Here is a 71,315-nt window from a genome sequence, read left to right as displayed (position 1 = left end):
TTTGTCTTTTTGGTGTTAAAAAGTATAAACTTCTTATATATTTTGGATATTGACCCTTTATTGGATATATCTTTGGTGAACATCTTCTCCCATTTGATAGGTTATCATTTGGTTTTATTGATGGTTTCCTTTGCTATGCAAAACCTTTTTAGTTTGATGTAGTCCCACTTGCTTATTTCTTCTTTTGTTTCACTTGCCCAAGTAGACATATCAAAAAAAAAAAATACTACTAAGAGCAATGTCAGAAAGCTTACTGCCTATGTTTTCTTCTAGGAGTTTTATGGTTTTGGGTCTTATATTTAAATCTTTCATTCATATTGAGTTTATTCTTGCATATGATATAAGAAGGTGGTCTACTTTCATTTTTTTTGCATGTATCTGTCTAGTTTTCCCAATAACATTTACTGAATACTGTCTTTACCCCATTGTATATTCTTGCCGCCTTTGTCATAGATTAATTGGCCATGCAGGTGTGCGTTTATTTCTGGGCTCTCTATTTTGTTTCATTGACCTATGTGTCTGTTTTCACACCAGTAACATTCTCTTTTGATTACTATAGCCTTGTAGTATACTTTGCTATCAGTTAGTATGATACCTCCAACTCTGTTCTTTTTAAATATATATATATTTCAGAAAGGAAGGGAGAGGGAGAGAGAGAGATAGAAACATCAATGAGAGAGAATCATTGATCAGCTGCCTCCTACACACCCCCTACTGGGGATCAAGCTGCAACCTGGGAAGGTGCCCTTGACCAGAATTGAACCTGGGACCCTTCAGTACGCAGGCCAGAGCTCTGTCCACTGAGCCAAATCAGCTAGGGCGACTCTGTTCTTTCTTCTCAATATTGCTATGGTCATTTAGATTCTTTTGTAGTTCCACATAAATTTTAGAATTATTTGTTTTCATTCTGTGAAAAATGCCATTGGTAGTTTGTCGGGTATTAAATAAATAAATAAATGCTTTGTGTAGTATGGACATTTTAATGATGCTAAATTTTCCTGTCCTTGGGCAAGGTATACTGTATGCTTCCATTTATTTGCATTTTCTCCAGTTTCTTTCTTCAATGTCATAATTTTTCAAGTACAGATCTTTTACGTAGGTATTTAGGTAAATTTATTCCTAGGTATTTTACTTTTTGATGCAATCATAAGTGGGATTGTTCTCTTAATTTCTCTTTTTGATAGTTTTTTTATTGGTTCATAAAATGCAGCCAACCTGAATATTAATTTTGTATCATACTTTAATGAATTCATTTATCAGTTCTAATATTTTTTTGGTAGAATCTTTAGGGTTCTCTCTATATCAGTATCATGTAATCTGCAAATAAAGACAGTACTTCTTTCCAATTTGGATGCCATCTATTTATTTATTTATTTACTTACTTAGTCTGATTGCAGTGGCTAGGACTTTCAATGCTATGTTGAATAAAAGTGGTGAGAGTGGACATCCTTGTCTCGTTTCTGATCTTAAGGAAAATGCTTTTAGCTACTCCTGTTGCCTATGATGTTAGCTGTAGTCTTTATTATGTATACGGTCTTCATTACGTTGTGGTATGTTTCCTCTATTCCACTTTGCCAAGAGTTGCTAAGAGTTTTTATCATAAATGGATGCTTGATTTTGTCAAATGCTATTTCTGCATCTATCAATATATGATTTTTTTATCCTTTATTTGGTATATCACATTAATTGATTTGCAAATACTTAATCAACCTTACATCCCAAGAATAAATCTCACTTGATCATGGTGTATGATCTTTTTAATGTACTGCTGAATCCAGTTTGTTAATATTTTGTTGAAGATTTTTGCATCTATGTTCGTCAGGAATATTGGCCTATAATTTTCTTTTTTTGTAATGTCTTTGTCTGGTTTTGGAATCAGGGTAACACTGGCCTTGTAAAAGGAGCTTGTGAGCCTTCCATTCTCTTCAATTATTTTTGGAATAGTTTGAGAAAGATAGGTGTTAATTCTTCTTTGAATGCTTGGTAAAATTTGCCTGTGAATCCATCTGGTCCCGACTTTTGTTTATTGAAAGTTTTTTTTATTACTGATTTGATTTCATTAGCAGTAATTGGTCTGTTCAGATTTTCTGTTTCTTCTTGATTAAGTGTTTGAAGATATTATGTTTCTAGGAATTTATCTATTTCTTCCCAAATGTCTCATTTGTTGGCATGATGTTGTTTGTAGTATTTTCTTATAAGCCTTTATATTTCTGTGGTGTCAGTTGCCACTTTTCTTCTTTCATTTCTAATTTTATTTATTTGAATCATCTCACTTCTTTTTTATGAGTCTGGTTAAAAGTTTATTAATTTTGTTTATTTTTCCAAAGAATCAGCTCTTGTTTTCTTATCTTTGGTATTACCTTTTTAAGACTCTATTTTGTTTATTTTTGTTATGATCTTTATTATTTCCTTCCTTCTACTCACTTTTGATTTTCTTTGTTGTTCTTTTTCTAGTTTGTTTAGGTGTAAGATTTTAATTGTTTATTTGAGAGTTTTCTTGTTTCTTGAGTAGGCCTGTATTGCTACGAATTTCCTTCTTATGATTGTTTTTGCTGTGTCCTATAGATTTTGGATCACTATGTTTTCATTCTCATTTGTCTCAAGGTATCTTTTGTGTAGGAAGTGGTTATAGGGTTAAGCCTCAGACTGACCTGCTGGCAAAGTCGCAAACAAGTCCCAGCTTAGAGGGCACAGTCCTCTAAGCATAATTAAGCTTGATCTTGTGACTGCTCCCTAGATCAGTGATGGGCAACCTTTTGAGCTTGGTGTGTCAAACTTCGCCAAAAAACTGAGCATAACTCGGGTAGTGTGTCACTTTGAGGAAAAAACTAACTCCAAGACTCTAGTCGCAAATGTTTCATCCTCAGGAGCAGCAAATGTTTCATCCTTGTCATGCGGCCGCGTGTCATCAGAAATGGCTACGCGTGTCAGTGCTGACACGCGTGTCATAGGTTCGCCATCGCTGCCCTCTATCTTTCCTGGGTAGCTAGTGGGCTGTGGGAGGGGCAGCAAGTGCTGCCAAAACAAGTGAAACTTACAACAACATTGTAGATTACCTTGTTTGTCCCTGACTATAAATAAAGCCTCAACTTTGCAGTCTGGATCTATTCTGTGGCCTCAGCCAGGCACAGAAAGATCCACCTAGACCCAGCTTTTTCTCTTTGTCTATCATTTCTCCATCCTTCACCACCTCCCTCAGGCTCACCGAACCCTTGGCTGTGCTGGCGCGGCAAACTTTTGGTTTCTTCCTTGATCTCATTGTTAACCCATTCGTTGTTTAGTAGCATGTTATTTAGTCTCCAAGTGCTTGTATGCTTTTCAATTTTTTCCTTGCAATTAGTTTCTAGTTTCATTCCACTGTGTTCGATGAAATGTTTGATATGATTTCAATCTTAAATTCATTGAGACTTGTGTTTTGTTTTTTTTACCTAAAAAAATGTGGGATAGCCTGGAAAATGTGCCATGTGCCCTTGAAAATAATGTATATTATGCTGCTTTGGCGTGGAATGCTCTTTAAAACAATCAGTTTAATCTACCTGTCTAATTTGTTATTTAAGGGCACTGTTTCTGTGTTGATTTTGTATCTGGAAAGTCTATCCACTGATGACAATAGGATGTTAATATCCTCTTCTATGACTATATTACTTTTATGTCCATCAATATTTGCTTTACATATTTAGGTGTTTGTATGTTGGGTGCATAAATGTTTACAAGAATTATCTCCTCTTGTTGGATTGATAACTTTATCATTATGTAGTATCCTTCTTTATCTCTTTTATAGCCTTTGTTTTAAAGTCTATTTTGTCTAAGTATTGCTACCTCAGCTCCTCCCCCCCACCCCCCATTTCCATTGGCATTAAATATCTTTTTCTGTACCTTTACTTTCAGTCTGTGTGTGTCCTTCCATTTGAATTGAGTCTCTTGTAGACAGCATATATAAGGGTCTTGTTTTTTCATTCCTTCAAACACCATATATTTTTTGATTGGAGTATTTAACCCATTTGCATTTAAAATAATTGTTAGGCTGGCGGGTGTGTCTCAGTGGTTGAACATTGACCTGTGAACCAAGAGGTCACCAGTTTGATTCCCAGTCAGGGCACATGCCCGGGTTGCAGGCTTGATCCCCGGTAGGAGGCGTGCTAGAGGGAGCTGATCAATGTTTCTCTCTCATCAATGTTTCTATCTCTCTATCCCTCTCCCTTTCTCTCTCAATCAAATAAATAAAAATATATTTAAAATAAAATAATTGTTAATAGATATGTAGTTATTGCCATTTTATTATTCATATTTATGTATTTTTTTTCTTTTTCAAGAAGACTCTAACATTTCTTGTAATACTGCTTTGTTGGCAACAAATTCCTTTAGTTTTTTCTTGTTTGAGATGCTCTTTATTTTTCCATCAATTTTAAATGACAACATTGCTGGATAGAGTAATCTTCGTTATAGGTCCTTGCTTTTCATCACTTTGAATATTTTATGCCAATCCCTTCTGGCCTGAAAAATTTCTGTTGAGAAGTCAGCTGACAATTTTATGGGAGCTCCCTTGTAGATAACTAATTGCTTTTCTTTTGCTGCTATTAAGATTCTCTCAGACTTATCTTTGGCATTTTAATTACAATGTGTCTTGGTGTGGGCCTCTTTGAGTTCATCTTGTTTGGGACTCTCTGTGCTTCTTGGACTTGTGTGTCTGTTTCCTTCGCTAGTACGGGGAAGTTTTCAGTCATTATTTCTTCACCTAGGTTCTCAAATCCTTGCTACTTCTCCTCTTTTGGTACCCTTGTGATGCAAATGTTGTTATGCTTCATGTTTTCCCAGAGGTCCCTTAACTAGCCTCGTTTTTGGTTGTTGTTTTTTTTAATTCCTTTTGCTGTTCCAATTGGGTGTTTTTTGCTATATTGTTTTTCAAACAATTCTTTGATCCTCTGCTGCATTTAACCTGCTGTTGATTTCTTCATAGTGTGTTCTTCATTTTACTTATTGTATTCTTTATTTCTGACTGGGTTTTTTAAATGGTTTTTATGTTCTTTTTTATGCTTACTATCGCTTTGTTGAAGTTCTCACTAAGTTCCTTGATCATCTTTATAATCAGTGTTTTGAACTCTGCAGCTGGTGGTTTACTTGCCTCCATTTTGTTTAGTTCTTTTTCTGGTATTTTGTCCTATTTTTCATTTGTGACTTGTTTCTTTGTCTTCTCATTTTGGCTTCCTCCCTGTATTTGTTCCTATTATTAGGTAGAACTACTACATCTCCTGGTCTTGTCAGAGTGGCCTTATGTAGTAGGGGTCCTGTGGGGCCCAGTGGCACAGTCTCCCTGTTCACCTGAGCCAGGTGCTCCAGGGGTGTCCCTTGTTTGCATTGCATGTGTTCTCTTATTGTAGTTGAGCCTTGATTTCTGTAAGTATGTTAGTGGGTGGGTTTGATGCTCAGGCTGACTGGCTATAAGGACTAGCTTTGACTACAGGGGACAAACTGTTATGCGGGGGATGACCTCATGAAGCAAGATTTACTTTAGCTGGTTTCTGGTGTCTGTGGAGTCCACCCCCTTGGGTTTGTCATTTGTGGCACTAATTGGGTGGTACTTTGTTAAGTTCTGAAGATAGCAACCAAGTGTATTGGTTCTGGAGACTCTTAGGAGGGGCTCCAGTGCAAGCTGAAGTCAACTGCTCTCTGTGTCTGGCTTGAGACCACCTGGTAGGAGCTACAGAGTAATCTGTGGTTGGTAGCTGTCTGTGCTGGGCTTGGAAGCACCTGGGAGTGGTTATCCTGTGAACCAAGGCTGGCTTCCACTAGTGCTGAATTTGGGGGCATTTAGCAAGGGAACTCTGAGCCAGCTGCTGCTTGTTTGGAGTTTGTGGGCCTTTGAGAGATTTTAGGAAAATTTATAGTGCACAGCCAAGGCTGGCTGGGTTAGCTTCTGAAACAGGTTCCAGCTAGGTGTGTGAATTGGGTGGGGTGAGAGTAGTATTAGGCCGATTAGTGGAGAGCTCTGATTTGGTGTGGCCTGTGCCTGAAGGCTCAGAGGGTGAGGGCTGGACAAGAGCACAATGGCACCTGCGGGCACTTTCACTGAAGAGAGTTGTCCCTCAAGCCCTCACTCTGAAGCCAGACAATTCAGTTCCTTTTTGTATGTCCCTGGCCCTTTTCAAGCTGCTACTTGAGCCCTGGAGCTCAAAGCAAGTGAGTCTATTAGCAACTGGATCCTTGCTCAGCCCTTTAAACTTTAGGGAATGCCTGAGACTCCAGCAGCCCTCTGTCCCACCTGGATGGAATACCCGCTGGTTTCCACAACCAGATATTGTGGGGACTCCTCTTCCCAACACTGGTGGTCTGAATTGTGGAGCCTGGTGTGGGACTGGGATGCCTCGCTCTCAGGGGGGACACCTGAAGCTGAGATATCCCTCCTGATTCTTTTTTGTTGTTAATCCTCGCCCAAGTATATTTTTCCATCAATTATTTTTTAGACAGAGCGGAAGACAGAGAGAGAGAGAGAAACACCAATGTGAGAGAAACATATTGATTGGTTGCCTCCAGTATGTGCCCTGACCAGGGCCAGGGATCGAGCCTGCAACTGAGGTACATGCCCTTGACCAGAATTGAACCAGGCACCCTTCAGTCCATGGGCCGACACTCTATCCACTGAGCCAAACCAGCTAGGGTTCCCTCTGATTCTTAACCACCATACATGGGTGTGGGACCAGCTCATTTTATGTCTCCACCCTTCAACCAGTTCCTGTGTGGCTTGTTCTTTATATCCTTAGTTACAGGAGTTCTGTTCAGCTAGTGTTCAGGTGCTTCTCAAGGGTGGTTGTTCTATAATTCAGTTGTAATTTTGATGTGGTCATGGGAGAAGCAACCACAGAGTTTACCTACTCCACCATCTTATTAAAAAATATATATTTTATTGGTTTTTTTACAGAGAGGAAGGGAGAGGGAGAGAGAGTTAGAAACATCGATGAGAGAGAAACATCGATCAGCTGCCTCCTGCACACCCCCTTCTGGGAATGTGCCTGCAACCAAGGTTCATGCCCTTGACCGGAATCAAACCTGGGACCTTTCAGTCCACAGGCCGACGTTCTATCCACTAAGCCAAACCGGTTAGGGCTACTCCACCATCTTGACCGGAAGTCAAAACTGAACGTTTGAACTGTGCTAAACCAAATGAGTACATTCCGATACAAATGGTTCGGCATTATTGAACTTTCTATTAAAAAATAAAAATTTCACCTAGCAATAGACACAAGCAATTAATCAGGTATCAGATACATTAAGTTTACTTGTCAGCACCAATCACAGGTCTTTCAAAACAACTTGTAATCCTTTTGAAATCCCCCCCCCCCCTTTTCTGTCTTTATAAACTGTGTCCCTTTTCCCTTTGGCACACGTTAGGTTTCTATCCAAATCTGTGTCTCCTGGATTGCAATTCTTTAAAAAAAGACCCACAAATAAAGCTTTTGTTTGTCTTGCAGTTCTTGGTCAAAATTTTTATTTCCACAGCCTTGAGGTGTCCTTGAGCTCTGAGGAATATCCAGCCATGTTTCCCTTAAAGCTCCCAGGGTTCTTTGTTAAAAGTTCTTCTCTTATATCTCATCATGCTATTGGTTTTATCTGTTAATCAGTTTTAAAATATCCTTCTCTCCAGTTAGACCATTTGGTACTTCAGGGCAAGGACCATATCTTAGGTGGGCTCTGGAGTCTGATGGCCTAGATTCAAATCCTGGCTTTGCTTTTTCTTAGCCATGAGACCTTGGGCAGTGTACTTCATTTCCCTAAGTTTTTCTAAGCCTCACGTTCCTTAGATAAGATATGGGGATAAGAAGATCCTACCGCAAATGGGTGTTTTGAAGATAAAATGATTAATTTATGTAAAGCACTTAGCATAATACCTGGCACATAATAGGCACTCCGCAAATGTTTTTGCAATTTTATATAACAGACAGAATGAGGGCCCAATTCTACGTGTCTGAAGACGCGTCCCACAGCTTCCAAAAAAAAATTTTTTTTTTGTCTTCGTGGGACTGTTTCTTCCACCCGAGCCGCCCGCTGCCAACAGAAAGCCTTCCCCTGATGTTTCTGTCTCTTTCCCTTCTTTGTTTGTTTTACTCCTGCTTCTCCCGTGATTGCTCACAGGAAACATTCCTAGAAAAACCTCAAGGGACTGACTTCCTTTGTGCTTCAGGGCAGCAGACAGTCTGTGTTCTGTTGGCTGCAGCTGTGCTCCCCCCGCCCTGGGGACTGCGGAAAGACTGCATCTCAGGAAGATGAGACTAGGAGTTGGACACAAGGTGAAGCCCACCAGGAGAAAAAGACAGACAGTGGCTGGGCCAGGACCCCCACAATAAGGTGATGGTAGAGGGCCAGGGATTCCTGATCCCCTGCTTCACACACGTCCTCAGTTTTGGCTGCTACAACTGCTTTCCTTCCTTTCCTTCTGTCCACCTATAAAATAGCCACATCAATGCCACCCCTAATAGCTTTGAAAATACCAGGTCCCGGGAAGGCACAGCTTTTTTTTTTTTTTTGGTGTCCGATGAGAGCCATTTGGCTGGCGCAAAGAAACAGGCCATCTGGAGAGGACTCCGAGACTTCAGTAATTTGAACCAGTGACTCCACTTGTTTTTATTTATTGTAAAACACCAATATTATAACAACATGAAAGGCCATTTCTTAAAAAGGAAGGCAAGATTATTCATGATCCCACCATCCTAACACCACAACAGTTTCCTTTTCTTTAAGCTCTTCCAGTTTTTGGCCACATGATAGAAGTTTGCATATAATGCCTGTCCTCTTTTTTTTTTGTTTTCACTTAATATTATATCTTAAGCCTTTTCCAGTGTTGACATAATCTTCACATTGGCCTCTATCCTCTTTTTTTTTTTTTAATTGCAAATATTCCAGCTGATCTGACTGAGGCATAATTAATGATTCCTTAACCCTTGGGATTCTTGCTCATCCCCTTGAATCTTTGAGGTTGGCTCTTGGCAAACTGTAAATGAAAGGAACTTTGTTTTCTGGGCACACTGCATTCCTTACAGATCTTCTTTCTTTCCTGCCAGCAGTTTTAGCCCAAGAGTTCTCTTGGCGTATCCCAATGCCAACCTGCTCTCTAAGCCCATTCAGTGGGCTATTAAAAAATAATAACATAGCCCGGCCAGCGTGGCTCAGCGGTTGAGCATTGACCTATGAACTAGGAGGTCACGGTTCAATTTCCAATCAGGGCACATACCTGGGTTGCAGGCTCAATCCCCAGTGTGGGGCATGCAGGAAACAGCCAATCAATCAATGATTCTCTCTCATCATTGACGATTCTCTCTCTCTCTCTCTCTCTCTCTCTCTCTCTCTCTCTCCCTCTCCCTTCCTCTCTGAAATCAAGAAAAATATATTTAAAAAATATATAATAATAATAATATAGGCCCTGGCCAGGTAGCTCTAGCCTGAGTAGTTGGTTAGAACGTCATCCCGCTATACCAAGGTTGGGGTTCGTACTCTGATCAGGAAAGATACAAGAAGTAACCAATGAATGTATAAATAAGTGGAACAACAAATAGATGTTTCTCTTTCTCTCTCTCCCTCTCTCTCTAAAATCAATCAATAATAATCCTATATAATAAAACCCTAATATGCAAATTGACCGAACGGCGGAACGACTGGTCGCTATGCCGCGTACTAACCACCAGGGGGCAGGTGCTTAACGCAGGAGCTACCCCCTGGTGGTCAGTGTGCTCCCACAGCGGGAGCCCCACTCAGCCAGAAGCCGGGCTTATGGCTGGCGAGCGCAGTGGTGGTGGCGGGAGCCTCACCCACCTCTGCAACGGTGCTAAGATCCCCTCAGGGGATGTCCACCTGCTGGTTTAGGCCCGCTCCCCATTCTGGCCAGGCTGAGGGAGCGCCGCCCCCCCCCCAGCACATGAATGTCGTGCACCGGGCCTCCAGTAATAATAATAATATAGTTCTAGTTTTTCCTTAAAATAAAAGCAATACATGCTTATGTTGTCCAATTTGAGAAATACATAAACGCAATGAAATAAAAAAATCTGCTGCCCTAGCTGGTTTGGCTCAGTGGGTAGAGCATCGGCCTACAGACTGAAGGGTCCCGGGTTCAATTCCAGTCAAGTGCACATGCCTGGGTTGTGGGCTCAATCCCCAGTATGGAGTATGCAGGGGACAGCCAATCAATGATTCTCTCTCGTCACTGATGTTTCTACCTCTCTCTCCCTCTCCCTTCCTCTCTGAAATCAATAAAAATACATTTTAAAAAAATCTGCTATAATCTTGCTATTCAATATCATATGCCACACTTCCTTATCACTTTCAAAAATGTTGTTAGCACTTTTGACCCTACTTATCTCTGCTAGTCTTTCCTCACAGACCCTGCTCTGCCTTCCAACTTACTTCAGAAGCTAACTCGTGTTTTAATAATAAAGGCTGAATAAGTAAACCCTAAAAAGTATATTATCTGAGACATTAGGTACTTGGTTTAGGTAGAAATATGCACAAACAGGTCACAATGCATCAGTTGGGGCACCTGAGGTTAACTGGGTTAACCTACAGTGGAATTCAGTGGCTCATAAAGCTGGAATGTATAGCAAGCAATAGGATGGGCCGTGGGGTTGGTTTGATCTGATGGCTCAAAAATGTCCAAAAGGAAATGGTTTCTTCCTAACCTCCCTCCCTGCTTCCCACAACATTATTCTCTTTCTAAGATAACCTCTTCCAATACTTAAAATTGCTGCCTTATCAGCAGCTTCTGAGGCCATTTACTGCCTGGCTCCTGCCTACCAGGAAATGAAAGCATCTCTCTCCCACCATCCAATAAATTCCTGAGATTCCCTCTGATTGGATCAGTCTGGTTTCTATGGGCACCCATGCACCAATCCTAGAGGCAAGGAGGATGGGATACCTCTGGGTGGCTTAGACCAGCAGGTCTCAAACTCTGGTCACAAGACCCCTTTACACTTCTAGAAATTACTGAGGATCCCAGAGAAAATTTGTAATGGAAGTTTTATCTTTTGATATTTGCCAAATTAAAATTAAATTCCTGCCCTGGCCAGGTAGCTCAGTTGGCCAGAGTGTCATCTGGATACACCAAGGTTGGGGGCTTGATCCCTGCTCAGGGCACATACCAGAATCAACCAATGAATGCATAAATAAATGAAACAACAAATCAATGTCTGTCTCTGTCTCTCTCTCTCCCCCCTTCCTTCTCTTTCTCAAATCAATAAATTAAAAAGAAATATTTAAAGAGAAATTAAATTCTCTTTAAGACTGAGTTAATAGAAGACAGCTGAATTTTCATATCTGTTTCTGCATTCAACCCATTGCAAATTGTTTTGGTTAAAGTACATGAAGAAAATCTGCTTCACATCAACGTATAAGTAGAAAAGGGAGGAGTATTTTAATAACGTTTTAAGAAAACTGGATATTCTTCTTTAATACTACACCAAAACTCTCCAAGGGGTAATTTCTTAAAGATTGCTCGCACTGTGGATCTGAAACCTTATCTATAAACTTTTCATATTGTTAAATGAAAATCCATTGTCTGACTTGCATGTAAAATAAATGAGTTTGGAACATCATGCACTAGCCATTTGGAAAACATTGACTCACTGAGTAAATGCAGGTCTTCCGAATGTTGACACATTATACATTATCCACTATCCAAAAATCACATCTATTAATTTCACCATCAGAAAGAGAAGCTGTCTAACTCATAATGATATAAGTTTTCCAAATTTCTAAGTTTCTTTTGAAAACTTGGATTTCTTTTCATCCTTGGCAACAGTCAATCGTTTTCCTTGAGCAGACAGGCTCACTTAGTTCATTTCCAAGAAAACATCTACCAAATACCCAAGTTAGAATAACCATAATTTGTCAGATGTTTTCTCAAGTAAAAAATGGTGTTTCATGAAATCAAACAAACAGCTAGTTCAGCTTGCAACTCAAATGATTACACAAGCACTTCTTACATAATCATCATACTTCAGTTTGTAGCAAAAGTGTTTTGTGTGCAGTTTTCATTTTGCCATTTATTAAAAAGATGCATGCTCAATAATTGAGATTTTACTGAAGTTAATAGTTTTTACTGCACTAGTAAGAACGTTCTTAAGTGAAACTGCGTGTGTTTCACAGGAGTATGTGGTGGTAGAGAATATTAGTACAATTTGGTGCAAGTACCTTGATTTGTGAAGGCACCAGCAGTTTTGCACAACTTTGCTGCTGAACCATCACTGAGAATAGTAGATTATTATGAACTAGTTTTGACTTCAGAGATTCCCTGGAAGGTCCTCAGGGACCACTAGGAGGTCCATGGACCATACTCTGAGAACCACTGACTTAGGTCAATTAAACTCCACTCACGGAGCTAAGAGTGGGGCAAACTTACCTAAGAGGCATGGACGCTGGGGGCAACCAAATGCCTGCTAACAGAATGGCCAAAGTGACGACAAGCATAAGGAACTGACCAATTAAAAAATCATGGTTCCTGGCCCAGATTTACAGTTTATTGCTAGCAGTGTCCAGGAGGTGTTTTGACACCAGCCACTGACTTGAAGAGATTCCAGGTGAGGCTTTGAAATCTAGTGGCTGATCCTAATCTACTGTTTGGGAAATCTCTGTCTTAATCCAGAACAGTAGCTAAAGATGGCTCTGTGGCCAGTGACAAGGATGTTTTGTGTCAGGGCTTGTCTTGATTCACAAGTGGGTCAGCCTATTTCCCTAGTAAATGTCAGCGGGCTGGATGAGGGAGTGGGTACAAGAGAAGCTAAACAGCTGTCCTATTAGGCTAGATAGGGAGCAGCTTCAAGCTCCCCTTCTTCCTCACCACCACCGCCTTCCAAGCTAGAGTACCGCGGACCCCAAGCCAGTCAGTGTTTTCAGGGCCTAGTTCTATGGACAAGGAGTAACTGGGAGAAAAGGGCAAGAGTCGCTGAAGCAAAGAGGTAACGTGTCTGACCAAGCAGGCAGGCCTCAGGCTGGTCTCCAAATGAGAGGGGGCGAGGCCCTCAGCATTCTCCCCGCAGCTGGCAGCTGTCACTGACCCAGGCAGCTGCTCTGCCTGGCCAGCCTTGGCCAACCTTCTGGATTAGATCTCCAATGACAGCTTTTACTCTATTCTCTCTCTCTCCCCCCCCCTCCCCCCCCGCAAATGCTCAAGTGTCCTCACCTTAGAATCATCCAGAAGGATTTTTATGGCAAAAGCTCTCTGGGAGGTGTGAAGGCAGTCCCCCACCCTTCCTTTCGGAGACTTCCCTCCTGACCTCAGTTACCCAGGGACACATTTTTTCCAGAACCCCTGTCCCCAGGGAAGAACACACACACCTTCAAACCTTGTTTGGAGTTATGCAAATCGTGTAGAACTCCTAGCAATAAGAGAATGACAAGACTCGGGGCTTATGCAAATATATTTGGATCTAAGTCTAGGATCTTCTTTTCAAACAGGAAGTGGTATTACAGGCACATAACCACGATGTTTTGAATTCATTATCGTGAAAGGAAATTCTGAAAGCAGACCAACTTTCCTGAAGTCATGGGGCACAAATACGTTGCAGGCGCATAATACACAGTTACAGAAATAACATATCAACGTTTTAAACTCTTTGAAATTTCTGAATTTTAGGATTCACTAGTATTTATGTTGTTTTAAAGTCTAGAATCAAAGGGGACTCCGGAGGTATGGAAGTGGGCGCTCCGATACAGGTTCTGATACTGACCCAGGCAGCTGCTCTAAATGATGTAGGGTGACCCACTTCTTGCTCTCTGGACCTCAATTACCCATCTGTAAAGCTGGCGGATAATCAGCAACGCCTCTCTCTATTATCCTATACCTGGAAGGCTGTTCCAAAAGTTCCCAGACGTGCCCGTGCTGCCCGTGCAGGTCTGGAGGGCCGCGGAGGCTCGGGACCAGTGTCGGCCTGGGGTGCGGTTGCTGGTGAGCCAAGCAGGCGACTATGTCAAGCCCCTCCATTCACTGGCTCCGCACCTCCAAGTCCTCGGCGCAGTGAGAGCCTAAAGCAGACGGACTACATCTTTGGTTCCTTCCACCCTCCCGCCGCAGCGCAGAGCTCCAGACAGCAGGACAGCCTCCCCACCGCCCTGGGTGAGTCCAAGCAGGGGTGCCCAGCTCCCCCAAACATCGCCGGGAGGAGGGGCCGTGCGTTCCGGGGGCGGGGCCGCCGCGGTAGCCTTCGCGCCTTCCGATTGGCTCCCGTGCCCCCCGTGACGCGCATCCCGCCCCCACGCCCCTCCTCCGCATCCGCGCGGGCGAGCAGTCGGTCCAGGACTGAATGGGCGCGAGCTCGGCGCCGGGGGCGGGCGGGCGCGCGGGGCCGGGGGCTGGCTGCGGGCCGGCGCCCGCTCCCTAGTATGCGCACGGAGGAGGCCCGCGGCGCGAAGCGGCGTTCACTGCAGGCGCGAACCGAGGCGGCGGCGGCGGCGGCGGCGGCACCTGCCGGCCGAGGTACGTGGCGCAGCCCTCTCCTGGGCGCAGCGGGGCCCACGGGCTGGGGGCGGCGGTGGCGATACAGCTTTGCGCCCGCCTGGCTGTGTCTGGCGGCTCCGCCCCCGCCCCCGCCCCCGCGGACAGCGCCCGGGGCTCGGCTCCCCCAGACGCGCCTTCCGGAGACGTGGGCTCGGGCCGTGGGGCGCTGGTGTGGAGGCGCAGGGGTGAACGGCGGGGGTGCGGAGTCCAGCCGCAGTGGCCCTTTCCCCCAGCTTTCTGCAGCGGCTCGGCGTTTAATTCATTGCTGGAAGCTTCCCAGCCAGCGGAGCCGAGTTAACTCGTTTCCCCGGGAACGGGATTGGGGGACCCTTTTTACATGGTAACTAGTAGCTCCGGAGAAACGACCCTCGGCACCCATCGGGAAGGCGTAAATGTGTGATGTCTGCGGGTAGAAATTCGCCAGTGACCTTTCCTGCCCCCACTCTGCGTCCAGCCCTGCGGAAGAGACATGTTTTGGTGATCTTTGGCTTCTTCTGAATTGTAAGCAGTGGCTTGACCTGGGTATGCATGTATGATGCGCCTTTAAGGGTGTCAGGAACACCAGGTTTTCAGAGAGCATCTCTGAGGAGCTGGGCGAATAGGGAGAGGCGGGGTTCTACCTCCAGCCCACACCAGCTGGGTGACCTTGGCCGACGTCTGTGTCCCTGTGGGGCTCAGTCTCCCGGTCTGTACTGGGAGGCTTGACCTGCTCTTGGTCGAGGTCACTTCCAGGCCCGTGGTTCCATGGTTCTGGCCGCAAAAGGTGTTTAGGAGTGAAGAAGGTGCTGCGGAATCACCAGCCGATTTGAAAGACTAATTTTATGTCCTCGCGTCTTCATTCATGTACTATGTGACCTCTGCTCTTTTGTTTAAAAAGAGAAAATGGTTTTGCATGCTGTGCGTTATCTGGCACCTGTGGGTTGCCTGCTCTTTGTGCCAAGCACGGTGCTGGGTGTTGGGGTTATAAAGAGGAAGGAGACTCATCTACTCTGAGCTTGTGACTGCTGTTCCTCTTCCTCAGAAGGATGCATGTCCTGAAACTGTGGAAGAGGAATCCTTGTCTGTTGAGCGAAGGGCACTGACTCAACAAGGGTTGTGGTTTCACTTGCATAATCCTGCAAGTTGACAGCTTTGAAGAAGGTTTTTTTACGTCCCTCCTGGTAGAGCTGGGGATCACCGAAATCCCCACCAGTGCTTGCTCGGGCAGAGAGGCTGCTGTGAGCTGGGAGAGCCCTGTAGCCAAATGTCGTGGGTCTTTTTACATGTCTGTTCATTCTGTGAGCGCTGCTGCTCCTGGGAGATGAAGTGAGACATGCTCATAATGGGTAGCCGTTTCTTCCCCTAGGCAAAAAACGAAGTGGGTGAGATAAGAAGGCGTGCCGGGGTTTATGGAAGAGAGAAAGAGAGGCGGACAGGCATACATTCTAAAAAACTTATATTTATGACTTTATTTTGAAAATGCCTATAATTTTGCCACAAACTACCAAATTGTCCCTTGTTATCAAAACAGGTGGGTATTGAATTTTAAAGATATTTTCAAGGCAGAGTAAGAACAAACCCTTTGTTCTTTGATTTGCCTCCTCCAGTTCTTCCCTGCTTTCCTTGCTGGGCTATCTGTCAGCAATAAGGGACGTTTATCCAAGCAGGTTGGCCCTTGGGAAGTGAATGGACAATGAAAGAGGATGTGAATTACCTGGCTGCCCTTTCAGTCTTCATATCTTTGTGGGGCTCCCGTATGGATGGATGGGTGGGTGCAGGCTTACTCAGCTTTGAGAGCTACAGATAAAGCTATTTATTCCAAATTTTTAGTAAATACATTGGTAGTTCCTCGCTAGTAGATGATGAGCGCAACATCACTTTCCACCAAGATGCCCGAGGCAGGATTTGGATTGGGAATCACATCAGTTCCTACCTGGCTGAACCCTGTATGTTCTCGGCAAGTGCAGTCACTTCTAGGCCCCAGTCTCCCCTGGGTCAGGCAGCAGCACAGGCTGAGCTGTGGGAACCCTTTAGCTCCAAGAGTCCCTGTCTTCCAGGGAAGAATTTCCTGGCCAAACTGCTTTTCTCTGCCTCAGCTCCCTTGCCTCTTACTGCAAAGGCTGCTGGGAACCTCTTTTCCTTTAGTTTTTATAACATTGAACTTTCTATACTTTATTTCTACTTCTTTGACCTGCCTTCCCTGCTCCTCTGAATTTCTGCTTTTTAAAACACGCAATTCCTGACTAGTCAGGGGCACGGACCTCTTTTCGCTTAGATTGACAAATAAAAAAGTACAACAGCCAACACAATAATAGCCATCTGGTGCGAATGAAAATTATGTTTTTGGATCAGATTGATGAAAAATATATTTTTATTTGTGCCACAGAATTTTAGTAATTTGTGTGTGCCATGAGATGAAAAAGGTTTAAAATCTCTGCCGTAAAGAAAAAGCCCATTTCTTATTTTGTCTTTTGAGGCCATCCAAGACATTTTTGTTCTCTTCTTACACGCCATGGAAAAATAGCCAGGATTAAGTGATTGAATGGTTCATCAACTTCTATACCCATGAATTTCCCCCTTTCCCTTTAAGTTTTTAATATCTGGAATCATAGTAGTTAAGTATTGTATGATATGATTCAATTCATTCAAAGAAGGAAAATTGATGAAAACAATTTTAAAAGTCTACTTTGGTGAAATAGGAGTTCTGCCTTTTGAATGTTAAGGCTTTTTTTAAGACTAGGTGTCATTTTCATAAATAAGGCTTATATGTGTTACATTTGGAGCTGGAGCAGTTTTTCTATTACACATATAGCGTTCCTTCTTCCCTGGCCTCCCTCTCTCCTCAGCATCTGCTTGTGTTGTTCCTGCTTTTTGATCCTCTTCTGTCTGTTCTTCACCTCCGTTCTGCTTTTCACATCTTGTTCTCATTTCCTATTTAGAGGGCAGCAGCAAGGGTGGAGAATAGAGTGTGGTACTTTATCAAGGCCGCCAATACACTCCTCTTGGCTTATCATTTTCAGTAATAAAATCCTTAGTCATCCAGGACTTGATAGCTAGTGCAGGCTTCTTGCTTATCCTTTCCTAGACCAGCGCTGTCCAATGGAAATATAACCCAGGCCACACACATAATTTAAAAATTTCAAGTAGCTACACTTAACATTTTTAAAAGAAATAAGTAAATTAAAGTTTGAATTTTTCAGGAAAATAAAAACATCAGTTTTTAAAAATATATTTTTTAATTTATTTCAGAGAGGAAGGGAGAGGGAGAGCGATTGAATATACACACCAGGTCATAAAATAAGTTCTAACATATTTCAAATAATCAGTATTATACAAAGTTTTCTCTGAACACAATGCAACTAAATTATATGACAATTTTAAGAGATAATTTTTAAACTTTTAAAAAATTTGAAAGTATTGACATTTGAAAGATAGAGAAGTAATAATGAAAATAGATGTTAAAACTTTTGGATGAATTGTACACTTAAAAAAACTGTGAGAGCCCTGACTGGTTTGGCTCAGTGGATAGAGCCCTCAGAATGAAGGGTCGTGGGTTCGATTCTAGTCAGAGGCGTGTACCTCAGTTACAGGCTAGATCCGGACAGGGCAAGGGCAGGAGGCAACCAATCTATGTGTCTCTCTCACATTGATGTTTCTCTCTGTGTCTCTTCCCCTCCCTCCCACTCTCTAAAAATCAATGGAAGAATGTTCTCAGGTGAGGATTAATAAGAAAAATCAACCAACCAACCAAACAACAACAAAAAAAACTGTGGGATGCAACTAAGTCAATATTTAGAGAGAAATGTGCAGTCTTAATTGTTCATATTAGCAAGAAAAAAGACATTAACAAGCTAATCACTTAAGAAGTTAGGAACAGGCCACGCGCCCCTGGGTCAGGGTGAAGCTGGTTCCCGGGTCTGGGTGAGGCCGTGTGTCCCTGGATCCGGGTGAGGCTGGGTCCTGGGTCCGGGCGAGGCCGTGGGCCCCTGGATCCGGGTGAGGCCACGCGACCCTGGGTCTGGGAGAGGCCACGCGCCCCTGGGTCCGGGTGAGGCCACGTGCCCCTGGGTCCGGGTGAAGCTAGATCCCGTGTCCGGGCGAGGCCGTGTGCCCCTGAATCCGGTTGAGGCTGGGTCTCAGGCCCGAGAGAGGCCACGCGCCCCTGTGTCCGGGTGAGGCCATGCGCCCCTGGGTCCGGGTGAAGCTGAATCCTGGGTCTGGGCGAGGCCGTGTGCCCCTGGGTCCGGGTGAGGCTGGGTCCCGGGTCCGGGTGAGGCCGTGGGCCCCTGGATCCGGGTGAGGCCACGCGACCCTGGGTCTGGGAGTGGCCACGGGCCCCTGGGTCCGGGGGAAGCCATGCCCCTGGGTCCGGCCGAGACCAAACCAGAGGGAGTCGGACCTGCATTACCACCATTTGTCCACCATCCAGAGCTGAGGGGTCAGTGCCGACATGTACTCATAGGGAACCGGTGGACATTGATATTGGGTCTCAAAAGAACTGTTGGTCCAGAAAGAAACTCACTACAGACTGATTCATTTGCCTGTAAGCATAACTATTATTGCTCGTCTCACATTCAGTTCTTATATCTCTAGTGACACATGATTTCGCTCATCTAGGGGAAATGATGAACAACATAGACTGATGAACAACAACAGAACCAGAAACAAGGAGGCATCGATCGGACTATCGGGCCTCAGAGGGAGGATAGGGGAGGGTGGGGGGAGGGGGGAGAGATCAACCAAAGGTCTTGTGTGCATGCATATGAGCCTAACCAATGGTTAAGTTCAACAGGGGGTTGGGGCATCCGTGGGGCGGGGTGTGGGATGGGAATGGGGGGATGAGGACAAATATGTGACACCTTAATCAATAAAGAAATTAAAAAAAAAAAAAAGAAGAAGAAGTTAGGAACATAGCAACTAAAATAAATCCAATGGATGAGAAGGAAGCAATTTTTTAAAAAACAGGTGAAATTGATTTTAATAATAATATATTTTAGTTAACCCAATATGTTCAGTATATTGCCAAATCAAGTTATAAAAATTGTTAAATGAGCTATTTTACAATTTTCTGTTCAACTACGTCTTCAAAGCCTGACTGGTGTGTATCTTACACTTATGCAGAGCACATTTCAATTTGGCCTGGCCGTATTTGAAGTACTCAGCGACCACATGTGGTTAGTGGACAGCACAGCTCTAAATCTTAGCCAGTAAACATGGAGCTGATTTGTCTCGATAAAGGGAAGAGTGAGAGCTAACAACGATGGGATTCATTTCTGCCAAGTGACTCTAGAGTCATGGCGATCTAGCAGTGTTTTTGTGGTTGGCAGAGAGAGTGGGCTCTTTGTGACAATCTTGATGCTAAACAACCCCTCCCCCGCAACAAACGCACATGCTACAAAACATAGGTAGAACAGGAAAAGGGGTAAATACCCACTCACTTCATCCTCACCTGTTCTAGACATGTTATATACGTCAGCCCATTTAATTTTCACAAAAGCCATGTGAGTTTGGTACCATTGTCACCCCCAATTTTACAAATGAGGATACCAAGGTTCAGAAAGCTTAAGAAACTCTGGAGGAGAGAGCTGGGATTCAGACTGGGGCAGTCTGGCCTGCTGGGGGTAGAGGAGGTAAATGTATCCCATCTTCTTAGCATCTAGTGCATTCCTCCCCGCCCTTCAGAAAGTCTCCTGTGGACATTCTTGGGAGGGTGTAGCTGAGGTTGGGGAGATGGCTCTGTTCCTGGCCCAGGCACAAGAGGACTTCTCCGTCACCAGTCCAGCCTCAAGAGAAGTCTCTCCAAAATCCAATTCCATTTTCAATTCTCCCTTCCCCCAGTTGCTCCTTTTGGGATGAAATCCCCTCCCGCCGTTGCACTGCTTCCTTTTCTAGCCTCTCTCGGTACATTGTGTCCTCCTGGGCTGGACCTGCAGACACTCTATTGGGAACTTTTATCCTCTGTGCCTGCTGTCCTTGCTCAGGTGGCACCTGCCTCTCCTGCCCACCCCCTTCAAGCCCTACTCATTCCTTCCTGGGCGGAGCCTTTTCTAAGCCCCCCCCCCTAGACACATACATACACACGCACCCCTAATCTAAAACATCTGACACTGCCTTCATGTCCGGTGTAGAGTAAGTTAAGAAGAAATACTATGAAAATAATGACATTGGTCATAAATCTACTTGTCCAGTTTTTAAAAATGAGACTGTGAGAGCTTTTTGAAAAAGACGCTGTCCGTGTTGCTTATTTCTATACCCCCAGGTGCATGCTCCACACATGATTAAAAACCGGGTTTGTGCATGCAGGTATGCCTGTTTGGGAGCCTGCCCAAATGCTGCTTTTCCAAATGTTTGGAGCAAAGAGTAAAAGGGCTGTATATTTGGGGTATAAAAAGGAAATTGGATGTTTTCGCTGTACCTTCTACAGACCATAAATACAGGTTGTTGGTTTTAGGAATTCACACATGTTCCACTTGTTCTGAGCTTGTAGTGGCCCTAACAGTACTTTCCTTTGTCTCCTATACTGATTGCTCCCTCTCCTTCAGGCTCCCAACTGCCAGGGCCTGTCAAACTCCAGCCTGTTCCCAGTGACCGTCCCTTTGGGGTCATTTCCACTTGCTGATTTGGGGTTTGATATAACCAGTCTGGTTCTTCCGTTCCTACAGGAAAGTAGGATTATTCAGTACCAGAATGTTGCATGAACTGCCTGTCCAGTCCTCCCACTTCCCTTAGCCATCCACCTAGCCAGGTACTCCCTGCCGAGTATTACTGAGGTCCTGTGTAGTGACGTCACTTCCTGGTCCCACACTTGGTTGTTTTCGAATTTGCATACATTCGGTCCCATGATCTCGTTCCCCGTGTTTCCCATTATACTCAGGTTTGGGGAAGGTCCCTACGGTGGAGGCTGCTTGTAATGAGTCCCGAGTGGCTTTCGTTAATTCTTAATTCTAACCTTCACTTTCTCTCACTGAGAATTACTTATTCAGCCCGACTACTTGTATTTCCCATCAATTAAGAGTGAAATCTTTCGGTAAAGAGGCAGCTTCTAGACTTTGCTCTCTTCGTGGCTGTCATGGGTGTAGCATGCTCTGCGTATGCCATTTGCGGTTACGGGGCCACCGCCCGAGCTGTAATCTAAGGCCTTTTGTTAGAGCTCGGAGGACCCAAGAGGAGGGGCAGTTCAATGAGCAGTTTCCTCAGTTTACCTCAATGTCATGTCTTCTTTCCTCTGGCCCCTCCCTCTGCGGTTAAATCATCTCAGAATGGTGGCAGTATGTGGAGCCCTCTAGCATGTTCTTTTTTCCCCCCATTAGTGGCCTGAACTGGTTATTAAGGCAGCTGATCTCGGCTGAATGAGTGCTGTAAGAACAGCCCCTGCCAGCTCAGTCACCAAGTCCTGCGGCATCTTCTTCCTGCACGTCTCTTGTACCCCTTCCTGCCGTCCCTGCTCTGGTCAGCTCCTGCTCCCGCCTCCCCTCTGGCTGCAGTGATGTCAGCAGCCCTTTGCCCACCCTCTCCCTTGGTCACCTTTGTCCTAGGGTGAGCTCACCACTTGCGGCCGCCCCGGGCCTCCTTTGGGGCCAGTTTGGAGGCCTGGTTCCTTCTTAGTCGCATCTCCCTGTGATCTGGCCTGAGCACGCCACTCTGGGCATTGGGCATGCCCATCCTACCGTCAGGAATGCCTCTTCTATTTCTGTCCCTCACGGACCCTTTTACACATCATCCCAGCAAAGCCTCCCTGGTTTCCTGAGATGGAGCCAGCAGGTCCTTGCCCAGGGCATCCCAGGTGTACTGCCGCGCCTCTAGCGTGGCGTTAGTCAATATTTGGGGTATTTAGGTGCTTTTCACTCTCCCTGCCTGGGTTCTTCATTTATAGAGGAAAGGAGCCCTGTCTTGTTTATCTTTATACTCCCAGGGCCTGTGTGGGGAAAGTGCTTGTTAAATGCTTATTTAATGGATTACTAGGTAAACATCAAATTACACAACAGTACCGACCAGCCCTTGTAGAGTTGGGCTCTACAGGAGAATTTAGCCCTGATACTCCAAGGCAGCCATTGCATGTTACGAATAACTTCTCTCCTTTGCCTCTGGGATGAATTTAAATTCAGACCATCCTTGGGAGAATTGAGACACTCAGATCCTTTTCCTTAATTGTCCAGTGCAGACCTGCCTGCAGAAGGCTGGTAGGGCAGCATGATCTCCGTCCTGGTAAAGTGTGCATGTGCAAAGAGAAAAGACCCTAGACTATGGACTGGAATGCTCACTGGACGTCACTGGGCTGTAGTGTAACAACCAGTTTGTGATTTCAAAGTGTTCTCTCTGCTTCTGCCTAATTTCTGGCTTCTAACTTTGTGATAACAGACAGTTCTCAAATAAGCGACAGCAGAGTTCCCAAACTTGGTTGTGCCTCAGTATAGGGTGGTGGAGAGTTGGCGGTTTTGTTTTTAAATATAGCTCCCCGTGCCCTGCCGCAGTGGGCCAGCAATCACGGAGCTGCGCCCTCAGCGTTGCCCCTGGAGACCTGGGCTTCAGTGCGAGGATGGTTAGCTCTCACGTGGCCCTTTTTGCAGCCACTGGGCACTTTGTGAACTGAAGGGCTGGGTTCCCAGCAGGCATGGCTCACCGTGAGAGAAACTGGCATATCCGTGGCTGCTCTCAAGCAAATCCAGAGATGGTGTTGTTTTTCTTCTTATTAGCTAAAAGTGGGCACAACCTGGAGTTATTTGAATTCAGTCGATAGAGGAGTGTCGCATGCTCATCAGCTTCCACTGGGACCATTCCTGAAGTTTGACCTTGTTTGACCTCACACAGAATTTTATCCTTATCCAGGCAAGAATCCACCAGTGGGTGGTAAAACAAGTAGGTTTGGTGAGGAGCAGGATATTTGCTTAGTCTCTAAGTGTCTCCCATCAAGTTACTTATTAATTACAAAGGGACTTTGTAACTTGACAGAACAGAAACCTGCCTTACCCCACTTGAACCAATCGGTCCAATTTAATACCAGATCAACATCATGTGTCCTGGGAAAAATGCATCAAGAAGGTCACGGAATCACTCCTGGGATATTTCTGCCCCAAATGGGCAACTCGAATCTAATCATGATGAAACAGACCAACCTCAAAGTAGGGACATTCCACAAAACAGTTGGCCTGTACTTTTCAGAAAATGCCCATGTCTTGAAAGATAAAGTAACTGTTTCAGATGAAAGGAAGCTGGAAAGGTATGACCGCTGAATGCCACATGTGATCCTGCTTTCGCTCTCCGGCTGTTTGGGGGACTACGAGGGGCATTTGTGTAAGGTCTTCAGAGTAGATAACACCACTGAAGGGGAAGTAATTTCCCGATTTTTATCTATAACGATTGCCTGTGGTCATTGTATAAGGGAATGCTAAAATACGTAGGTGTAAATATCATGTCTTCGGCTTACTTTCAAACGGTTAAAAAAGTAGTGTGTGACCTGGCTGGTGTGGCTCAGCAGTTGAGCGTCGACCCAGAAACCTAAGGGTTGTTTGTTCCATTCCTGGTCAGAGCATATGCTGGGATTGTGAGCTAGATCCCCAGTAGGGGGCGTGCAGGAGGCAGCTGATGGATGATGTTTCTCTGTCATCAATGTTTCTATCTTTCTATGCCTCTTCCTTCCTCTCTCTCTAAAAGTTAATAAAAGTATATTTAAAATAATAAAGTGATATGTGGGTTATATACTGTACAGAACATGGTAACAGGGCAAATGTGATGATTGTTAACAGTTGGGGAGTCTGGGTAAAGGGTATACTAGTAAAGGACTTCTTTGTACTCTTCTTGCAATCTTTCCGTAACTGTGAGGTTTTGTCAAAAAATAAAGTTTAAAAGCTCAGAAGCCTCCGGGTCATGGTGCTGCGACCAGTCTAGCATCAGGGGCCTCGGTGGGGCCTCTCAGTGCCTGCCCTTCCGGTGGTCGGTTCTGAAGTCATTTCCCACAACCCGAGCTCTCTTCAGACGGGCTTTGCTTCCCCTGGCATCGGCAGAAAGCAGGTGGACCACCACTGACAGTGCGGCTTCAGCTGACAGGAAGGTTTCTTCCTTCAGCTGCCTGTGGCAGCGGCAGCAGCGGCGGCTGCTGTTCGAGACTTCACTCCTGCTGGTTGTCCTCAGGTCAACCATCTCTGAGCCACACACTGACCTGGTTTAGACGAGGCCTACAACTGTCCTGTGAAAGCAGCGTCCCAGGCAGAATGTGACTTTCAGATGCAGTTGAGGGTGTTCGTGCATGAATTCAGTGTACTTCACCAGTGTCCATGTAAGAAACGTCCGGACCTGTAGAGAATTTTTATGAGTTTTACTTGAGCCAAACTGACAATGCAGGCCAGGAAGCAAGATCTCAAATGCTCTGGAGATGAACAGTTTTGCAGCTTCTTTTATGCATTTGAAATTAAGGAGGGGACACAAGGACAATTGGAGAAAGCAAGGCAGGGATTGGATTCCAGCATAGTTAACAAAACTATATGCTCTCTTGAGGGTTGACACCCCCTTAGAGGGTTATTACTTCTGATATTTCACAAGTGTGTTAACCTAGACGCACAGGAACAATGGGCTGGGTTGGCTTAAAACCTTTCACTGAAGAACTTACAGGCCTGGGGTGTGACTAACCACCATGACCTGCCCAGATAGGAATTTATGATCAGATCACCTTTGAGGTTACTGTCCAAAGAACCCCTTTTATTCGTCCACACCAAGGTGCTTTGGAAGAGCCTTTGCCAGCAAATACGGCCCCGGGCTTCAGCGGGTGCGTTTTACCCAGAGCTTGGCATTGGCCAGTTAAAGATGGCCCCCTCTCCTGCCTGACAGACCCTCATATTGTATGTTGTGGTAGAAATCCTGCAAGTACTATCCATGTTCTGCATGGCGGGGGGGGGTGGTGGTCCCATTCCAGCCCCCAGTTCATTTTTATCCAGGTGAGGGCAACCTTCTGTGCTCTGGCTGGAATCTCTCCTGGGGGGTCGGGGTGGCAGGGGCAGTTCTTGGATTCAGGAGGGTAGCTGTAAGCTGGGGGCTGAGGTTGGTTGTGGGTGGGTCTGCTTATCTGAATTTGCAAAGAGGAGTTCCTCTGAACTTGTCACCCCAGGGAACAGAATAGGGTAAGCATGGTGGCAAAGCTTCTGTTCCTCCTTTCTCTTTCCCTTCCAGCTCTTCTTTCCCAGGAAGTCCTATCCTTCACACACACACCCCTCCACTCTCTCCTCACTTGAGTCTTCCCTTTTATCGTTTTAAATCTATCTTCTTCTACTTATTCCAGCTTCCTGTTTCTGACTCCTAAATGGCCATCAAGTGTTAGCATCCATGGAATAAGCTAAGTTTTATGTTTCCTGTTCTTTGAAAAGTAGGTACGTGAGACTCGATTTTAGTGGAGGAAGGGGCGATACAAGTGTTCTCACCCAACCCTGCTCTTTACGTATTAGCGAACATCCTCAGAGGTGACTTGGCCCTAGACAGATAGCCAACAGCGGGACAGTGAGTATATTTCCTCTTTCCTCTTCTCTTAAAAAACAAAATAACGCCCTTGATGGGTAGCTCAGTTGGTTAGAGCGTCATCCTCATATGCCAAGGTTGGAGGTTCCATCTTTGGTCCGGGTGAGGAAACAGAAGGAAGCTAGGTAGACAGGGTTGGAACCTTAGGAGGTGGAAGTAAAACCAGGGAACTCAGCTGGTGGAAGTTACTAAGGCAACCCATTTGGGCGGGGAAAGAAGGGCGTGCTTGGGAGCTGTGAACTTTAAAGTGTTGCTAAGACAAGCAGCTTGCAGATAACCAACCACAAGGCAGTGAGGCATGATGTTATGAAGGCAGAATTATTTGAAGGAACCAATCAAAAGCTAGCAAGCATATATATATATAAAAGCACATGCTTTCTCTCCCCAGTGTGCTAGGTCCCAGGCTCCTGCAGAGGGGGAAGCTCCCCTGTGTCCACATGGCTGATGGCCATGTGGGACTCTACACGTGGACTAATAAACTTTAATTCACTTGGATGCTGAACTACACCCACCTGCAACATGGACCCGAAGCTCTGGACACTGGCTGCTGCTGGAACCCCAGCTGCACTTTTCCAGGACTGGCTTCTCTCAATTAACGTTGCTCCCGCTAACCATTTTTGTCCTCGAATCCATTCTTCGGTTTTTCAAGACAACAAATCCTGACTCAAAACACCCCACATTTTGGTTTCAAGAGCACGTACTGTTGCAGATAAGCGGCCAGGCGGCGGGGGAGAATTAATCAGCCGGGCACTCAGAGAAAATGAGAAAAGTTGCCTTTACTGCAGATTGCACTAGTGCCGTGACTCAGGGGAGTCAGTCTCCAAACCCTGAGTGATGGATGTGGACGAAGCTTTCCCTTTACACTCTTAGTTCCTCTGTCCCCAAAATATGGGTCAGGCTTCTGGATTCTTCGTGGGCTTCGCAGGCCCCCCACCCTCCCCGAGAGTTGGGATGGGGAAGTGAGACCACACCCAGAGGCTTGCCAGTACTGGCACCAGCCCCTCTGGGGATTGTATATGGTTTATGGTTTATGGCCTCTGTAAAATGGGAGTATTCCAGGAAACAGGTTTCACAAGGCAGGACAGGCATCACAGATAAGGAATTTTATAAGAATGGAGTTTATTGGCAAGCAAGAGCGTACGTTTATCGGCAAGCAAGGGTGTACGTCAGAAGGCAGGTTACTGGCATGGATTCAGATAGCTAGCCCCCCAAATGGCTTATTTTCTCCTTCAATACAAGAAGTAATCAATGAATACATAAATAAATGAAACAACAAATCAATGTTTCTCTTTCTCTCTCCCTCCCCCCTCCCTCCCTCCCTTCCTCTCTCTTGCTAAATAAATTGGGAAAAAGAAAAGGAAATAACAATGGATCATTTGTTCTGTTGCTCCCGCTGCCACCCCCGTGGTGGTGGGAGGGACAGTCATTTGATTTCATTTATCTCCTTCCTCAACATACACACAGTGATTCTTGTTTGAAGAAGGATCCGTATCCCTGTTCTCCATGTGCCGGGCATACTGTAGACACTCCATACACACCCAGTAGTTGTGATATCTGCGTCCCTAGAAAGGTTCTGTCTTCACGTCTGCCTCTTGTTAGGACCCACTCCATTTGGATTAGCTTTTCTGTGGGGATCTAGGTGCAGGCCACTGGTCAGTGCATCCATTCATTCATTCATTCCTTCATCAGTTCATTCAACAAGTATTTCTAAGTGCTTTTTACGTGGTAGGCGCTGTTCTAGGTCCCTTCTCTAGGAATCTTCTAGTGGGGAGAACAGACAGTAGGCACATATGTATGAGTAGCAGTGAGTGCTCGGAAGTAAAGAAGGGAAGTGAGGAACAGGGCTTGCGGGGTTGGGATGCCGTTTTACAGAGGGTGGTCAAGGAAGGTGACTTTTCAACAAAGACCAAAATAAAAATGCTGACAGAGGCAAAGGAAACAGGTGGAGGCCTGAGATGGGAAGGGGGGATGTTGGTGTGAGGAGCAGTAGGAAGGAAGCCTGCTAGGCTGAAGTGGAGTGAGGAGGAAGAGAGTGTAAGAAAGGTGGGGAGGGGAGATGGCTCTGGATTTGACCCTGCACCGGTTGCCGCCATCTTAACATCTTTGCCACTTCGGTGAAATCTTAGCAATACCATCTGTAGTTCTGGGCGTGGTCTAGTTTTGGAGAATGTGTTTTATTCCGAGGACTCAGGATTAATTGTCTTAACACTTAAAAAAAAAATTGATTTGAGAGAGGAAGGGAGGGAGAGAGAAACATCGATGTGAGAGAGATACATCTATGGGTTGCTGCTTGTGCACACCCTGACCAGGTATCAAACTCGTGAGCCACACTGGTCAGGGTGCCTTAACACTTTTAAACATGTGAAAAGCAGGCAGCTGAATGTTAGTAATGGTGTATTCTCAACATTAGAGGAATACTGGTTGATTACAAGTAAATTAAACAGTATACCTCAGAATCATTGAAGTGCTTCTTGCATCTTGGTTGGTGGCCAAAATTAGTGGAACGTAGACTGTGCGTTCACAGAGCAACACTCTTATTTCTAGTTGCAGGAAACAGGTCCTCATAATGTTGCATGGTAGGTAGGACCTGAAAAATCTTTAGGCTAAAATCTTGTAAGTACAGCTGCGAGAAGCTGGCTGGAGAGCAGGGTTACTCAAAGTGCTGCACCCACGTAACTCTGGGGGAAACCTGCTCACATTGCTCATTTCGTGTCCTTACCTGGTCCTACTAGGTGGGAGATTCTGAGGATGAGGTCTGGGAATCTGAATACATCACAGCCTCCTCCAGTGATTCTTGTGTGTGGTCAGACTGGAGAATCACTGGCTGAGACCTCCGCGGAGGCGTTGGTAGGTGAATAAGGTATCAGAACTGACTGGGTGTGGTCTCAGCCAGTGCTCTGGCCAGCACTTGATGATTTTGATATCATGGGTGAAATTCCACAATCTTAAAAGATGAATGAGACACTGCCTACTCAGTGGAAACAGGGAGAAACAGGTCCCTTCCCCCGGCCCCCGTAGGTGGTGGAAGTGGAATGGGATAAAGGGGCTCTGCTTGAGTTGCATGGATCCAGGAATGTTGTTGTCCTTCCACCCACTGCACACCTGTGAACTCTACCTGGCAGGTGGCGTGTGAATGCAGGCCTGTGCGTGTCTGTTGGCTCCTGGTTAGATACTGAAGCTCAGGTATCATCAAGTTTTAACCCACAGTCTTTGGTTTTCAGTTTTTGCATTAAGTTTAATTACCTTTGTTAACCTATAAGTAGAAGGCCAAAATGAGAGGCAACAAGCGTTCATTTGAGATCCAAAGGAATACGCACTCCCGAAGTGCTGATTCAGGCAGAAACCCAAATAGTGTTTTGATTAGGTGATGGCAAGAGGTATTTATGAGAAAGGGAAGGGGAATAATTAAAAGAATAGAAAGAAGGAATTTCTGTAGGTGTAGATTAGCTAGCTTAGTGATGCTAATTCTAAAGAATGTCTTTGATCTTTAGTCCCTTAGTCAAAACAGTAGTTTGAAATACCGTGCTGCTTTAGGCCCAGTCCGAAGGTTATTTTGCCTAATTTTAACATTCTAAGATTTGAGGCAGTTTCTCTGGGATGGCAGCTCTGACTCCATTTTTAAAGTGGCTCTGTTTCTGTTATTTTTTCACACTTTTAATACTTAAAAAATACGGCAATGTTGGGATTTTAATATATACAACTAGTAGCCCGTTTGCACGAAGATTCGTGCAATAGACCTTCATTCACCTGGCTGCCTGCACCAGTTTTCTGCCGGCACCAGGGACCCAGGCCTTGGCTGTGGCCACCGCCTTCTGCCTTTTTCAGGGTCGGGGCTTGGCCCCGGGTGGTGGCCTGGGCTCGGCCGCACCCAACATCCCTGCTAAGGATCGCAGGAGCCGACCCCCAGTGGTTTCCTGCGATCGGTGCAGGCTGCCCGCTGGTGCCCAAGGCTGGGAAAGCCTCCGCCCAAGGCTTTCCCAGCCTTGGGCTCCGCCACACCCCAACGTCCCTGCAACGGTTTCCTGGTGGGCGTGGTTGGTGGACGTGGCTTGGTTGGTGGGCGTGGCTTGGGCGTAGCGAAGGTGCGGTCAATTTGCATATTTGTCTATTATAAGGTAAGATAGAGGCCTGGTGCATGAAATTCGTGCACGGGTAGGGTCTCTAGGCCTGGCCAGCTATCAGGGCTGATTGGGGTCTTCTGGCTGCTGCCTTCCTTCATTCTCCCCCCCCCCCCCCAGTGGTCAGCACACATCATAGCGATCCATCGAAACCCCGGTCTCCTGGTCAAACTCTCGAGGGGACACTTTGCATATTAGCCTTTTATATATATAGATGACTTTATCCCAATGGGTCAAGTCAGGGTGATTTCGCCCCCTAGGGGACATTTGTCAATATCTGGAAACACTTTTGATTGTCACAACTGGGAGAGATGGGGAGGACCAGAGATTCTAGTGGTATCCCATGGACAGAGGTCAGGGATGTTGCTAAACATCCTACAATGCACAGATGAACTCCTACAATGATCTATACCTTGGCATGCCTTCATTATTAAAAGCAAAACAAACAAAAAATCCCTTCACATATATGTATACCCACCTGTTCTAAGACCTACCTTTCCTAAGCACCCACAGGTGGAAGGCATGGCCTGGCCTTGGAGGTGGATGGCTGTGGGTTGGAATTCTCAGCTCCTTAGTCGTGTGTGGCCTTTGGCAGGTTAAGTGCAGCTAGCAAGCCAATGAAGTAGTTGTTTTCAAGGCTTAGTGATACCATGTGTAGGCTTATTCCTCCCCCAAATGTTAATGCCATGCCTACCCTTGCACTAGTAAGGGTGTGTACAGTGAATTTGGCAATTCATCGTGTACCGCTTTGTGGTGTCTACTCTACTCTTGTCTTGAATGGTTAATTCTTTTTTGTGTATGTTAAAACATATTGATTTCAGAGAGAAGGCAAAGGGAGAGGGAAATAGAAATATCAGTGATGAGAGAGAGTCATTGATTGGCTGCCTCCTGCACATACACGCCCCCCACCCCCGCCACTGGGAATTGAGCCCACAACCCAGGCATGTACCCTGACCAGAATCGAACCTCCTGGTTCATAGGTTGATAATCAACCACTGAGCCACACCGGTTGGGCATTGAATAGTTAATTCTTAATTTTGAAAATGTTAGTGCTAGTGCTACACATGGACTGGAAGGCGGGGCCTCGCCCTTACCCGTCTTCATCGGGCCTTGATAAGAATTGTGTCTTCTTCAGGCGTGCAAGCATCTAAGAAGAACCAGTTACATTTTTATGTGCAAGTGGAAATACGTAATTCTGAACCCCAGGTCTCTTCTGCTTAAAGATGGTTAGTGAAGCAATGGTGTGGAGGCTCTCACCCTGGCAGTCTGAGTGGAAGAGGCTCCAATGTATGATTCCTGAGACGCTAGCTTCGTGTAGCCAGGCTTTAGGGACTATGACATATTCCATATGGTTTGTACCATAATTTACCCACAGATTCTTTCTTGTAGGGTATTTTAGATGTTTCAGTAGAGCACATGCTTTATTCTTCGCTATTATAATTTCCCTTAACATTCAACTTCAGTTTTAATCTTAAATATAATTGAGAAAATACATTTTAGGGACTTGGGGGGTGGGTATCCTATCTGATGACAGGCAATAGGCGTACAATACACATTCCATTCAATGGGAAATGTTTCTTAAGGGTCTGATATGTGCCGCACCCTGTCCTAGACGTTGGAGATCCAAAGACGAACAAAGTTCTGGCCCGGCAGCTCAGCCACCAGGTGCTTGTGAAAAGATAGAGGAGACCTAAAATGTTAACAGAAAATCCAGTTCACTGTGGTACACAGATAGCGAGCGAGTGCCCAGAGACAGCTGTGGTATAGAAAAATGGTCTTCACAGAGGAAGGTGTTTAAGGATGAAAAGTAGTTCACCAGGCAGATGGTTGAAGGGATTCCCACTGGGACTGCAGGTCATGTGCCAGGGCACGGAGGCAATACTCGGGCACGTCCAGGATTCCGACGGTAACTTTGAGGCTAGAGTGTGACAGACAGGTTTGTCACCTCGAGTCCTAGGACCTGAGATGAGGTGGAAACTACCAACTGGATAATGTATTTCAGAAAGACGGCTTTGAGGGGACAACATTGAGGTGGGGAGCCAGGTAAGTGACCTCCACTAGGGGAATGTCAGTGGGCATAGGACGTCCAAGCAGGTATGATTGAGAGGCCCTGGGGATTAACTGGGGCTGGGAATGAAAGAGGGAAGTCTGGGGTTAACCTGCAGGTTTTTGGCGTGGATGGCTGATGGGAAGGTGCAGCGAGGGATAGAGGAAGATGCCAGGTGCTGCATGGTCTGAGATGAAGATAGTAGGCAGGGCGATAGAGACACAGGTCTGAGCTGGGATGAGGGGTCTGCCTAGAGATATGGATTCGGAGGTGCACTCCCTGGAGGAGGAGCATGAAAGGCAAGTGATTAAATCCTTAGTGAATAGTGCGGGACAAAGAGAACATCGTGCTGAGGATGGAAACCGGGACCCTGTAGTCATGAGATGCGCGTGTGGGAGTTGAAGATTGTGGGTCGTGAAGGAAGCGTGTCCCAGGCATCCCAGGCGTGGTGCGCAGACGACATGAAGGAAGACAGGACTCAGGCCATCAGCGCTGACGCTGAGGAGAAGAGGCCGGTGGAGGAAGCCCAACGTTTAGAAAGGGGTTAGCGGGGAGAGAGGATGCTGACCGAGACCTGACCTGGGCCGAGTGCATGAGCGGCTTGGGAGGAGGCTGCCTCTCCAGAGAGACCCCGGAAAGGAAATGGAGTGGGCTGGAGAGAGGACCCTGCCACGGGGCCAGAGCCACGCCTGTGGCCAGCAGTGAGGGTAACTGCAGAGCGGCAAGTGCCTTCAAGCCCTGTCAGATGTGTTGGAAAAAACAGAGCTGGGCGCTGCCTGTAACTTCCCTTTCTGTACGGTAATAGCCACAGCCACCGCTTAGGCAGAGCTGGTTATGCGCCACCACTGCTCCCCATAGTCCATCCTCGGCGGTAGGTAATGTTACACCCATGGCACAGACGAGGAAACTGAGCTGCAAGAGTCAGTCACTTGCTCAGCGCTTCACAGCTGGTAGGTGGAGGAGCCGAGCCCAGTGTCAGGCTACAGATCCTGCACTCTCCTGAGATCATCTCCAGCGTGATCAAGGAACACAAAACAAACCCCAAAACCCACAACTTCTTTTAGCATGTTATATGGCAGTGATGGTGAGAAGAGGGTGGTGTTCAGGACTGTAGACCCTCCTGTCACCCCCAGAGCCCCTCCTTTCCTTGCTCGAGTCACTTCCTGAAAGTGCAGAGGAGGATCACCTGATGTACCAGTCATGCCCAGCAGGAAACCAGAAACCACACAGACACTTAGGGCAGAGAGGGCTCTCCTGCGGGGCATTGATGACACAGACGCTGGCAGGCCTGCAGCCGCCAAAGTGAGAAGGAAGTGTTAGCCCCGACCGAAAAGCTGCCGCCACCCTGGGCTGCCGCGCACATGTATCAGAGAACTCCTGGACGTGCCTTGACGTGTGTCCAGTAGGAACCTAGGGTGCCAGGTGCCCACCCCCCCTGCTGGAGTCGCAGGTTCAGCCTCCTCGCCCGCTACTGTGGCCGCCCCATCAGAAGCGCCACCAAGTCCGGGGAGTGGAAAGGCTGCTTCTTTCCTCTTGTCGTCCAGTCTTCCTCCAGGATGTCCGTGCCACAGCACAGCTTCACAGCAGCCAGCTGGCCAGCGAGGGTCTGGGACATGTCGTTTACAGGTTTACAGCCTGAGGGGCGGAGGAGAGAGCCAAGAGCACCACCGTAGGCAGAAGTGGAGACCGGGTTCTTTCTGGAACCACGTCAGCCTTGCTCTCTGGAGCTCCACTTGGCTGACCGTGTATGTCAGCAACCACAACGTTGCGGTGTTTAACAACCTTCCAGGGTCTCAGTTGTTCTAACTTCTCATTTAAGAATTCAGTAGGGCCCTACCCCGTTTGGCTCAGTGGATAGAGTGTCGGCCTGCGGACTCAAGGGTCCCAGGTTCGATTCCGGTCAAGGGCATGTACCTTAGTTGCAGACACATCCCGAGTGGGGTGGGGTGCAGGAGGCAGCTGATTGATGTTTCTCTCTCATCGATGTTTCTAACTCTCTCTCCCTCTCCCTTCCTCTCTGTAAAAAATCGATAAAATATATATATTTAAAAAAAATAAAAAGAATTCAGTAGGTTCTTCAGCAAGGGTTTACTAGTGAAGTCCTGGGCACCATTTTTCTGAAACTGCTCAAGTAGAATCATACATACCTTTGAAAATTCTTACCCTCTAGTGCTACACAGAATTGGTGTTGAGGGAGAGGTTGTTTATACTAATAAAAAATTAAATACTTGAATGTCAGTTTGATAATTTTTCCCCCCAAACAAAATGGCACAACCCTAATGGGGAAAGTGAAGTGAATAATGAGATAGAACTTCCTCCTGGCTGAGAGACTAAGTATAGTAAGGACATTTCTTAAATTGATATGTAAATTTATCATAGCAATAGGTGCCTATATTAGTTGAGATCTGACACTGCATTTAACTAACAATCGCTTAAACAAGACAGAAGTTTATTTCTCCATCATGTCACAGTCCGGAGGCAGGCAGTCCAGGGTGGAATGGCGGCTCTGCCGTTGGGATTGTCCAGGGACCCAGGCCCCTTCTCTCTTGTTGCTCCACTAACTCTCTCCCTCTCCCTCCCCCTCCTCCTCCCCTCCTCCTTCCCCTCTAAAAAGAAGAATAAAAAAAATTTTTTTTAAGTATAAGAGCTCTAGTCGGTTTCTCAGTAGTTAGAGCGTCGGCCCACTGACTGAAGGGTTGCAGTTCGATTCCTGGTCAAGGGCACGTACCTGCAGCAGGCAAACAGTCTGTGTGCCTCTCTCATATAGATGTTTCTCTCTCCCCCTTCTCCCTCCCTTCCACTCTCTCTCTCAAAATCAATGGGGGCGGGGTGGGGGAGGATCTTCTGGTGAGGATTTTAAAAAAAGTAGGAGAGTATTGAGATTTATATGAGCCCATGTACCCATCGCCCAGCTTCAACAGTTATCAGTGTAAAGCTAGTCTTGTGTCATTTGTTTCCCCACCACATACTTATCCCCTTCCTGACTTTTTTGAAGCAAATCTCATTTCTGTTCTTTTATCTATAAACTAGAGGCCCGGTGCACGAAATTCATGCAAGGGGCTCGGCCCTCGCAGCCACAGTGGCTGCCCTCCACCCTTGCAACCCCGGCTTCGCCTTGAAGGTCATCCGGAAGGTCGTTCGGCTGTCCAGTCTAATTAGCATATTACGCTTTTATTATTATAGATATTTCCACATGTATCTCTAAAAGGTAAAGGCTTGTTTAAAAAAATTAGACTTTTTATTTTGGGATAATTGTAGATGCACATGCAATTGTAAGAAATAATACAGTGAGATCCTGTGTAATATTTTTTTTCCAATTAATCCTCACCCGAGGATATTTTTCTATTAATTTTTAGGGAGAGTGGAAGAGAGAGGGAAACATCGATGTGAGATAAACACATTGATTGATTGCCTTCTGCACGAACCCCAACCAGGGGAGGAGCCTACAACCAAGGTATGTGCCCTTGACAGGAATTGAACCCGGGACCCTTTGGTCTGGAGGCCGATGCTCTATCCACTTAGCCAAACCAGCTAGGGCTTTTTTTTTTTTTAGGTCCTGTGTAATCTTTACTCAGTTTTCCCCAATGGTAGCATCTTGCAAAACCATAGTACATATCACAACTGGGATACAGGCAAAGTTACAGAACATTTTCATCACCACAAGGTTCCTTCATGTTGCTTTTTTGTAGCCGTACCCACCATTCCTTATATGACTCCTGACAACCACTAATCTGTTCTCCATTTCTATAATTTTGTCATTTCAAGAACGTTGTATAAATGTAATCGTACAATATGTAACCTCTTAGTCTTTGGCTTAGCATAATTCTTTCCAGATTCATCCAAGTTGTTGCATGTATTAGTAGTTCACTCCTTTTATGACTGAGTAGCAGTCCTTGGTATGGATGTACCCCATAAAGGCTCTTTAAAAATACCATTCACCTAAATGGTCCCTCTTTTTCCTCCTCCTGCTCTCTTCCTCCCTCTTCACAGCAATGCCAAGCGAGTATCACTGTGCGAAACAGAGAAACGATTGCTCAAGACCCTCCCTGCAATGGTACACCCGAGCTCAGAACAAGATGCGAAGACCCAACTTGTTGTTAAAAGACATTTTCAAGTAAGTATGAGCCCTTGGGCCAAAAGATCCCCCAATTTGGGTCAACTGTGTAGAATTGGGAATACCGTTCAATAAGAGCCCTAACGATGACTCTTATTCTTGATCACACTTGGTCAAAGGATCACTTAAAGGCACATTCATTAGCGCGTCCGTGCGGGTGCCCTGGGTTCGTGCATCAGACTGCACTTGGTGAGGGCAGTGCCCCGCCAGGGGCCCTCAGGCTCTGCACCTGAGCTCGGATGCCCACGAGGGCAGCTCTGACCGTGCACAGCTCTTCCTGCTGTTATATAACAAAAGAGGGCTTTTTCCCTTAGCTATTTAAGTTAATCTAAAATATGATTAATTAAAGGCCCCTAAAGGCATTTGAATAACATTAAATATTGAATGCTAAAAAGGATGACAGGTGTCTCAACCAGGTCACCTTTACATCCTAGTAAGTGTTAGAATTGTTAAAGGAGGAACTTGTTAGTTTTATATGGTACCAGCTGAACTAAGTTGAAAATTACCCCTTTTTCATGTCTAAATGTACTAACAGAGCTCTGAAATCTGGTTTCACATCTCACTTTACTAATTTAGAAGGCATAGATTTAAAAAGGTGAGAAAAGGAAATGTATATCCATAAACACTTATATCACTTTCCATCTCCTTTTAGTCGTTAACCAATATTTATTGAGGCCTGCACATGCCTGGCACTGTGTTGGGTGCAGGCCACATGGCAGCAAATAGAATAGACTAGATATGTACCCCATGCTCCTCACAGTGTGAGCAAGACAGACTCATGACCAGGAGTTACAGTACCGGGGGGTCAGGGCTGTAGACACTGGGCCTGCTTTTAACACATTTTCCCCTTCCTTTAAAAACAAAACAAAAAAAACCCATCAAGCCTGGAGGTCATGGCATGATTCCCTGTCAGGGCACATACCCCAGTTGTAGGCTTGATCCCCAGTAGGGGACATGCAGGAGGCAGCTGATCAATGGTTCTCTCTCATCATTGATGTTTCTATCTCTCGATTCCTTCCTCTCTGAAATCAATAAAAATATGTTTGAGAGAGAGAGAGAGAGAGAGAGACAGAGAGAGACCTACTCAGAACCTCACTGTCAATAAAAAATCTATTACTTGATTAAGTCCAGTAACCTGGACTTAACAAAGTCCAGATAAATGACTAATTTATCTTCTCAGGGAATAAGTAGTGTCTTAAGGGGTCACCCTGAGGTCACCTGTAAAGACAATACTTTGACGCTGCATAGCAGACAAACTGAATTTGGGTTAGGTTTTCACTTACTTCCCATGATCACGCTTGATTGTCATGTGACTGCATCATTATAACTAATTGATTTTTCTTTTCTAGGTGCATACTTCTTGTGTTTGGAGTGTGGATCCTTTATATCCTCAAGTTAAATTATACTACTGAAGAATGTGATATGAAAAAAGTGCATTATGTGGATCCTGACCGCATCAAGGTTAGATATCCCACTGGTGTGGTTTAAATGAAAACATTTCCAAACATACATTTAAACAGTAGTATCATCTCTAACATATTGTAAGTAAATGTTCATTAAAATTATAAATAGAGGTGGAAACACTTAGCACTTAGTCTTAGCACTCTAAAACCAGAATCAGGGACAACCCAGCCTAAAAAACAACCCCTAGCCCACAGCATTCTTCTGTGACTGAGGTCACGGGGTCGGGGGAATTCCACTCACTGAACTCTAGGACACCTGTCATGTGGTTAACATGCCCCAGTGCTGTCAGTGTCATGTTCTTAAAACAGAATGGGAAGAATTTATTTTAGTATCTTCTGTCATTCCTGCATTTCATCTTCCTTTTTAATGATTTCACATTGTATTTCAAGATTTTTTCTTAAATTTACATTTATTTTTCTAAGTCAGTTGACCTACTAAATGCTCATTTCACTGATTATTTGAGTGCTTAAATTATCCAGTAACGTCCAGCCTTGGATGAAAGAAGAGATGATTTTAAGTAAGGTAGCGTGATGATAACCAAGCATATATGGGTGCTTTTCATGTGGTATTTAGTTTTGTGACTGGGAGATTTCCCTGTATTCTCCCCAGTTTACACATAAGGCCTGGGAGGTTAAGCTGCTTGCCCAAGTTCACATCTAGTTTAGTTAACTCATCTAGTTTAGTGTGCACTGTGTAACTTGTAAAAGTGCGTTAGTCGTGTAAACTCATTTAACCCTCGGAACAGCCCTGGGATGTAGGCACTGTTATTAATCTCATCTCCCAGCTGAGGAAGTGGGGACAGGAGACTGTCACCTGTGCACGGTTACCATGGCGAGTAAGGGGTGGAGTCGGGGCTTGGACCCAGCAGTGTCGTTTCAGAGTCTGAGCTCCTGATGACCCTGCACTCTGCCTGGGTAGGGAGTCTGTCCAGGAGAAGAAGCCAGAAGAGGTGGACAGTGCGATGCAGAGAGGAGAGAGCTGAAGTTCCTGACCTAGAATCAAATGTAAATGCCACTTAGGAACAAGGTGACCTTGGGCAGGGTACTTGTTTTGAGACCCAGTGTTCTTAGCTATGCAATGTAGATAACAGCATCTGTGTAGTAGGGTGGTCGTCCAAGTTGAGTTGGATAATATCCACACGTTCCTTTTCTAATCCTGATTTTTCTTCACATGGTTCTGATTTAATCTGTCTATCCTGAGTGCCTCAAACTCTTAGTGATATAGACACCGAAGTAAATGGAGAGAGTGTAGTTAAACACACAGTTTGGCCTATGCAGACACTGTGTCTCAGGGGTCTTGCTGATCACGGAGCCTTCCTGTCCTCGCCGCTTCTGCCCTCCGCCGTTCGCTGACTCAGCATTTCATCAGCATTAGCACGTGTGCTTCGCTGGAGCAGGATGTGTCCAGTAGCCACTGCTCGGGCCTTCCCTCTCCTCCCGATCTGGCTGGCTTTCAGACATCCCCAAGTCCCTTTCCACTCCAAGGCCCTTCACAGCTCTCTTGGATAGTTTTCAGACGTCCGGTCTCTGTCTCCTGGGAAAGGCCTAAATGCTCATATCTGCGAGCGCTTCCCTTTCTGTGAGCTGCACTCTCCACATTCTCTGTGCATCCTTCTGCACACTGTGGACCAGCTGCAAAGGTAATTGCTCTTGAGTAGGGATCAGCTGAGAAAGGTGAGCTCTCTTGTGCCAGGGTTGAGCACACCATTTCATAAGTACAAGATGGGGAAGATGCCTGTGGTGTAGGGACACGTGGGGTGAAAATCAGCATGGTGGTTTTAGTGCCAGGCCAGCACCATCTGCACCGACATGTGCCGTGGCTGCCTACAGCCGTTTCCCGTAAGCTACCGTGATAGACCGGGAGGGTCTGCTTGTCCCTGCGGGGTGCAGATGAGTGCTCTGAACATTATGGCCGTCACTCTCTAAGACTCCCCCCAGGAATCTTAGTAACGTCTGCGAATGACCAGAGAAGAGACTCGAGACCATGTCCCTGAGGAACCTCGGAAGGGATGGGGACCTGAGGAGAGAAGACCTGGTACAGGCCACATAGCAGCTACGCTCAGCAGCCAGAGTCCTGGGCCATGGAAGGTCGCCCCCCCTGGGTGGCCTTAGTGTCAGTGATGCAGACCAGGCGATGGCGGCCAAGCTGAAAGGAAGGGTCTGGCGGTCCCAGGCGTCCAGAGGTGGAATAAATGGGCCACCTTTGTGGCAAGTCTCTGGAGGTCTCTAAGCAAAGCCAGGATTACTGTTGCGGAGGTTCGGTAGGTAGAACTCAGGTATCAGGCAGCGGGTGGCTCAGGGACCTTTTAGGTTCTTTCTCGCCCTGAGACCCTGTGGTTCTCGACGGTACCAGCACCTGGCTGCAGCGCGTGGGCCGGTTTCGGGGCTTGGGGCTTTCCCTGGCCTGGGTGCAGGTGCATGGCACCACTAGTGCCCAGCTCAGTGACCTCCCCGCTGGACTTCAGCGGTGCTTGAAGCTCCTCTGAAACTTGCCACTCTCCACCTGGTATTATAATAATTTATGTAAGCCTTTCGTTGTCCCACCTAAAGTATAAGTTATTTGAGAACGGAGATGGTGTTTATAAAAATACATAGTTTCTGGGACTTCAGGAAAAGGAATCATGACCTAAGATTGCCCTTTGGAACTCCGTGCTCTCACCCATTGCCCCAGATTGATGTCTCCTTGTTCCAACTTTTCTTTCTTTTTAATGGGGCTCAGACCAGGAGTCCATGGGTCTCCAGGACCTTTGTGTATCTGTCAGTTCCCCTTCACATTCTTTTGGGCCCGTTTCTGTAGCCTCATGAGCTGCTTTTCCTCCTGGCCATGGGTCTTGGCCTTCTCCCTCTTCTCCTCCAGCGCAGCTGTGACCGCCAGCCTCATGAGCCAGGCGCCCTAGGCAGGCAGCCTTCTGTGTGGGCTTCAGAAGCACAACATTGAGGGCAGCGGGAACCACCATTCGCTTTTACTTGTAGGTGGCGGGATCCCGTCAATCCCCTTGAGGCTCTCCAGGGCGGGCTGGCCTGCTTGGTCTTGCAGAGTAGCAGGCCCCACACAGTCTTGGTCTGATGGAAGATGTGGCTGGGGCTCGGAAGTGGCAGGGCCAGGTACTTCAACTGGTTTCTGTAGAAATTGCCAGAAATGTTGATGCCCTCACAGTGCACAACCACCACCTTCTGGACCAGCAGTACCTGCCTGGTCATGGTGGCCACCAGGTGCCATCAAGCTCAGGACCTGCCTCTGCCATCTTCAGCAGCCACTTGGGAAAGTTCCTTAGCTGCTATTCTGCATGCAGGCACGCCCCACTAATCTAATGTGTGGATGTACACTCTTCTTCTTCTTATTGATTTGACACAGAGAGAGAATGAGAGAAACATCAATGTGAGAGAGAAACGTTAATTGGTTGCCTCCCATGCGCATTGACTGGAATCAAACTCGCAACCTAGGTATGTACCCTCACTGGGAATCGAACCCACAACCTTTTAGTGTATGGGAGGATGCGCCAACCAGCTGAGCCACCAGGCCAGGGCATCACTGTGGTATTTTGACTATTTATTTGTCTTCCTCACTGTCCAACAAACAAGCCCTTGAGAGATAGGGATTGTGTGCTAACGTTTTACACTAATTAATATGTACTTATCTATATTAAACTCCAGAGGGAGAGGGAGATATTCCTTAAACCACAGTTTGTTTTCTCATCTTTGAATTCCAAGTTGTACAGAAAATCCACAGTTAAAAAGCAGGAAATTTCAGGAATGTATATTAAGTTTAAAATTCCTTGGAGGAGTAGGACAGATACTTCCTGTTCCACTCTCCATGTCTACCAATAGACAGGAAACAGAAAAAGCCCCCCTTCACCTTCCCCCTGAAACATGGAATATGAGTCCTCCATTTAGGCTAATGGGGCCAACGTTTACTACTGGGCCAATAACAGACTCTGATAGCTGCCAGTACCCTGCCCTGATTGGCTCCAGTGAGGGTTCCTGGCCAATCACTGACGAGGAGGATGGAGGTACCTGATGGGCAGGGCCAGCCTCCCAAGCCCACTGCCTGGGTAGAGGAAGGGTGAACACAACTGTGGTTCCCTAGAGAAGGTGTGGAAACCCCCTAGGCAGCCCGCCGTGACCACCACATCAACCCAGTTCTCAAGATGATTTTTTTTACAACTACGAAAATAACACCCAAAATTCAGATAATACAGAAATGAATACAGTGGAAAGTCCCCTGTAATTTGTGGGGAAAGGGAGGCCTAGGAGGGCAGTTAAATAATTCACACATTGCCGAAACTGGTTTGGCTCAGTGGATAGAGCGTCAGCCTGCGGACTGTAAGGTCCCAGGTTCGATTCCGGTCAAGGGCATGTACCTTGGTTGCGGGCACATCCCCAGTGGGGGGTGTGCAGGAGGCGGCTGATTGATGTTTCTAACTCTCTATCCCTCTCCCTTCCTCTCTGTAAAAAAATCAATAAAATATATTAAAAATAATAATAATTCACACATTTGTGAAAGTCTCAGTTCAGAAATCAGTAACGTAAAAAGTAAAGCCACCCTGTAACCGTGGTGGAAAGAGGGGTGTCTTTTATTCTATTGAGATTTTTTTTTAATGTAGCTTTTTAGCATTGTTGACCCTGTTGAAATGCCACAATGGTCCTCACAGCTTGTCCTGCTTCATCCCACACAGAGGGAGCAAAAGGCAGGTGCCTCACAGGGCCTTCCAAATGAGAGGCAAGCAAGAGCTGGAAGTCGCTGAGGATTTGGGGTGGGAATAGCAGAATGTGAGACTGAAATGCGGTAGGTCCAGAGTGCAAGGCCTCAAATGCCACACTCTAAGCAGCTCCTAAATTTGATATGAAGTCATGCATCATTGAACGAAGAACAGAAACCCCAAAGAGAGGAAATGGTGGAGGAAGCTGGCTGGTGCGGCCATGGTATTCTCAATGGCTGGGAGATGGTGTTCAATAAGAACTCCCCACAAAGACAACCCTGCCTCCAGGCTCTTGGTGGAGTGAGTCCAAAGCGATTGGACAGATGTGAATGATGGTGGGTGTACATTAGCAGAAGAGGGTCTCCGAGCCATGAGGGTGGGGCACTGTTCACTCTGTTCATGACCTTCAGCAACTGAAAGTGTTGTGGGCCCCTGCTGCCCCTGTTGGCTGAGCATGTTCTGGTTGCACTGGGCCTGGCCTGCAGTCACAGAGGTGTGTGGTTATGGTGGTTGTGGGTTTTATATTTTCTATTTAAAGATGGGATGGCCCTCAGAATGCCACTTGTGGTTTTGTTTTGTTAGTTTTTGTTTTTTTTAAAGGCTGTTAGCAGTGGTCTCTGCAGGAATGCTCGGACACTTTGAAAGCATGGTTGAGAGGTGAAATTGCACTTTCCTCTTCAACATCGCCATCCCCCTCCCCTCTGGTAACCACCATACTGTCGTTTGATTGGAGAAAGACGCTGTGTGTATACAAGGGAATACTACTCAGCCATCTGAAGGAAGGAAACCCTGCCATTTGCAACAGTGTGGATGAACCTTGAGGGCATTATGCTAAGTGAAATAAGTCAAACAGAGAAAGACAACTGTGGTATGATCTCACTTATATGTGGGATATGAAACAAAAAGCAACATACTTTGATTTAAAAAAAAAAAAATACCCTGGTTTTCCCTGGCAAATCGTCAGGCATTGACATTTGCAACTACCAGTTGTCTCTTTATTCTTAATTGTGGGCAGCCAGCAAGTTCAGCCTGGAAGACGGTTTTTGTTGTTAACTTCATTGACTTTTAGAGAGAGAAAGGAAGGTGGGGGGAGAAGAAACATTGATTTGTATTCCACTTATTTAGGCATTCATTGGTTAATTCTTGTGTGTACCCTGACCGGGGATCGAACACACACCTCTGGTGTGTCAGGACAGTGCTCTAACTGAGCTATCTGGCCTGGACCCTGGAAAACTTAAAAACTGAAGCCCCCATTCCCACGCCTTGATGTGAGGGGCCTGGGAGATCCTGTGTCTCTGAGAGTCGCCCATTCTCTGCGAACCCCGGGTGCATGCAATCCAGACCCTTCCGCATCCTTTGGAGCTGTCTGCAGAGAGAAGAGGAGCCTTCCTCTCTGTCACAGCTTCTCCGCAAGGCGATCCTCTCCGAGAAAAGTGAGATTCTCCTCCAAGGCTTTAAAACTTGAAAGGAGGAGGAGAGAGGCTAGGAGTTCCTGGTTAGAAGAAATTGCCCCTAGGGGCTTTCTCAGAGCTGGTTGTGTGTCTTTGAAGGAGTTAAAACAGAAGAAAAAGAATTGCTGTTGCTTTCGGCATGTCTGGTGGCATTGGGAGCATTTATTTGCCAGGGGTTGATGATGGCACCCACTGTGACTGAGGCCAGGTCACGGTCGGAAGACAATGCTAAGCCTTGTGCTCTGCTCGCTGTCTAGAAAATTAAGTTTGAAGCCTGCAATGGAACTCGGCCAAAATGGAAATAGAATGAAAGTTCACTCTTTCCAAACGAAACTTCTAGAGAGAAAATGCGGCCGCCCAGCAGCTTCGAGCACAGGTAGCCTGAACACCCACCTCTCCTTCCAGTCACGCGTCAGTCACCCGCTTCTCTAGGTCTCCCGTGGCGCTCTGTCCCGGGAGGCTTGTAAAACCAGATGCTCATGATGTCATTCTGTCGTGAGGAACTAGACCTTTGTCCTCGAAAGATTGCTGTTTCTAACCTTCAGACCCAGAGGCTAGAGACAAGCTTGTCTAGTATGCGCAGCCCCTCTGCCCTGCCCCCTCTGGCTGGGCATTGAGGTCCTGCTGGGTAGCAAGTGGGGTCGGGGGCTGGCCCTCAGTTCTGGGGCTGCTCCGGGAGGGACCGGTTCCCCTCGGGCTTTCCCACTGACTGTTCATGAAGGTCTCGATTCGCGTTCAGACTCCTGTCCCCGGTGTTGGTGAGCTGCTGTCTGTAGAGGCTGCGGTGTTGGAGTTTGGGAGGTAATCATTAGCCCAGGCTCTGCCAGCTCTGCCCTATGGTTATACTACCTTGAGCCCACAAAGTGCCTGTACTAGCACCAGTCTTGCCAGGTGTCTCAGGCATCATGACATGACCTGAGACAGTGATCATGCGTAGTGTCTGCAGCCTCATCTGAGGCTCCAAGAATAACAGTTTCCCTTGTCAGAACCAGGGCCAGAGCCTCTCTCTCTCCCCCTCTCCCCTTCCTCTCTCTCTAAAAATCAATAAAACATATTTTAAAAGTGGGTGTTCTGCTATAAGATAGATATGTGTCTACAAAAATGTTCTTATAGCAGCTGCAGACAGAGTACCCATGTGGTGGTGGCCAGGCTGTGGGATGCGGAGCCAAGGGGCCACAGGGGGCGGGTGACCAGGGGGGCGGGGGTCTGTTCAAGAATGGGGTGGGGAGGGGGCCTTCACCAGCCACCCCTGGGACAGGGAAGTCTAAGGTGGAGAGAATGCTTGACTAGCAGGCTCCCTGAAGAGGGGAAGGCTGGAAACATTGTCCAAGGAAGATCTTAACAAGTTTGCCAAGAAGTAGATGATGCTAATACAGGAAGCTAAATCAAGATATACAGGTATTGGATCGAAAATACTCAACTTCATCACAATATCCTGTAATGATGGTTAAGAATTATGTTTTTAACTAGAAGCCCAGTGCATGATTTAATCATGCACATGTAAGCTGTCTGTCCGCTGGTCGGCAGCTCCGAAGTCCCTGGGCCCCTAGGGCGAGGCGGGGCGGGGGCGTGGTCCTCCTGCGGCCGGAGCCCAGGCCGGGGTCTTGCCTTTGCCTCCCGCCCAGGAAGGCTGGGGCCGCCGCCACGTGCTTCTGCGGCCCAACTGCCGCCAGACTCCTCCCCGGGGAGCCTCGCCACCCGCCCACCGCCCACCGCCTCCAAACCTCCAAAACGCAGGCCAGGCTCGCTGCCCCAGAGGCCTGTCTGTGCCGCAGCACAGCCATGGCGCAGACGCTGAGCTCATGTTGCCAGCGGCAACGCGAGCTCAGCGTCCTGCGGGCCCAATCACCACCCCAGCCACCCCAAGTCCCGCCCCCTGTGTCACCCGCTGGCCCAATCATGGGCGTAGCGGAGTGATGGTAATTTAAATATTACCTTTTTATTATGTAAGATAGTTCATTGGCTTGCTTAGTTTACCAGGGAATCCAGTAAAATCTTAGTGTAGTAGAACCTATTGTTATTTAACACTAACCATTTGCCGCTGATGTTTTTTCATTATCTCATATCTCTAAACTGCAATTACCTTTGGGTTATTAATATAAAGTCAGGGAGGAGGATTTTTAAAAAATATTTTTTTATTGAGTTTAGATAGGAATGAAGAGGGAGAGAGAGATAGAAACATCAATGATGAGAGAGAATCGTTGGTCGGCTGTTTCCTGCACGCCCCCTACTGGGGATCAAGCCTGCAATCCAGGGATGTGCCCTGACGGGGAATCGAACCCAGAACTCTTCAGTCCCCAGGCTGACGCTCTGTCCACTGAGCCAAACTGGCTAGGGCAAGGGAGGAGGATTTTTAAGAACAATTTGTTAAAGTTAAGCACATTTTGTATTAAAGACTTAAACATTAGACCTGAAACCATACAAATCCTAGAAGAAAACATAGGCAGTAAACTCTCTGACATTGCTCTTAGTAATATTTTGTTGGATTTGTCTCCTTGGGCAAGGGAAACAAAAGAAGAAATAAACACATGGGACTACATCAAACTAAAAAGCTTTTGCACAGCAAAGGAAACCCTCAACAAAGCCAAAAGATAACCTATCAAATGGGAGAAGATATTCACCAATGATATATCCAGGAAGGGGTTATTATCCAAAAGATATAAGGAACTCATACAATCTGATACCAACAAGACAAACAACCCGATTGAAAACATGGGCAGAGGGCCTGAGCAGACATTTCTCCCAAGAGGACATACAGGTGATGCTCGGTGTCACTAATCATCAGGGAAATACAAATTAACACCACAGTGAGATATCGCCTCATACCTGTCAGAATGACTCATCAATAAATCAATAAGCAACATGTTGGTGAAGATATGGAGCATGTACTTTTGGTGGGATTGTAAATTGGTACAGCCCCTATGGAAAACAGGTCTGTTGGTTTCTCAAAAATTAAAAATAGAACTACCATGGGACCCAGCAATCTTACTTCTGGGTATTTATGCAAAGAAATTCAAAACACTAATTCAAAAAGGTATATGTACTCCTGGGCTCATTGCAGCATTATCTACAATAACCAAGAGATGGAAGCAACCTAAGTGTCCATCAATAGATGACTGGATAAAGATGTGGTCCATACATACAATGGCATATTGCTGAGCCATAAAAAGAATGAAATCTTGCCATCTGTGACAGAATGAATGGACCTAAAGGGTACTATGCTGAATGAAAAAGGTCAGACAGAGAAAGTCAAATAACATAGGATTTCACTTACATGTGGAACCTAAAAAAATAAGTGAACAAACAAAATAGAAACAAACTCATGGATACAAAGAACACATTGGCAGTTGTTAGATGGGAGGGAGTTTCAGGGGCTGGTGAAAAGGTGAAGGGATTAATAAGTACAAGTTAGCAGTTATAAAAATAGTCACAGGGAATGTAAAGTACAGCACAGGGCACATAATAATATTGTAATAACTTTGTATGGTGTTAGGTGGGTATAGACTTATTGGGTGGGTCGCTTGATAAGTTATATAAATGTCTAATCACTTTGTTGTATAGCTGAAACTAGCATAAGGTTGTATGCCAAGTATAACTGAAAAAAAAAAAAATACCAGCCATGCCAAAAACATGTTATACAAAAATCTAATAAAAATAACAAGACTTTGAGAAAAAACATAGCTGGGGCGAACATTTGAAACTATATACAGCAATAAATAATCCATGTAATAGTACTGTCATAGTTCAAAGGACATGTTCAATCCTAAAAATATTCCAGGAAACATAGGACTACACACACACACACACACACACACACACACACACACACACGTGTGAAGGTGGTTTGGAGGTGGGAGGGGTAAGGCAGGGCCGAGGCTGCCGAGTGTGGCCTTGAGAACAAAAAGCTCTGTGACGAGGGAGGACCTCTGCCAAGCGGTTGATCCTGAGGCGGCATTTGGCCGGACTAAGCCAGGAGGAAGGCTGGGGGCCATGGGCAGCGGCTCCACGTTCCTCCGGGCCTGTGGGTTCGGCTGGGCTAGTGTCCTTGGCATGAGATAGTTGTTCCTTGTCGATGCAAATGTTAATCCACAGGGAAAATTGTATATGACGCCAAGGCAACGTCTGTGTTGACATGACATTATTCCTTGGTTACATTGAGAGTGATTCCCAGACTCTATGAAGCTCATTACCCCAACTGATAGGTAAGCCTGTTTTCTCACCCTGAACAGATTCGAACCTGAAATATGGAGAGAAAAAAATTGTAATTGTGGTAAGAAACACATAACATAGCATTTACCTTCTTGGGCATTTTTTTTAAGCACTACGTATATTCACATTGTGAAACACATTTCTAGAACTTTTTCATCTTACAGAGTTGAAGCTCAGGTTGTGAAACAGATTTATCCTATAAAGCTGGAACAACCCATGAAACACACCTTCCCCTCTCCTCCTCCCCCCAGTCTCAGGTAACCACCACTCTACTTTATACATTTGACTATGTTAGACACCTTACATAATGGAATCATGCACTATTTGCATTTTTGTGACTGGCTTATTTCACTGGCTATAATGTCTTCAAGCTTCATCCGTGTGGTAAGGTGTGATGGGATTTTATGAAATCTTAAACACCTCAAAGTATATCTTCCCCCCCCCCCCAAATTTACTTGAACAGGGTTAGGCTGGGGGTGGTAGGAGATGGAGGGTCCTTCTTGCTTTGAGAAAAAACACAGCTGGGGCAAACATTTAAAACCATATACAACAATAAATAATCTTTTATGAAATAAACTAGAGGTCCGGTGCATGAAAATTCATGCACTGGATGGGGGGTGTCCCTCAGCCTGGCCTGCCCCCTCTCATAGTCTGGGAAGGCGATGCCCCCATCACACCTCTGCTGCTGCCACTGCCGGCACGCAAGCCTTGGCTGGCCCTGGTTACCTGAGCCTCGGCCGGCCTTGGGCAGCTGGGGGGCTAAGGGTGGGTCCAGCCACACCATGTGCCTGCCACCCCCTCACCCCTGGCCGGGCTGAAAGGACTGGGGGACTACAATGGGGCTGAGGGGACTGGGCACCTCCATCTTGTGGCTATGGGTGCTGCCATTTTGTGACAGAGTGATGGTCAATTTGCATATTCCCTCTTTATTAGATAGGTTACTCTTGTTGAGTCTATCTCATATCAGGTGATCCTCCCAGGTTTTCCTTCAAGTTTCTCGCATAAATTAACTCTTAAAAGCGGATGTTCTGTGTTAAAAGACAACAGTCAGAAGGGGAGCTACGTCAGACACCTTACAGACGACACAGTGTCGCCTCTAGGTGTATATTTCTGATGCCTGACAGTGTTGTGAACGCAGATTGGTGTGATTCCATTGCAGAGAGCTCAGAAATACGCGCAGCAAGTCTTGCAAAGGGAGTGCCGGCCCGGGTTTGCCAGGAAGTCCATGGCGCGGCTGTTTGAGCACAGGTACAGCGTGGACTTGCCGCCCTTCGTGAAGAAGGGCCCCAGGGCGAGCGAGGCCGAGTACAAGTACGACCCTCCTTTCGGATTCCGGCAGTTCTCGGGGAAAGTGCAGAGCCTCCTCGAACTCCTGCCTGAGCACGACCTTCCTGAACACTTGAAAGCAAAGAGTTGTAGGCGTTGCGTGGTCATCGGAAGCGGCGGGATCCTCCACGGACTAGAGCTGGGCCCGGCCCTGAACCAGTTCGATGTGGTGATAAGGTACGTTGGTTGAGACCAACCTTCCTCCTCTAGAGCTAGCTCACTGCTGTTGGTCCCCTGCACGCGCCGGCTGCCATCGGGGGAGTTGACAGTTGAAGAAATGAAAACAAAAACATGATATGACTAGATGCTCCCAACTGTGCGGTCCTGACCTCAGTTTGGCAAAACACTTTTCAGAAGAGGTGAGGTTTAGGAGGATGGGGAGGTTCAGATAAGCCAGCAAAGGAGGAAGGCCGTGCCAGACGAGGCCAGGAGGACGGGAGGCTCAGTGGGTGGGGTGCCTGGCCTGGGAGCTGGGCTGGTGTGGGTGAGCCCTGCAGGCCGCTGGCTGGGCTGCGGAAAACACACACAACAGGCCATAAGGAGCCAGCCTGGATTCTTCTTGGCGTAGCTGGTTAAGATGCTCTCTGATTATAAAAGTAAAATACGTTTATTCTTGAAGATTCAAAAATACAGGAAAATAAAAGGAAGAAAATGCCACTCGTGGCACAAAAAACCAACCACTATTAATTTGCTGTATTTTTTTTCACTTTTGTTCTACATACGTACTAATGAGTGCATTTATATTCTAATGAAGTGTTTTGCTTTTTTAACACAGTGTGGTGAATAGTTTCTGAGGTCATTCTATGTCTTTGGGAAATGAACTTGACCAAGTGTTTACTATTCCTTTAAACGAGTGTATTGTACGTTACTTAAGCACCCTCCTATTGTTGGACACTTAGAATGTCTCCAGTTTCCTTGTTATTGTGAAAACGCTTTGCACGTTCTCATGCGTGTGTCTTTATGTACATCTCTGATTATTTCCTTGGAAATAATGCCAAGAATCCCTGGAATGGTTGGGGTGACGATATTTGGATGGTTTTTAAGGTTCTTGATATACTTTAGTGAACTGTCTCTATCTTAAGGGTGTGCAAAACCAGGAGCCTGATGGCAGTTGGGTCTTAATTAGAGTAGGATGTGGATTTGACTGAAGGCAGGAGACAATAGGACGGGAGCCGGGCTTGGAGGCTGCAATCAGGGTGCGCAGTGTGGGGCCAGGTGTGAGATGGAGAAAGAAGAACTAGAGGCTAGAGATCAAATATGAGCCCGACCAGCATGGCTCAGCAGTTGAGCGTCGACCTATAAACCAGGAGGCCACAGTTTGATTCCCAGTCAGGGCACATGGGGGGCGTGCAGGAGGCAGCCAATTGGTGATTCTTTCTCATCATCGATGTTTCTATCTTTCTCTCCTCCCTTCCTCTCTGAAATCGATCGAAAAAATACATTTTTTAAAGATCAAATATGAGGTATATTGGAAAAGTGAATTGCAGGATTTTCTGGCAGAGGACACCAAGATTTCTAATCTGGGGTCTGAGGCAGTAGTGGAACTGCTATTAAAAGAAATGGGCCAGTTGAGAGAAATCTCTGGTTAGTTCAGATATTCTGAACTAAAAGCAATAGTGTGTACACACGCCGCCTTTGTCCCGGCAGCTGAGGTCTCGGGCAGGTGTCCTAACTGTCCTGTGCCTTCATTTCCTCACCTGTAAGTGGAGGCGGTAATAGCACATCCCTGAGAGGGTTACTGTGAAGATCAAAGGCATCCATGGGTTTAAAGTACTTAGAATAGTGGCAGCCCTATGGTAAATGCTCAGTAAATATTAGCATCGGATTGGGGGGAATGTGTCGGAATGTGGGGGCCAAGGAGAAGAGGGCAAGGGTATAAGGTGTTATAGGCAAGAACTAGACTTTTGTAAGTTCCGAGAGAGAGAAGAAACAGCTAAGAACCAAGTTTTAGGTCGAAAGGGGTACCGTGGGCCCCAGTGACCAGAAAGCAGGGTGGTGTGAAGCGGGAGTGTGAAGGTTGGGGTGAAGGCAGGCACGTCACTGCCTTTCACTGGCTGATGTCCATGTGACAGTGCGTGTCATGTGCCTTAGACATCCCTGTCCTCGGTGAAACCACCACGGCCGGCCGGTGTCAGAGGTGAGGACACCATAGGGCCCCGGGTCCACGCCAGGCGCCAGCATTCCACATGCAGGGTTTTGAGGCTTCCAGAACCTCAACCCTGGCCTTCTGTGCGCGGGCAGCGTTGGGGGAGGCCGACAGGACCCCGTGCCCATCGAATGGTGCAGGACTGGGAAATGGGGGTGGAGGTAAGAAGCCAGGGGTGCTGATAGAGGAGGTAAGAAACCAGAGGAGAGATGTGGCGGAAACGGCGGCCTCCAGCCATAGAGCAGCGGGATCTGGCTCTTCAGGGAGGAGGAGGGCAGGCAGTGAGATCTGGTGAGGAGCCTCCCTGGGCAGGAGGAAGAAGAAGAGGCCCTGGGAGAGCGGGAAGGGGGCTGGAACGGTGCCTGGTGGATGGTGGGCGCCGGACTGGCGAGCGTGGACTTCATGCATAGGCACTGGGAGGCCTCTGAGCATCAGGGCCAGAGAAAGGGTGACTTAGCACAATTAGGAGGGAGAAGCTTTGGGGGAGTAACTTTTAATATTTTTTAATTGAATTTGGAGAGAGAGGAAGGGAGAGGGAGAGGGAAAGAGAGACATCTATGTAAGAAAGAAACATCAATCTGTTGCCTCCCGCACACACCCCAACTGGGGATTGAACCCACAACCTACCGTAAAATCCGGTAAAAGCTAAAGGAGTTCATCGCCAAACCATTATTACAAGAAATGTTGAAGAGTACCGTATTTTCCGGCGTATAAGACGACTTTTTAACCCAGGAAAATCTTATACGCCCAGTCGTCTTATACGCCGGAAAATACGGTAGGTACATGCCCTGACTGGGAATTGAGTCAGCACAGGGCGACACTCAACCAATCGAGCCACACAAGCCAGGGCTGGGGAGTAACTTTTAGACTGAAAGTGATTCTAAACATAACAGAAAAGATGCAAAAATAGTGCAAAGAACTCCCGTTCACCCTTCTCCCAGATTCCCCTTTGATAACACTTCATCACATTGGCTTTACCATTTTCTCTTTACATATGCGATTCTTCTTCTCCGAACCCTTTCAGAGTTCATTGCAAATATCTAGCTCCCTTACCCCTAAATACTTTAGTATGTGGTTCCCTAGAGCAAGGACATTCTATTACAGAAGCACAGAGCAGTAGTTAGAATTAGGTTAGCACTGATACAACATACGTTATCTACAGTCACATTTCACCAGTTTTCCTAATGTCCTTTATTTTAAAAAAGAAAAGAAAGGGGGTGGGGGGGAGGAGCTGAAAGAAAAAGGAAAAAATAGCTGGTCTAGGATCATGTCTTACATTTTGTTGTCATGTCTAATAATATATTTTAATAATCCAGGGGTAGGTGTCTGAGATTTAGAAGAGGAAGTGGAATAGAAAAGGAAGGTTAGATACAGGTGATGTAGTACAGGTGAAGTACCAAACACACAGCAAAACTGTGTAACAGTGTGAGCAGCGGTATTGCTTTGGGAAGAATTCTTAGACTTCTCTCCCAAACCACCACCCTTGTAAAGCCTTCCCTGCTCTAACAGTTGTAAGTGTCCCAAATCCTTGCTTTAAGACCAGGCTGCACCTGGGCCCGTGGTCCTCACCCCCCACCCCGACCCCGTTCGACCCTGTCCATGTATAACCCTCTCTGTGTCTGCCTGGCCCTGGTTTCTAGGTTTTCCTCTCTGATTACCTTTTTGAAATTCTGGCAAGAGCCACTGGTATCTGAGCACAACGGGAGACTTTCAAGGAAACATCACTGCCCAGAAAAAGCCCCAAATATAATATGTTTGGATTGCCTGGCATATTGGGGAGCGAATTGCTTGACGTTCAGAGATGAGCTCGGGGCATCCCTCACAGGGCATCTCACAGGGCCAGGAGGGCTGCATGCGTCTGGCACCGGGAAAGGGTGGAGCCGTGGGGGCAGGGAGGCTGCTGGGAGGGACACCCCGGCCCCAACCACTACCCGTTCCCGGTCCTAAAAAAGTGCAGAGTACACGAGGAGGGAATTCTTTGTGGTGTGATAAGGTAGCTAATGGCTTGCTTTGTCTGTTTATCTTGTCCTTTGTGTTAAATAGGTTAAACAGTGCGCCCGTTGAGGGATATTCAGAGCACGTTGGAAATAAAACGACTATAAGGATGACTTATCCAGAGGGTGCCCCACTGTCTGACTTGGAATATTATTCCACTGACTTGTTTGTCGCTGTTTTATTTAAGAGTGTGGACTTCAACTGGCTTCACGCAATGGTGCAGAACGAAACCCTGGTAAGCGCTGGAAATCCAGCCTTCAAGTGTGTCTTGGGGTCTCTGATTGTGACTGCAGACTTTTACTTTTAAGCAGACACGGTGGAGTGCATACTTCCGTGTTGTGTGTTAAATAACCACTCCCTCTGTGGGAACCCCTCAGAACTCCTTGCTGGAAATTAAGATCATTACTTAATGGGAATATCAAGTTTTGGACAAACATTGTTATTACCAAGGTTGATGACTCAATTGATTCACTAGACTGGAACTTCTATAGCTTTTGGCTTTTTCTAGAAATTAGTTTACATGGGTTAATGTAAACCATTATTGGGGATATTCAAAAGGATATACATAAAATCTCTGGGGAGTCTTCTCAAAGAGCGTCTCCCAAACTGCTTTGATTGGTGGTGTAAATTCACAGGAGTAAATTCCCAGCATTCCAGAGGGGCAGGTGTGAGGGAGATGGCCTCACCTGGTCGTATTCTTCTTTGTCTTTACGGTGATCAATCACACTGCTTTATAGTCCCACCCATTATGTTGAAAGTAACTTCAGAGGCCAACTGTCGTGGAGTGCGTGTGCCTTTATATTCACGTGCACAAACTAGCTGTCCACACAAGTAATGGGACATATTAGACTTTTCACAGAAGCTTCATGTGGTGGAGACTGTATCTCGGAGCTTGATTCTGTGCAGGTTGTCATGGTCTTCTGGGCTTTCTATGAATAGAAGTTGTTCTAGTTGGGACATGAAGCACATACGAAATTACTTAGTTACCAAGGGACTTCACGGGACGAGGAAACAGTAAGTGGAGAGAGGACCCTGGGTGAGGGCCTGACAGAGCCGGCACTTACAGCACTTAAGACCCTTGAATTGGCGCTGTTGGCTTAAGTCTTCCCTGGGCAGAATGGTGGCTTTCAATCCTAAAAAGGCTGTACCTCCCCTGGTCATTCCCTAAGCAATTTCTTCCCCAACAAGAGCTGGTTCTGTAGTTTCTCTCCTTGTCCAATGCCACCTTCAAAAATCAGGTCCTTTAGAGTCGGTTTTTGAGTTGAGATAGTGACTTTGCAGACATCTGTGACTTGGCTACAGAACGCATGCCCGCCAGGGGTCACGACCACGGCTTGGCCTGGTTATCAGGGGATGCATTCTCCCCTCCACTGATCGAAGACTGTTACATATCCCTAATGATTGCTTGTTTTCTTTCCTTAGCCATTTTGGGTACGACTCTTCTTTTGGAAGCAGGTGGCAGAAAAAATCCCATTACAGCCAAAACATTTCAGGATTTTGAATCCAGTTATTATCAAAGAGACTGCCTTTGACATCCTTCAGTATTCAGAGCCGCAGTCCAGGTTCTGGGGCCGAGATAAGGTATTTATTTATTTTTTTTGCTACTGAGAGTTAACTATTCTTGTCTGTGTTTGAGGGGTGACCTCTGTACATATTTCACTTAGGCTCAGCTGTGTCCACAGACGCATCTGACAGTGGGGAAACCTAGGCCATGATGAGAAGCTGAATCTGTATTCACCACTCTGCACCCTGACTCAGGGCTCCTCAGTGTTCATTGGTCGTCCCTGCTGACTCATCCCTTTAGTAGAGTCAGCACATTAACACTTAGGTCACTGAGATGTTATTTAAGACTTGTGACCTGGTGCACAGATTTGTGCACATTGAAAGGAAATTAGTTAGAAGGTGGCCAGCAGGGCGGGACTGGGCGAGATGGACCAGACACGCCTTGGAGCCAACTTTCCACGGTCCCTCCCTGGCCAACTGCACCTGGGGTGGCACCGTGGCTTGAAGGGCGTCTGTGAAGTGAGCGGGGTCCCTCTAGCAGGTGGGGTCCCTTGGCCTGACCTGCGGGGATCCGGCTGAAACCGGCTCTCTGACATCCCCCTAGGGGTCCTGGAGTGCGAGAGGGCACTCTGCGAAGTTGCTGTTGTACAGGGTGTGGAAGGCAAACACAAGTGTGCAGTAAACCAGATTCGGGGCCGACAGTGCCCCAGCAACAACATAACCCACCGCTGAAGGTGGAATTGCGCGGCCCTGCGAGGAATCAGGCTCCCTCCTCTCTGGTTTCAGGGTGTGTCCCCCGAGAACCGCTGTTGCAGCTCGGCAGCTCCTGCGTTGAGCGTCTGCCCCCTGGTGGTCAGTGCACTCATAGCAACCAGTCAGATGGTCGGGCACTCAGCATATTAGCCTTTTATATACACAGATATTCATAACTGACTCATATAACTAACTGCAGGACACTGGAAGTCACTGTGATAGGGAAAGTTCTTTATATTTTAACTCTGTGGGCCACTCAGGTGAGAATTGACATTTCTCATCACTTTAGAGGTGATAATAAAGTCAGCTCCCAGAGCAGTACTTTTCAGTTGATGCCTGGGTCCTACCCCAGACATTCTGATTTAATTGGTCTGTGCTGTGTTCTGTACATTGGATTTTCGGAGTTCCCTGGGCGATTTTATTTTGCAGCCTAATTTGAGAATCTTGGCTGTTCACTGCAATTCTTTACCTGTAATTAGCCTGTGTTGCCACCAGGGGGTGGCGGGTCCTTTATTACCTATTATCTGAATAGCTAGACTTGTGTCTTTAAAATTTATTAAAGCAGTGGAAATCATTCTTACACAGCATCTGGAGCAAAACCTTTATATGTAAGGGAAAGCAAGGAATTTTGAAGTGTTGGGGCTGCTGTCCCCACTGAGGGCCTGAGATATTTCCTAGGACGTGGAGCTGGTCAGGGTCACAGTTTACAAACACTGAGCTAAGTCTAGCAATATATATCTATTTTAAATATGAATCGTTCTTGACGTCAGCTGATGGGCAGATTAGCAGGTTCTTCTGTTTGCCAGGTAAATCAAATTCTAGTTATAAAGACCCTTGAAAACAACTGTGTGGACTGTAAAGGAAGAATTCTGTGGTCATAAAGGAAAGCAAACACCTGAGTAGGCTCCTTGAGAACAAACCCTAGTTCTTTACTGTGTGCGGTGAGGGCTGAATCCACTCTGGCTCCCACCTCAGGCTCTACTGCCCAGCTCACCTGGTCGGTTCATGGTGTTGACGCTCTTCCCCTACCAGCAGGCTGCCATCGTCTTCAGGGGCTCTGCCCTCTTTGGTGCTTTCCTGCCTCTCCAGCGACGGCAAGCCCGCGAAAGCCATGGAGTGCCTGCCCGTTGCAGGAGCTTGTCCAGGACCAGGTTTCCAGTCAGGAGGCGGTTCCTTGTCCCTCCGAAGAGAGCGGCTCTACCCCTCTCCAGGGACTGTCGGGGTCTGTGGTTGGACTCACGTAGCAGGGGCTTTAGCTGCTCTCTCACACGAAGCACAGAGAGGCCCCAGAACATGGCAGTCTGTTAGCATCGCTTTCAACAAAAGTTTTCTAAAGAGAAACAAGACTTTGGCAAAAGTTTTAAACTAAGTTATAAAGAGGCTTTCCTATAAATATGCTTGGGTATCTTTCAATCCTTTTAGATTTCTGCTTCTTTTAAAGACTGCCCTGTTTCTTTTGTAAATTCCATAGTATTTTTAAAACACAGGCAAATGCTCATTTATTTGATTACTAGAGGCCTGGTGCACGAAATCATGCACAGGTAGGGTCCCTAGGCCTGGCTGGCGATCAGGGCCAATTGGGGCCTTCTTTCCCCCAGCTGCTGGCTGCTGGCTGCTGGCTGCTGGCTGGGTCCTTCCTTCATTCTGTGCCGCCCCCTGGTGGTCAGCGTGCATCATAGCAAGTGGTCAAACTCCCAAGGAGACATTATATAGGATAGATTTTATTTAAAAGGTAGCCTTTAAAAATGCATAGATTTGATTGCGTAAAATATGAAATTGCTGAGTGGCAGAATGTATCAGAAACAAAAGTTAGAACAAAATAAGCAAGGGGAAATGTAGCATCTGTCTGACAGAGTAAATGCTCTCCGGTACAAAGAGATCTTATTAAATCACAAAGAAAAAGATGGCCAAACAAAAACATAGAGAAAGGCTATGAACAGACATTTCACACAAGAAGAAAATAATACAGATAGGGAATACGTGATAAGATATTCAACTTCACCCATAATCAAATTAAAGCAAATGAGAACCAAATGACATTTTTTGCCTATTTCCTTAGCAAAGATTTAAAAGCTTGATAACGTCGTTGGGGTTTTTATTGTTATTGTGATTATTAACAACATTGGGTGGGTAGGCAGTAGGAAAGCAAAAAGTGTAAGTGGGGCATAGCTGAGAAGTCTGAGTACTTAACAAAATGGGCTTTTTGGAAAGAAAGTAGATGAAGGCGTTGGATTTAATTCTTAGATTTTGGGCAGAATATAGTTCTTAGCTTTTGGGTAGAATTATATGTTGGCACTTCTTCTGGAGGGTAGTCTAGCAATATATATCTATTTTAATTATGAATAGTTCTTGACCCAGTAATTGTACTGTAAAATTTTTAGTGTAAAGAAATTAAAGAAATCTGAATAGATGGATATTCTAAGATGCTCACCCTAGCATTAACAGCAAAGGACTAAAAGCAGCCTACACATTCATCATTAGGGGATTGTATAAACATATTATGGTATAGTCAATGCAATATTGTGGGACTGTGAAGGGTGAAGAAAAGCTAATGGGCCATAACCAGTTTGGCTCAATGGATAGAGCGTTGACCTGAAGACTGAAGGGTCCCAGGTTCGATTCCGGTCAAGGGCATATACCTTGGTTGTGGGCACATCCCCAGTAGGGGGTGTGCAGGAGGCAGCTGATCAATGTTTCTCTCTCATCAATGTTTCTAACTCTTTATCCCTCACCCTTCCTCTCTGTAAAAAAAATTTATAAAATATGTATTTAAAAAAAGGAAAAGCTAATGGATATGAGAACACCTTCATAATATATTAAGCTAGAAAATTGAGTTGCAGAACATCCCATTTTTGTTTAAAAATAAAAATGTGTATATAGAGACGCACAGGAAAAAGCTTGGAAATAAACAGCAGACTGAGATTGTGGGATGTTTAAAACCGAGGCCTTTATTGCTGGCACAGCATGTATGCCACGTGGGGAGCAGCGAAGTGTGCTCAGCCAGTTGGGTCTTTTTTCTTTTTCAGAACGTCCCCACGATTGGTGTCATTGCCGTTGTCTTAGCCACACACCTGTGTGATGAAGTCAGCTTGGCAGGCTTTGGCTATGACCTCAGCCAACCCAGAACACCTCTGCATTACTTCGACAACCTCTGCATGGCGGCCATGAACTTTCAGACCATGCACAACGTGACGACGGAGACCAGGCTGCTGCTGAGGCTGGCCAAGGAGGGCGTGGTGAAGGACCTCAGCGGGGGCATCCACTGCGAGTTCTGAACACAGACAACCTCACTGGGAATGCACCTCGGACTCTGAGGGCCGCTTTTCTTGGCCTTCTCGAGGCATTTCTTCTACAAATTCTTTGAGATGCAGCTGGTGTTTTTAACTTTTAAAAGACAAAAACCAGTTTCGCTCTTCCCCCCCCCCCCCCCCCCCCGTATTTATTTGAGGTTGGTGTTTTTGCACAGAATTTTGTAAATTAATTTTGGGAATTGAATTGGAAAGACTTTTCGAAGAGAACTGGGTGTAATGATGTTTTACTATAGTTTAAGAATGTTATTTAATTTGTAAGAACGCTGCCCACGTGTAGTGCACATGCAATACCAGGTCAGTGGAAGGAGAGGGGAGTCGGCCTTTGAGGAGAGCCCTGAATACCTGGTTCTGGTTCTTGTTACCCCGACATCTGGAACGAGGTCAGAGGCCCTGTCAGGAGGACCTGCTCAGGAGCTAACCCTCTGGCCTGGTCCCTAGGCCTGGCTGGCGATCAGGGCCAATTGGGGCCTTCCTTCCCCCCAGCTGCTGGCTGCTGGCAACCTGCAGGGATCAGCAGGGGGGCTGTCCTGAAGGTCCCCGTCAGGGAGAGTCACAGAAGACATTTCCCGTGTCCTCTCAGCGCTGCGAATCGGCCCTGGGCTGCAGAGGCCACCGTCTTCCCTGCAATTAGGACAACTTTGAATTTCTTGAGAGTTTTTAACCGCCCTTCCAAAGCACTTCCATGTTCATCTAAGGTGTTACACAGCCCAGCCCAGGAGGCTTGCAAGAGTGAGGACAAAACTTCTCTTTTCCAGAGTCGTAAAAGAACAAGCCCTTTCCAAGAATAACACATTTTCTGAAACACTAAAGTGACATTCTCCCAGTATTAGCAATTGCCTATTAAAAAATTTTTTTTGAATGCCTGCCTGGCAGTATGTACCAGGCAGTGTGCTGGTCAGAAGAAAAAAAGAATAAAAGTTTTCGAGGAGTTCTCACAGTATAGTTAATTTGAGTGCATATATATATATATATATATATATATATATATACACACACACACACACACACACACACACACACACTAATAAAAGGGTAATATGCTAATTAGACTGGATAGACCAGATGTCTTCCAGATGTCCTTCCGGACAAAGCCACTGTGGTGGGGGCCGAGGCAGAGGCAGTTAGGGGCGATCAGGCCGGCAGGGGAGAGCGGTTAGGGGCGATCAGACCAGCATGGGAGAGCGGTTAGGGGGATCAGGCCTGTGGGATTAGGCCTAAACTGGCAGTTGGACATCCCCCGAGGGGTCCCGGATTGGAGAGGGTGCAGGCCAGGCTGAAGGACCCCCTCCATGCACGAATTTCGTGCAGTGAGCCTCTAGTGTGTGTATATATATATCTATAGAAGTCTACTGGAAATGTCCTTTTTGGATGCTGCTAGAGGTAGACCTCCCTGTCAAGGGACCGAGGGTAAAGGCTGCCTTCTCCTGCAAGGGGCTTCGCCTCAGGCAGCTGTGAGCTCTTCCAGAGAGATGGTGGGTCGTGGCTTCCAGAGAGCAGGCTTGTGAAGCTCTTGTGTCTTAATTGCTCCAGTCTTAGTGTGAGACAGCTGCTGCGCCTCCTCCCCGCCTCTCCTGTGTCTCCTCCCCGCCTCTCCTGGCTCCTGCTGCAGCCTCTCCCTCAGATCTCACCTGCGTCTGCAGCTCCAGAGCAGCTTGGGCTCCCCGCCCACCCTGACGTCTTCCTCCCTGCCGCCTCCCAGCTGGTGCAGGTCAGAGCCAGTCCTGGCGCTGCAGCAGACTCGCTCTGGCTCTCGGGGCTCTGGGCGCAACAAAATAATCATTCTCTGGTTTGTGTCTTACCATTTCCCATGGATTTTGCTTTCCACTGTATAAGACACTGTTTATTTAAGAGAAAATGCTTTTGAATTCTCCCCAGTTAAATGACTTGAGATTTGAAGATGGGAACTCAGGGAGACGGATCACAGTTGTCCTGTGACAGCTTTTCTGTGTGTGATTTTTTTTTAGGGAGAGAGAGGAACATCAAGATAAGAGCAAAACTGGTCAGCTGCCTCCTGCACGGGCCCCCACTGGGGATCGAGCCCACAACCTGGCACGTGCCCTGACTGGGAATTGAACCGGTGACCTTTCCGTGCACAGGACGACGCCCAGCCAACTAAGCCACACCAGCGAGGGCGTGACATATTTCTTACTGGAACTTTGAGCCACAGAAAATATCAGTGAACTTTAGGTTTTATTTTGTCTTTATTTTTGTGGGGTTTTTTCCTCCTATAGGAAGCATAGCCTCTCCAGAAACCTAGGCCGGCCTTAGAAAATGGCTGTGGCACTGGGATGGGTACCTCCCAATGATATATCTCATGTTTTTAGGCAAAAGCTAAATTGGGATCTAGACAATGTCATATTTTCCTAGGTGTTACCATGCCTGCTTCATTGCTCCTTTTGTGTCCCACTGACTTTTTTTTCATTTTCCAAACAATGTATTCATAAGGCATTGACAATGCCTGTTTCCACAGAACTGGGGGGTAGGGGGTGTCTCGTCATCTGTTGGACCCATCAGTTAAGCTGTCAAACCAGCTTTGGACTGGACTGCTCGTGTTGAACCTCGTGGCCGTCAGCTATCAAGTCGGTTTGTGGGGTGGATGGGCTTCCTTGTAAGAGAAATAGCAAAATAGTGGCCACACCTTAGTCTCCCCAGTGATTAAAGATTTCTAAAACCAAGGACCACGTTGTCTTAGCCGCCTTCTGTCTCCAGCGCTCTGGGACATGATGTCAACGGGACTGTTGAATTCGCCTTATTGTCTCCAGAAACTTTGAGACCAGCGTGGTATGAAGATTGAGAAATGGTGACTCCGTCTCCTCCTTGGCAGGTTTACAGCGTCCGAGTGTGGGGTATTGTTTCATCTTTTGCTTGGGACACTTCATTGTGTCCACTGAGGAGGAGGAAAAGGAACAGTACCTGTGACTTAGCCGAATCCCCCTCAGAATGAAGTGCTTGCGTTAGTATGCTTGACTAGCGAGCACGAACCGCGTGACACCCGGCTTGCTTTCACTCACACACACGACAGCAAAACCTCCCTCAAAGGGCCGTGTTTTCTGACCCTGTGACCAATGCCCTGTTCACAGGCACTGACCCTCCGTGACCAACACTCCGCTCTCAGCCCAAGACCCAGACAACAAGGGAAGCAGACCCAGTACATAGAGCACCCCCTCCCCAAAACAGGCCCCCCCTGGAGAGCGAGGAACCCTGGCCCAACCTTCTGGGTCTATTCTCTCCTTTCCCACTGCCCAAGGTCTCTTCAGACAGCATGGATTTGTCTTCTCAAAACATGACATTTATCTAGATTTGCCTACAACCAACACTCAATATAAGACTGAAGTATATTGGGAAGGAGAACTATTCATTAAGCAAACACACTCAAATTTTATTGACTAGAAATTAATGTTCCCCAAAAGGAAATTACAGTCTGAGTAGTTTGACCTTCATTAGTGAAATGATTAGATTGGACTAATTTCCAATATTAAATTTCAGCCCATTTAGCAAGAAGAGCATCACAGTGGTCGGCTGTGGGCGCAACAGGAGTGAATAAACGGCATGCTAGGAGATGTAGTCCTAACTTTTCCAAACGCCGGGTTCCCGGCGCGCGGGGTCCAGAAGGCACGTGGGGAGGAGGACGCGTTTTATGAAGTCCTTTCCGTCGGGGAGGAGCGAGGTGGCAAGCGCTGCGTTGGTGTCAGGCCGCCTGCCATCCCAGACTTGGCCGGAGGAGCCGCGTGGCCTTTGTGCCGATGAGGATGTAACGCAGGGAATCTTCAGAAAATGTAAATATTAGAGAAACCGACTTTTCAATAGATACCTCCTGGCGGCAATACTAGTAACTGTACACTATCGGTAGCTTCTAAAAGAGCAGAGTTTCCACTAGCTTCTGCTACCTGGCTTGTGTTTTTTGACTTTTTTTTTTAAAATATACTTTATTGATTTTTTACAGAGAGGAAGGGAGAGGGATAGAAAGCTAGAAACATCGATGAGAGAGAAACATCGACCAGCTGCCTCCTGCACGCCCCCCCACCGGGGATGTGCCCGCAACCAACGTACATGCCCTTGACCGGAATCGAACCTGGGACCCTTCAGTCCACAGACCGATGCTCTATCCACAGAGCCAAACTGGTCTTGGCATTGACTTCTTGAAGAAAACCAGTGCCAAGAGAAATGGATATTAAAAACGATGAGTTAGATCCTTGATTTGAAAAGAGCACTCTAAATTCCCAGACAGTGATGTGAATGTGACAGGTGGCTGAGGACGGAGCAGGTGCAGCGAGACCCAGTTAAGGGCAATTAAGAGCAGCAGTTGGCCCTGGCCAGTTAGGCTCAGTGGGTAGAGTGTCGTCCTGCGGACTGAAGGTTCCTGGGTTTGATTTCTGGTCAAGGGGATCAAGGGCACGTACCTCAGTTGCAGGCTCCATCCCCGGCCCTGGTCCAGGCATGTGTGGGAGGCACCCAATCTATGCGTTTCTCTCACATCGATGTTTCTCTCTCTGTCTCTCCCCTCCCTTCACTCTGTCTAAAAATCAATGTTAAAAAATATCACCGGGTGAGGATTAACAACAACAATAAAAACAATAGTCAAATGCAAAAGTCGTGACCCATAACATACCAAGATATGCTATCAGGCAAGCTCATTTGGGGTGGGAAGAACTTGACCATCAGCCCTGCAGCAATGAGAATTTGAGAGTACATCCATAGCCAAGTTATAAACTCTACTGACAGGATTTTATGCTTTCTTCCATCTATAGAACTTATAGCAAGCCATCGCCTATTGTAGGTGTTAAACATGTTTTGATTTCATTTGCTCTTTTCAGTGGAATTTAAGGATGGGTAGCTGAGAGTCTAAGCTTGACTATCATGGAGAGCTTTTGGGCCTAGAAGCTGGGTGAAGAGGGTCTTTTGCTAAGAGGAACAGAATATAGGTAACGAGAGCAATAAATGAACACAGCCACTTTTTCTGTGTGTAATTGTCCTAGTGATTTAAATGGTATTTTAAAAGAATATGCCAAAAGGTGGACAGGCCTGTTTAATGGCTGTATATATTATCCATACATTTTGAGGGGGGGGGGGGGACTTACTGCTGAAGTATCCAAAATAGGTGTGTACCTTATCTTTTCAGAGACCTGCTGTGTTGTTGTAATTTATAAGAAATATTTATTTGGTCTTCCTTTTCTGGCACAGAGCACCCCAAACCCGTGGGATTTCCTAAGTAGTGAGAGTGATGAAGGTGTCTGTTGCTATGTTAATGATGACTTTTGGAACTCATCCAAGGATGCGGGCTGGTTGCCAGTGGGGCCAATCATGTGACTAGAGGGTTGGGACTTTCACTCCCACCCCCGACCTCTGGGGAGGGGAGAGGGGCTGGAGGTTGAATCAGTTGCCAAAGGCCAATGATTGTATCATGCCTATGTAACGGAGCCCCTAAAAAGATGGGGTTCAGAGAGCTTCTGGCTGATGAGTACATGGAGACGCGGGAAAACAGTGCATGGGAGAGACATAGAAAGACTGCGCCCTTGCCCCATGCCTTGCCTCATGCTTCTCTTCCATCTGGCTGTTCCCGAGTTACATCCTTTTACAATAAGCCCGTGGCCTAGTAACATGTTTCTCTGGTTCTGTGAGCCACTCTTCAATTAGTAAATTAACTGAACCCAGGGGAGGGTCTTGGGAACCTCGGATAGAGAGCAGTCCGTCAGGAGTGCGGGCGACAACCTGGATTTGCGGTTGGCATCCTGAGCTGGAGGTAGCCCAGTGGTCAGAAGTACAAGCCTGGCCTTGGAATTAGCATCTGATAGGGGGGTGGGGGTCTTGTAGGACGGAGCTCTCAACCCGTGGAAGCTGATGCTATCCGGGGTAGATAGTGTCAGGGTTGAGTTGAATTCTCTGCCACCCCGCTGGTGTCTGAGCATTGTTTGCTGGAGGTGTGGAGACCTCCCCCCTCCCCACCCCCGGCCCCAACACACACACACATTGGAATTGGGTGCTCAAACACAAAAGACCTGCCAAGGTACCCAGGGAGGGTTGAGGTTTCAGACTGTAACGGTAGCTCCTGCATCAAACCTCTGTGTTTTGTATTCAAGGCAGTCAGCGGGTTTACTATGTGGAATTTGGAAACGAGATAACATACCATGGTGGCATCTACATATTTGTCTGATTTGTTGTTGTTGTTTTTTGCTACACGTAGTTTATTCAATAAAAACGATTTTTAAAAGAGGGGGATGCTGAAGAGCCGATCATTTTGAAGTACGCAGCCCTGTCTTTAAAACAGTGTGGACAGAAGACCTTCTGACAGGCTTTGTTCCGGAGCTGCTTTCTCTCCCAGTGAAGCATTCAGTATGAAGAATGAGGGAGATTCAACACGCGCGTGTGCGTGCGCGCGCGCACACACACACACACACACACACACACACACACACACGACACCAGACAAGCAAAACTAGGTTCTCGCCTAAACCAAGAGTCTTGTCCTAACGAAAGGCTGAGAGGAATGTCACAGCGGCGGCGTGCCCGCCCCGGCTTTTGCCTGTGGCCGACCTGTGTCACTTGTCTCTGCAGACCTGACCTGAGTGTAGGAGCACGGGTGGGTGCACCGAGAGCCCTGGGTGGGGGGGAGGGGGCTGAGGGGACACCCTCTCCTCTTGCTAACCTCTTCTACTCTCCCAACATGCCCACCACCGGTCACACGGAAGACAGACAGGGAATGAGGAACCATCTGGTGCAACCTCTTCTTCATAGACACGCATTTCCTTTTGGGGTTCATGCCCGTTAGCCTGCACCCCTCGTCTGGAAGGGGTGGGCAGTCTCGGTTCCAATTACACTGTCCAATCAGCAGGCCAAGTATTCTGATGTTTACTTTGGACGATATAGCCCCCTTACTTGTTGCTTTATATACTAATTTCTGGTGACCTACGTTGTGTGTGTGTTTATTTTATTATTTATTTTTTAAAATATATATATTTTGAGAGAGAGAAACATGAATGATGAGAGAGGATCATTGATTGGCTGCCTCCTGCACGCCCCCTACTGGGGATTGAGCCCACAACCCGGGCATGTGCCCTTGACCCAAATTGAACCCAGGACCCTTCAGTCCGCAGGCTGATGCTCTATCCACTGAGCCAAACCCGCGATGGCTGTGTGTGTTTTTAAAGTGCTGATGCAGAGACCTTTGGAGTCACTTTTAGGAGAGATTCTCCTGACCACTTCCCTCAGCCTGAGCAACCTTCAAGTTTCCAGAATTTTCCCCAGACCGCCCTCCATCCAGAGCTCATCTGGCTTTCTCCCTTCCTTTCCCTCTGCCCATCCCACCCCTGCTCACGTGCAGGAGCGTGAACACGGATTCAGCTTCCCTCCCACGAGAAGCATCCTTCCTCTTTAGGAAGACAGCGAAATGGGCTGCCCTCGGCAGATGCTGGCCAGGGGCCAGGGCCACCGCCTTGTTCCGATTTGTCCAACGTCAGAACTTCCTGCAGACACAGAGGACTCCAATTCCTTTTGTCCAATGTTGAACACTCCTGAAAAAAAGATAAGATTTAAAATATTATTCAGCATTGAAATATAAAATAGAACCAAGAGTGGCTTGTTTAGATCATTTTTCCTTTATTTAGCCTTTTTGACATCTTTGTGAATAAGGACATGTGACCTCCTTTGAGTAACAAACCCCGGTTGACGCACTGATGCAGCTGTGTTGTATGAGAGAGAGGAGAGGGAAATGTTCTGAAGTGCTGGTTCTGTGATCCAGCTGTGCAAACAGGGGTGCCATGCTGGGGTGCTGGTCCACCTTCAGCTCTGTGGGTCCCGGAACGTTGCCGTCATTGTCTGGCTCAGGGGTCTGTCGGTCCCAACTCTGGGAGAGCTCTGACAAGCTCAGGACAGAGGCCATGCTGGGGCCCACCTGCTCCAGATGCACCCCCTCATTTTCCAACCCAGGGATGCTCTATTTTCAAACACATTAAACCAGTGGTCGGCAAACCACGGCTCGCGAGCCACATGCGGCTGTTTGGCCCCTTGAGTGTGGCTCTTCCACAAAATACCACGGCCTGGGTGAGTCTATTTTGAAGAATTGGCATTAGAAGAAGATTAAGTTTTAAAAATATGGCTCTCAAAAGAAATTTCAGTCGTTGTACTGTTGATATTTGGCTCTGTTGACTAATGAGTTTGCCGACCGCTGCATTAGGCCATGCCAGGTCTCCGAACGTGGACGTGAGGCTAACACGAGCGCCCTTGGGCAGGACTCGCTCTGTGGCTCTGCCTGACCATCTGGCAGACGTTCTGTTCCGAGCGCCCTTTGTTCAGACGCTGATGCTCTGCCCCCGGTGCCAGACAGACAGCCGTGGCCGCGTCACACTGCCTGCAGGGCTGTCCCAAAGGCTCTGCCCTGTGGCACCGGCTGCCCTCCTGCTCGGCCAGCACGGCCGTCCTTAGTCCCCAGAGCCACCACTGGACCCCGAGGGACAGGCTGCTAACAAAACGGGCCCGGCCTACCTCCCGCCTGCAGTTCAGGAGAGAGGAGAAGTAAACATGCGGCTGGTAGGTGTTAGAGCGAAGGGGAGTGCCCCGAAGGGGGTAAGAGGGGTTAGAGGGGCCGGGGATGGAGCTGTAACGGGACAACAAGGGCCCGGGCTTCCTGTCACCAGTTGAGCCAACGGAGCAGAGACAGGGTGGACTCACATATGAGCGTTTATTCCAATCCTGCCGGCAGTGCGGAGAGCAGTCGGTCACCCACAAAAATCTGCTCTGACCCGCCTTGCCAGTTGGCGGTTATATACCCACGAGGGAGAAGATAGCTACATGCGGCTGCAAGTTACAAGTGTAACAGGAAAGGGGAGGGTAGAGTCTGCAGGAGCTCAAAGCCTGATAACAAGTGGCTAATCGTCTATGACAGTGGTCGGCAAACTCATTAGTCCACAGAGCCAAATATCAACAGTACAACGATTGAAATTTCTTTTGAGAGCCAAATTTTTAAAACTTAAACTTCTTCTAATGCCACTTCTTCAAAATAGACTCGCCCAGGCCGTGGTATTTTGTGGAAGAGCCACACTCAAGGGGCCAAAGAGCCGCATGTGGCTCGCGAGCCGCCGTTAGGCTCTGTGATGTTACAAACAGCTCAGCCCCTTCCTGGGACTGGAGAATGGTCAGCGTTCCCGAGAAAAACTCCCTGTGGGGCTCAGGGTCCAGGTGCAGCAACCAATCAAAGCTGTCCGGTCCTTGGTCTGTTCTCCAAATGCATTTCTCTTCTGAGCCATGGACCCGTCAAGGCGTCTTATCTTTTTACAGCCTTGTTTCACCCTCAGGCCGAGCCCAAAGGGCAAGACGGCTTAGGTGAGGCTTCCAGAGGGACAGCCCCCAGGCCAGGCTCAGGGAAACGCCAGGGCAAAGACCATTTGGGAGCCACAGGGGTGTGAATGGGGGATTGCACTGGGAGAGAGTGGGGGGTGCGATGAGTGGGGTAAAACAAGGAAGGTGATTCCCACGCGCAGGACCGAAGCGTGGGTGGTGCGGGAGGCTCGGCCTGCTGGGGCTCGGGACCGCCAGGCTTCCTTCCTTCGGGATTCTGCCAGCATTTTTCTGGATTCGTCTCTGGGGGTGACAGGAGAGAGGCCCTGAGACGGAACCAGGAGGCGAGGAGGTAGGCCTGCCTCTGCCGTGACCCCCATACATGCTCTGGGGCAAGCCACTGCCCCTCTCCGGGCTTCTCTCTGTTAAACAGGGCATTTGCCGGGCCTCCCTCCGCACACACGGGTTTTTCTCTTTAACAAAAAGACAATGGCCAAGGCTAAAAGGAGTGGCCATTAGAGTGGGCACAGTGCCACCTAGTGTCCGTGCGGAGTGTGCCCCCAGGAGTGTGGCCCGGGGCGTGGAGGCCTCAGCCCTGGGGCCCAGGTCCCCCTTGGCTGCTGGGCGCTCCCCTCCTTCCTGCACTCGGCCTGGCCACCTCTCTTCGGGCTCCCTCCCTCCTCCCAGGCCTCTGTCCTTGGTCACCGTTTTCTTCTTTCTCCCCTGCTTGCTATCATCTCTTCCTGGGAGTTCAGCCTGTGGGTCAAACTACATGCTTTGTTGTTGCCCCTTTTAATCGTCATACCCCGGCCTGCAGGGGGCCTCCCATGTCTCCAGAGCCCCAGCCCAGGTGTCCGCCTTCAGGACGTGGCCTCCTCCCCTGCTACCCACTAGCCCAGCCTCGGACTCCAAGGCAGCGATGCTGGGCCTCGCCTGGCGCGGACACAGAACAGCTCTTTCTGAGGGGCAGCGTCTCCCAGGCTCCACGACTCAGTCCCGTCCACCTGCCGGCAGGCCAGGTGGATCCTCCCTCGGCAGTGTTTCCTACGTCCAGCCTGTCACTTGTTAAATGGACGGCTTGGAAGAGTGAGGCTCCAAAAGCACGGAGCTCCCACAGACCCTGCAGGCCCCGCTCTGCCTGGACACTGACTTCCCCGGCTGCCTTCCGCCCACCCTCAGCCCCCAGCTCCTTGGCCTGCCATCAGGAAGAAACACTACCGGTGGGTTTTCTTTGTGGTTAAAATAATACATGTCACTGGAGATACATTTAAACATATATTCTCACAGAAAGACAAAAATATGAAAATGAAAATCACCCAGGTTCCCATCCAGAGGTACTCTCTAGTCAATGTTTAAGATATACCCTCTGAGGGTGTTTTTCTATGCATGTGCATACATATAACTTATTGGTTTTTTAAAAAATATGTTTTTATTGATTTCAGAGAGGAAGGGAAAGGGAGAGAGAGATAGAAACATCAATAATGAGAGAGAATCATTGATCGGCTGCCTCCTGCATCCCCTCTACTGGGGATTGAGCCCGCAAACCAGGACATGTGCCCTTGACCGGAATCAACCCCGGGCTCTTCAGTCTGCAGGCTGACGCTCTATCCACTGAGCCAAACCATCTAGGGCCATACATATAACTTAGACAGAGTGATTATAGAGAGTAAATCATATGGGCCATACATCTCTGATATACCCCCCACCTTTAATATACATATTTATTCATAGAGATCTACCTAATCATTTCCATAGCTATGTTTGAGTACACCTTGGTCTGTTCTGGGGGTACAGAATAACTTATTTATTCATAATTTATCATGAATAATTTATTCAACCAATCCCCTAAGAAAAGACAATTAGATTGTATTAATTTTAATATATGTTTTGAATTCTTATTAGATAATTTTCCTAAGGTAAATTTCTAGTAATTTTTAAAGTGATATTTTAAAAAAATCTTGGTATATATTATCAAACTGCCCTCCAAAATAGTTATTGTAATTAATACCCTCCTCAACTAGGTAGGAAAGTGTCTGTTTATACATGGCCTTGACAGTCCTTTGTATTACTTCCCCTTTTCAACAATTTGATAACAGAAAAATGATATATTCTTTTGAGTTAAATATCTTTGTCTCAAATATTTTTGAAACTCAATATATTTTATGTTAATGGACCATTTCTAGTTTTTCTAAAGTAAACTGCCTATTGCTTTTTGCACATGTTGTGTGTGTGTGTGGGGGGGGTGTTTATCTTTTTCTTAATAATTTATAAGACCACTTTTATGTTAAAAAAATTCTTTGGTTCCACTTGAAAGCATGAGAAGCTCCATAGCCCCTCCTCAGTAAAACAAGCAAAACTGATGGACATTATTAAAGAATTTAAAGTGTCTGGAAATTGTCCCAAGGCAGCAATTTTCTATCACTGTGCTGCAAGAATGTGTAAAACACGCAATCCCTGACTATTTAGTCAGGTGCACTGACCTCTTTTCCCTTAGGCTGTCACGTAAAAAATGACAACAGTCAACATATCTATAGCCGTGCTGGGTCAATGAATCAAAATTATACCTATTTTTGGTCAGATTGGCCAGAAATATATATTTTTAGTGTGCTGCAGAATATAAAATGGCGCTTTTAGTTTTTAAAACAACCTGGCAGTTTATCAAATGACTAAACAGAGAATTACCGTATGGTCAGCAATTCTATTCCAACTATATACCCCAAAGAAATGAAAAGGTGTCCGTCCACACAAAACGGTGTACAAATGTTGATAGCAGCAATATTCATGATAACCAGAACACAGAAACAACCCAAGTTCTATCAAGTGATGAGCAGGTAAATAACATGTGGCATATCCATTCAATGAACTATTATATCACCATGAAGAATGGAGTACTGCTACAGCGTGGACGAACATATGTAAAGTAAAAGAAACCAGTCAAAAAGGACCACGTATTGT

General features: G+C 46.7%; 1 protein-coding gene across 4 annotated transcripts; it reads left to right on the top strand.

Annotated features, from left to right (window-relative positions):
- Positions 1-14,258: 14,258 nt before the first annotated feature.
- ST3GAL5 (ST3 beta-galactoside alpha-2,3-sialyltransferase 5) lies at positions 14,259-64,153 on the top strand. Of its 4 annotated transcripts, none has more exons than XM_079792428.1 (8): positions 14,418-14,452; positions 35,476-35,573; positions 36,110-36,233; positions 37,583-37,694; positions 49,216-49,559; positions 53,572-53,758; positions 54,946-55,104; positions 58,806-64,153. In XM_079792428.1, the coding sequence occupies exons 3-8, from the start codon at positions 36,112-36,114 to the stop codon at positions 59,052-59,054; spliced, it is 1,173 nt and encodes a 390-aa protein (XP_079648554.1). In that variant the 5' UTR covers positions 14,418-14,452; positions 35,476-35,573; positions 36,110-36,111; the 3' UTR covers positions 59,055-64,153. The 4 variants fall into 4 exon arrangements, with proteins under 4 accessions (XP_079648552.1, XP_079648554.1, XP_079648553.1 ...); XM_079792427.1 differs by lacking the exon at positions 14,418-14,452 and adding an exon at positions 14,472-14,974; XM_079792426.1 differs by lacking the exon at positions 35,476-35,573 and having other exon boundaries at positions 14,259-14,452.
- The last annotated feature ends 7,162 nt before the right edge of the window (positions 64,154-71,315 follow it).

The sequence above is a fragment of the Cnephaeus nilssonii genome, assembly GCF_951640355.1.
Source record: "Cnephaeus nilssonii genome assembly, chromosome: 15".
Lineage (NCBI taxonomy): Eukaryota > Metazoa > Chordata > Mammalia > Chiroptera > Vespertilionidae > Cnephaeus > Cnephaeus nilssonii.
The sequence above is the reverse complement of the archived record's forward strand: the minus strand, read 5'-3'. Positions and strand labels throughout refer to the sequence as shown.

What these genes read in the sequence shown, in the direction of transcription:
- ST3GAL5 (XM_079792426.1), top strand. Translation starts at nt 14,359, where the DNA reads ATGCGCACGGAGGAGGCCCGCGGCGCGAAGCGGCGTTCACTGCAGGCG. An exon ending in GGCGGCACCTGCCGGCCGAG is followed by an intron (nt 14,453 to 36,109) that starts GTACGTGGCGCA and finishes CCCTCTTCACAG; the next exon opens with CAATGCCAAGCGAGTATCAC. An exon ending in CAGTTCGATGTGGTGATAAG is followed by an intron (nt 49,560 to 53,571) that starts GTACGTTGGTTG and finishes TGTGTTAAATAG; the next exon opens with GTTAAACAGTGCGCCCGTTG.